Consider the following 58411-nt stretch of genomic DNA (forward strand, 5'->3'; position numbering starts at 1 on the left):
TGGATTTATTTTGGAGTAATCTGAAAGGATCCTTTCCTCCATTAGCCTCATGCCATTGTTCCAAGAAGCCAGGCCATGCCCACAGAGCTGCTGGGCTGGTTAATTGCTCTCCACACACGAAGGGGTGCTAATAAGCTTTCTTTCAAGCATGTGTTCATATGTCAACACTTTTGCTTCTGTCAGAAGCTTAAAAATGGAAACAGTTTTCTCTTTAAGAAAACAGGACCCAAATAAGGAGATGGTGGAGTGGTGAAGATTCCTCTAGTGAGCCTGTTCCAGCTCATTCCTTAGAAAGGCTGTGGATGGAAGATCAGAGACCAGGCCAGTAGATCTGGGATTTGTCCAGGGGGTCTCTGTGTTTAAAGCTCTGTACAACCACTTGAGCTCATTTTCCCTGTGACCTGCCAGGGTACAACTTCTGTCTCTGCCCAAGCTAAAACTTTGCTCATCAGATTCTTTCAGTTGTGTGACAGATCCAGCCTATCCTTGAGCAAAAATGGAAGCTATCAAGAAAAAGATGCAGATGCTGAAGTTGGACAAGGAGAATGCCATTGACAGAGCAGAGCAGGCTGAGACAGATAAAAAGGCAGCTGAGGACAAATGCAAGCAGGTAAGTGGAAATAAAATCACTGGTTGTGTGTGTGCTGTGGAAATAAGTGGCACCAAATACTGTGATGCAATTTTCTGATTCAGAAAGCAAAATAATTTGAAGTCAGGTTTTCTGTTAATCTTCTTTTGAAGTGTTTTTTCCTTTTTGTTACACTTGTACAGCCAGGACTAGGCAGTAACTTCTCAGCCATGCGAGTTTTTGCAAAATTAGCATCATCCACAGATTATTAACAGTGCTTTGTCTAAGTTTTCTTAAATCTTACATAATTGCCTTAATTTTCTCGTGCTTTTGATTCTGTGGAAAAGGCCTTTACATACTCAAAAGCAAAGCTGCAAACCTTGACACCTGTAGGACTAGCGCTGGTAGAGTCAGTTGTGTCTAAACATTAATTAAGCCTCTCCTTGAATCAAATTAATAAAGTTCCTTCCAAGTCCTTGGTGCACAGAGTGCCCCTTAGAGGTGCCAGCTAAGTCTCAACAGTAGATCTGTTCTATCATTTCTTTGTCAAGAATAATCAAAAATATCTTCATTTGAATGCTCTGCTTTCAGTGGAATTTTAATGATAACATTTTCAATTCTTTTGCTTTGCAATGTCTTTATTCTGGCTGTCTGTCTCCTATTTGAGCTTTAGTATCAGAAAAATCTTGAAATGTAAGTTGACTGCACTCAAGTTTTTACAGCACTCCTTGTAAAATTACCACCTTTCCCTTCTACATTTTCTAAATGTGGCTGCTTCTACTACCTCTTCCAGACTGCTCTGTTATTAGCATTCATTTAGCCTAATATTTTTCTTTAGAAAAATAGATCTTTGATCTTACTCCTCTTTTCTGAATTGTCTCAAAATTTTCACCTTTATTTTTTAATGTGGGCACATTACTCAAATGGGGATTTTAATACTCTCACACAAAGGCAGCAGCATCAGCTTCATCCTGCTCCCTGTCCCTCTGTTAGAGCATCCAAGCAAGGTCTGCACTTCTCTCACACTCTCTGGTTACTCTGAGTTAAAACTGCTGCAACACCACAACATTCCAAAATAGCACACTACCAAAAATGTCTCCATCATTGAAACTAAAATGAAGGAAGTGCACCAAAACACCAACTATTTTGATAGACTAAATTTCTGTGAAGGTGGAGCTAAACAGATAAATCAGTTTCTCAGCAGCCTGAGCTCTTTTGAGTTGCAAATGAAAGGATGGAGCAGATGGGTTTGCAGGCACACCCTTATCAGCAGCCAGCCTCTGATAACGTGAATTCTTCAGGGAGCATGAAACAGTTTGTCTTTAAACAGCCTCCCAGCAGGTTATAAATAGCACCATTTAGTGAAGAATATGGATTTATATGGTATAGGGGAATCTGAGCCTCATGGCAGGATGGAGCATATCTTGCTGGGCCACAGTTAGGGAACAATCCAGGCTGGAAGGGACATCCCGAGGTCACTGAGCCCCTTCTGCAGCAGGGCCAGCCCTGTTCCCTCCCACTTCCATTTGGATTGAAGTGTCCTGCACCTCACATAAAGGCGAGCAGGGAATGACCATTTTTTCCAGACATACAGGAATTGAATAGTTTCCTGATAAATCACAAGGTCTTAGAACAAACACAAGGACATAATTTAAAAGCATTTATAATTATGCTGCAAAACTGAATGCTACAGGGTGTCTGAAAAAAAAAAGTGAAAAAGGGCTTCTACTCAGTTATGGATTAAACCAGATCCCATGTGTGTGGTGGCAGAGAATGTTGATCAAGGATGAGATGTTTTTAATGATCTCCCCCTGGCAACAGCTGCTGGTCATTCTCAGACTACTGTCCCAGATCTGGTCTTTTGTGACTCTTTATGTGTTATATTGGGTTAAAACTAATAGTAAAGAGAGGTTTTATCATATTTAACTGATACTACATCAGGTTGCTTACTTTGGGGGTTTTCTCTCGTGAAGGTAGAGGATGAGCTGGTAGCTCTGCAGAAGAAGTTGAAAGGAACTGAAGATGAGCTGGACAAGTACTCAGAGGCTCTCAAAGATGCCCAGGAAAAACTGGAACAGGCTGAGAAGAAAGCCACTGACGTATGTACCCACCCCTGTAACTCTGCTCTGTGTGTTTGGTGTGTATTTTGTGAGATTCTCTGTACTGCAGCACTTCGCTGGGGTTAGAGAGGCAGGGTTATGGGGCAGGGATTTGATCTCCTCTCCCCTCTGCCAAAGGGAGCCGGGGCTCTTGTGCAGCGACCCCGCGGCACACGCAGCTGCCCCCCCGGCAGGGCTGGGGGCTCGATGGACACCCAGAGGGGAACTGCTGGCACTGGGACAGGGGAAGTGCTTGTGGGGGGGAATTCTTTAGGAAAGGTGAAATCTCCTTTAATCAAGTAAATAAAATGGTGATCTTTGCGGGAGCTGGGACAGCAGCAGGGCTCAGCTATGGCGTAAGGATGTCCTTTGCTTCCATCCCCCCAACAGGGTTAAAGAGCAGCCCCGGTTCCTGCCACACCCCGGCCAGTTGTGGCGGTGCCGAATCGTGGGCAGGGCCCGGCAGCGTCACGAATCCTGAACCCTCCCTCTGTGGGGCCGGGGGGGCCCGGGGAGCGCGGCCGGCGGGGCTGCATCCCCCGGCAAAGGATGGAGATGATGGGGATGGGGATGGGGATGGGGATGGAGATGGAGATGGAGATGGAGACGGAGATGATGGAGACGGGGGGGCACGGGCTGGGCGGCCCCAAGCGCGACTGTCCCGGCCCTGCCTGCGCCGAGTCTCAGCGCTACGTCACCACCTCTACCTCCACCTCCAGCCGCGTGACGTCATCGGGCCATTGAAAGGCGCGGGGCCGCCACGTGCAGCACCTCCGCGCCCATCCCGCCGTCCGCGCCGCGCCCATGGCCGCGCCGAGCTCCCTGGAAGCCGTGAAGAGGAAGATCCAGTGCCTGCAGCAACAGGCGGATGAGGCGGAGGATCGCGCCCAGGTCCTCCAGCGGGAGCTGGACCTGGAACGGGACCTGCGGGAGAAAGTGAGACCGCCCGGGCTGCCTGCTTGCCTCTCTCGGTCGCTCTCTCCCGGGCTGCTCCTTCCTTCCTGTCTCTGGCTCTCTCTCGCTGGGGCGCGCCCGGCTCTCCCCTGCTGCGGCAGGACGGCTTGGCCACTAGCTGCCTTCATCCCTCGGCCGCCTCCATCCATCCCTGGGCTGTCCCCGCTCCGCACACTCGGCCCGCGGGACCCGCCGGCGCTGCCGCCGCCCCGTCCCGTCCGGTCCCGGGCACGGCGGGTCGGCCCCGGCGCCCGCTGCTTCTCGCGCTTTGGGGCCGAGCCCTGCGGAAAAGGGCGCACATCGGCACCGGGAGCGCTTGCGAGTTTAGTCGGAAATGGCTGTTTAATTAGGGAAAAACGCTGCATGACACGGATCGGGGAGTTCCCGCCTCTCGGCGCCGCCACCACTGGCTCCAGCACAGCTGGGCAACGTCCGAACTGCTGAAAAATCACTTTCTCTCCTGGTTCCTTACAGAGAAACGCGAACTCTCAACTAGCGTGCGGCTCTCCCGGGGCTGGACAGCTGGTTTCACTTAGATTTGTGTGTGATCAGCCTTCCCGGCATCTTCCTGCTCTTTTCTCACATGTCAGGGAGGCAGTTTTACCGTATAAGGACTGCGGGCTGCTGCTGGCAGAGGTGGAGCCAGGCTCGCCCAGCTTCCCAGAGCTCTGGAATCTTGCTGAATTAAAATATGACTTAAAAGTGCCCTGTCTAGAGGAAGGAAGGAAGGAGTTGCTGCCACAGAACAGATGCCAGTTTTGTACGTGATCGATGCTTTGTGTGTAAATCGAGGAAGTTAAACAGCACTGGGTAAAATGAAATGAAATGTTGGATAATTTATGACTAGAGGAATCCTGGGTCAGCTTCCATTTGGATCAGCCACTGAACTGCTTTCCAAGATGGCTCAGCTGTGAGTGGAAACCATTTCCTCCAGCTTAGGAGTGGTCAGTGACCAAATTTACAAAGCTGCAGCAAAACACTTGGGGTTTTTTTTCCAAAAAAAACCACAAAGCATAAAACAATCAGCCTTCCAGGATCTATAGCCTGTAAAAGTTTTTTTTTTAATTAATCTTATATATGACAATCCTGCTCAGATTTGAAGACAATAAAGTGCACAAACCCGATGGTTAAAGCAGGGCTTTATTTTCCTTTAAAAACAAGCAATTAAGGGAGTCATATCTTAATAAACACTTATTTATGGACACCAGTTTGTCCATGTGGTCTGTATCTGGCATTTCTCCCAGCAATCTCCATTTATTAGCTAGTCTATTTTTTATACATTAATAGCATTCCAATTACTGTGCAGTTTGTTAATAATATACAGACTTTATTGATAAGAAATGCTTTCTGCCTAATTCCTTACATCCTGCAGGAAGCAAAGTGAACTTATTTTAACAACATACCTAATTTTGCCCCAGAAGGCCTTGCTGTGCCATGCTGAGCCCAACTGTCAGCCCCAGCTGACCACGTAAATTCTTCAGTGTTTGCAGGCTCAGGAGCCAGGATGGAAAAGGAACTGGCTCAAACCTCAGCAGTGGGTTGTGACTGTGGTCCAGAATGGAACCAAGGGCAGGGAAACCAACGGTGAAGGTTTTGGAACTAAGCCATTATGGGAAGAGTTGATTTTTTAACTCTGGATAGATACAGCCCAGTGAAGTGATCCAAAAATACTTCTATCCCTTGGCAATCAATCTGTCCTTTGTTGTGTGGCAGGAATGATAAGTACTATTAAAAAAAAAAAGGACAAGCACACTCTCCATACCTTGACATTCCTGAGATGCCACAGTTTAAGCAAACAAAAAGCAGAGGCAGGAGGGCCCCTGGAGCTCCAGGGAGATGCCACTGCAGTTTTAAGGAAACACTGGAAGGGGAAGGTTTTCCATCAGCAAGTGGCCTGTGTAACCCCGGGTCTGGGTGGTTGTTTCACAGGCTGAAGGGGAGGTGGCAGCTCTGAACAGACGCATCCAACTTGTGGAAGAGGAGTTGGATCGTGCCCAGGAACGCCTGGCCACAGCCCTGCAGAAACTGGAGGAGGCTGAGAAAGCAGCAGATGAGAGTGAGAGGTACGTCCCTTTTTGATTTTCTTTTGCTCAAAAATTGGCTAAGGATGGTAAAATATTCCTGTATAATTTAATATCTGCAAGTCAGAGACTGAAAACTTCTTATAAGCTTGAGTGAGTAATTCCTTGAGCCTTGAAGATCATGATGGTCATAATGGGCCATTTCTGGGTTACAAATATGAAACTCCCCCTTAGGACCTTTGAGTTAGAAGGGCTAAAATGCTTCTACATTAAACACACCTTGACTTCTGCAGAGGGATGAAGGTTATCGAGAACAGAGCAATGAAAGATGAAGAGAAAATGGAAATTCAGGAAATGCAACTGAAGGAGGCCAAGCACATCGCCGAGGAGGCCGACCGCAAATACGAGGAGGTAAAAGGGAGAAGGAAAGGGCTGAACCTTCAGCAGAGCTGGGAACAACGAGTTCACTCTTCACTTTAGTGCCCCTTTGTTCACTTGTCACTGGGTGATGCTCAAACCTTGGAACATTCCAAACAAGGAGGAATTTAAACAGTGACTTTGCAGCATCTTATGTTCTTCGTGCTAAAATACTGTAAAATCTGTTTGGGGAAGTCTGTGTTGTCTGGAGATGTTTAAATCTTAATTTCCTCATTCCAAGGGAAGCAGGAGTGTAGTGCTTTGAGAAAATCTGTAAGGAAGGTGTCCCTGCCCTTGGCAGGGCATGAGATGATCTCTAAGGTCCCTCCCAACCCAAACCATTCTGGGATTCTGAGAACTACAGCCTGGCCTGACAGAGCTGTTGTGTCTTTCCAGGTTGCTCGTAAACTGGTTATTTTGGAGGGTGAACTGGAACGAGCTGAGGAGCGTGCAGAGGTGTCTGAAGTGTGAGTAACTGCTCAGAATGCACTAAAGCTCAACACCAGATTTCATTAGAAAAATCTGCTCCTGGGAGGCAGGCATGCAATCAGTCCATGTAGAAAAGCTTGTTTGTACACTGTATACCCAGTTTTCTCCTTTCAGACTTAATGACTTCTTCCTTTGCATGTTTTAGACTCCTTGAAAATTAAATCACTCTAGTAATTCATACTTTTATTTTCCCCCCATAGTAAATGCAGTGACCTTGAAGAGGAGTTAAAGAATGTCACAAACAACCTGAAGTCTTTGGAAGCTCAATCTGAAAAGGCAGGTTCTTGCAGTAAGCTGAGGGGTATGGGCAAAGCCAAAACTAAATAAAATTCATGGAAATAAGCCAGAAATACAAAGCAAGTGAGAGGTTTTAGCTGCCTGGCTGTGGATGCTGCTTTATCAGTTCTGCCCATGCCAGCCTGGGGAAGAGGAGAAAAGCACAGAAATGGGGCTTGCAGCTGTTGGAAAAGTGGTTATAAATAGGTCACAGTTTCATAAACATTTATTATTGTTGCTACAATTTCCCTTAAAGACTTTCTATTGTTTTCACAGTACTCAGAAAAAGAAGATAAATACGAAGAAGAAATCAAGATTCTCTCTGATAAGCTGAAAGAAGTGAGTTTGGCCATCCCTAAACTGTATTATGGTATAATCTTTTTAAGAGCATCCAATGACTCTATTTCAATTTTTTTAGGCTGAAACTCGTGCTGAATTTGCAGAGAGAACTGTTGCCAAACTGGAAAAGTCTATTGATGACCTGGAAGGTATGGAATGGCTCAGGTTTCTTTGTTTCAAATGAGAAAATAAATTCTAGGAGTGGGTGGTGGATTTCATTGGATTTCAGGTGTGTTGGTAGATGGGTGTGATGTGCCCACTGGGCACCTGACCTGTGTGGTGGAAGTTCTGAAAGAGGTTTTCCTGCAAAAGGTTGGTAACAACAACCTGCTTTTGGCCAACTCAGAGACTCAAGGGCTCAAGATCCCAACCCCACTTAAATCTGCTTACTGAAAAATAATTGTGGGATTGCAAAAAGGAACCCTACGTGAAGCTTCTGAGCAGGCAGCTGTGTGGGTGTTTGTTTCCTTTCTGATACTCAACCACACCTCTTGTTTTCTTCTTTTGTTTTCCTCCCCAACTGCTTTGGCTGCTGTCGCCTTCTGCCTGTCTCCGTTCTCCTCCTGTGGCCTCTTCTCTTCCCTGCATTTCTTGCTGGCCTCGTGACTGACAGACGAGCTCTACGCTCAGAAGCTGAAGTACAAAGCCATCAGTGAGGAGCTTGACCATGCCCTCAATGACATGACCTCTTTGTGACCTGCCCCTGTCTGGGGGCACCTGGGGGGGCTCCCACTGGCTGCATTTCTCAAGCTTTTCTTGCGTGTACAGCCTGTCACTCCTGTGCCACTTGCACAATGACCCTTCCACCTCTGTGGGCACTGAGCTCAATAAAACACGATACCTCTACCTGGCAGCTTGTGGGGTTTCCTTCCTTAGGACCATCTATAAACTACTCTGGTGACAACACCAAACCCACAGTCCCCCCTGACGTGGGAACAGCCAGACATGCTCAGCCAGGGCAGCACCTGGATTTGTGTTCCCAAGGACATGGGGGGCAGCAAAAAGCTGTGGGTGCATTTGGTGTGTACTTGTGCCTCATCTGCCTGGTTAAAACAACCCTCTCAGTCCAAGGAAAACAGCAGGATCCATCTTGTAAATCACACATTACATCACATGTCCAAACCCTCCCTGAATGAGGGTAATTCCCTCATTTTGGTGCTGCAGTTATAGAGGTGTCTAAAACATCAAGGTAAGTTACTACAGGTTTTATTTAAAGGAAAAAAGCTGTAAAATAATGTGTAAACTAAAGCCTTGTGTTTTTATTCTTCCTTGTGTTTTTATTCTTTCTCACTAGAAAAACTTGCCCAAGCCAAAGAGGAGAACTTGGGCTTGCACCAGACACTGGACCAGACACTAAACGAACTGAACTGTATATGAGAGGCAGGACCTGCCCGCGGCCGCAGGAGCCACCCCAGCCCCGCCCTCGTCCCTCCTCTCTCTGTCTCACTGGGAAAGCCACTTAAGTTGTGCCCAGCGCGGCCCCGCCGGAGCCCCCGCGTGTCCCGCTGGGGCTGCCCCGCACGGTTCATCGGCCCTTTGTATAACCTGGTAGAAGCTGTCCCCGGGCAGTGGCGGTGCCGCCGCTCCCTATTAAACAATTTCTCACAAAGTCGCGGCCTCTGCGCGGGTTTTTGTGGCGCTTCTCTCCGCGTGACGTCACGCTGGGCAGCTGCAGGAGTGACGTCACTGCCCCGCCTGCACGGACCGGCTGGGCGCGCCAGCGGCGGGGCCCGCAGCCAATCGCGGCGCCGCTTACACCGGGGGGAAGGGCCACAGCCAATCGCGGCGCCGCTTACACCGGGGGGGATGGCCCACAGCCAATCGCAGTGTCGCTTGCACCCGGGAGAAGGCCGCCCGCCAATGGCGCGCCGGCTCTGCGGGGCTCGGCCAATGGGCGCGCGGCGGCGGGGGCGGGGCCGGGGCCCGCGAACATGGCGAAGACCTACGACTACCTGTTCAAGCTGCTGCTGATCGGGGACTCGGGCGTGGGCAAGACCTGCGCGCTCTTCCGCTTCTCCGAGGACGCCTTCAACGCCACCTTCATCTCCACCATCGGTGAGCGACGGACACGGACCGCCCGCCCCGGGCCCGCGGGGGCCGCCGGCGCCTCGGCCCTGCCGGGCTGCGGCTGCGGGGGGGCGGGTTCCCTCAGCCCGGAGGGCTCCGAGCGGGGCCCGTGAGGGGCTGTCCGGTCCGGGAGGGGCTGTGACCGACCCGTGAGGGGCTGCCCGGTCCGTGAGGGGCTGTGCCCGGTCCGTGAGGGGCTGTCCGGTCCGGGAGGGGCTGTGACCGACCCGTGAGGGGCTGTCCGGTCCGTGAGGGGCTGTCCGGTCCGGGAGGGGCTGTGACCGACCCGTGAGGGGCTGTGACCGACCCGTGAGGGGCTGTCCGGTCCGGGAGGGGCTGTCCGGTCCGGGAGGGGCTGTCCGGTCCGGGAGGGGCTGTGCCCGGTCCGGGAGGGGCTGTGCCCGGTCCGGGAGGGGCTGTCCGGTCCGGGAGGGGCTGTCCGGTCCGGGAGGGGCTGTGCCCGGTCCGTGGGGGGCTGTGCCCGGCTCGGAAGGGGCTGTGCCCGGTCCGTGAGGGGCTGTGCCCGGTCCGTGGGGGGCTGTGCCCGGTCCGGGAGGGGCTGTGCCCGGTTCGTGGGGGGCTGTGACCGACCCGGGAGGGGCTCCCCGGTCCGTGGGGGGCTGTACCCGGTCCGGGAGGGGCTGTGCCCGGTCCGTGGGGGGCTGTGCCCGGTCCGTGGGTAGCTGTGCCCGGTCCGTGGGTAGCTGTGCCCGGTCCGTGGGGGGCTGTGACCGGTCCGTGGGGGGCTGTGCCCGGTCCGTGGGGGGCTGTACCTGCCCCGGCTCCGCACCCTCCGCCGGCCCCGCAGCCCCTCCTGGGAGCGAGCTCTGATACCGTGAAACGGAGCAGCGAAACTGAAGGGGACAGCCGTGGTTTGGTGTCTCGGCGTGAGCTGCGAGTAGTTTACTTGCTTCTCCTTTCAGGTATTGACTTTAAAATTAGAACGATAGAGCTCGATGGCAAGAGGATCAAACTGCAGATCTGGTAAGGCTGCTGTGCCGCGGGGGGGGTCTGATCACCGGGGGGTGCGTGGGGATGGCAGTGTTGTGGTTTTATTCCAGTTGTGCTGTTCAGTAGTTCATGGTGCTTTAGAAGCTCAAAGACAGTACCAGAGCGCCCAAAGACTGAGTCAGATGAAGCCGTTTAACCCTTTCGGGGGTGTCGGTGTGGGGCGGTGTGTGAGAGCCCCGTGTCCTGTTGTGTGTTGCAGGGACACGGCGGGGCAGGAGCGGTTCCGGACCATCACCACCGCCTACTACCGGGGAGCCATGGTAGGAGCAGCCCTGGGATCTGGGCGGGATAAACCCCCGGGCTGGGTCACTCAGCTGGGGGAACACGCAGTGCTGCCCATCCCTGCCAGGCTCTGCCTTAGGGCAGTTTGCACAGAGACCTCCAGGGCAGTTAATGCCTCCCTGACATCCGATCCCGTCAGAAGCTCAGCAGGGTCAGCCCCGGATTAGTACTTGGATGGGAGACCTCCTGGGCAATGCCAGGGGCTGTAGGTTCCAGTCCTGAGGACTTCAATGGCACCGTCCAAGCTCTGCCGTGGCAGATGAACCTCAGGACTGAAACGGTGGGGCCAGTTCTGTGCACGCTGAGCCTCACCTGAAATCCACTGTGCAGGCTGGAAGGGCACGTGGGGAGAGCCCTTCGTTCATGGGGACAGCCCTGCCCAAACCTTCGTTCATGGAGACAGCCCTGCCCAAACCTTCGTTCCTGGGGACAGCCCTTCCCAAACCTTCGTTCATGGGGACAGCCCTTCCCAAACCTTCGTTCCTGGGGACAGCCCTTCCCAAATCTTCGTTCATGGGGACAGCCCTGCCCAAACCTTCGTTCATGGGGACAGCCCTTCCCAAACCTTCGTTCATGGGGACAGCCCTTCCCAAACCTTCGTTCAAAGCCGAGCCACACACACACACAGAGACCTCCCCCTGTGTTTTGCTCTATGAATACACATCCTGCACCCCTTATCTTACTGCCATTAACGGTGTTAAAAATAGTCCCTGCTAAGTTGCTCCTCTCTGCTCGACAGGCCTTGAACTCGTGCTGAAAGTCTTTCTCCTTCTTACCCCTAGGGCATTATGTTGGTGTATGACATCACCAATGAAAAGTCTTTTGAAAATATTCGGAACTGGGTCAGGAATATTGAAGAGGTAATTTCTCACTTACTGACTGTTAAAGGTGCTGTTTCCTCCTCTAAAAGCTTAATTGTTCCAGAAGTGTTGCCTTTCTTTTGATTTCATGTGCTGAAGGGTATTTGGAAAATTAATGAGATGGAAATCAGGAATAACCTCTGGAATGTCTTGGCTGGCAGTGATTTGTTGTGAGAGTTGTTGCCCCTGTGCTTTTGAGGGCACCAAGTGTGATGGTTTCCTGCCATGACAAGTGATCAAGAGCTGCCATCAGGCTGGTCATGGGCTGGGATGAAGGGTTGGAGGAGCCTGTAATCTGTGGAGGGCACCCAGCACCAGGATCTGCATGCTGGGCACACTCAGCACCAGGATCTGCATGCTGGGCACACTCAGCACCAGGGTCTCCATGCTGGGCACACTCGGCACCAGGATGTCCATGCTGGGCACACTCAGCACCAGGATCTGCATGCTGGGCACACTCAGCACCAGGGTCTCCATGCTGGGCACACTCGGCACCAGGATGTCCATGCTGGGCACACTCAGCACCAGGATGTCCATGCTGGGCACACTCAGCACCAGGATCTGCATGCTGGGCACACTCGGCACCAGGGTCTCCATGCTGGGCACACTCGGCACCAGGATCTGCATGCTGGGCACTCTCAGCACCAGGACCTGCATGCTGGGCACACTCAGCACCAGGGTCTGCATGCTGGGCACACTCAGCACCAGGGTCTGCATGCTGGGCACACTCAGCACCAGGGTCTGCATGCTGGGCACACTCAGCACCAGGGTCTCCATGCTGGGCACACTCGGCACCAGGATGTCGATGCTGGGCACACTCAGCACCAGGATCTGCATGCTGGGCACACTCAGCACCAGGATGTCGATGCTGGGCACACTCAGCACCAGGATCTGCGTGCTGGGCACACTCAGCACCAGGATGTCCATGCTGGGCACACTCAGCACCAGGATCTGCATGCTGGGCACACTCAGCACCAGGGTGCCCATGCTGGGCACACTCAGCACCAGGAGGTCCATGCTGGGCACACTCAGCACCAGGATCTGCGTGCTGGGCACACTCAGCACCAGGATGTCCATGCTGGGCACACTCAGCACCAGGATGTCCATGCTGGGCACACTCAGCACCAGGATCTGCGTGCTGGGCACACTCAGCACCAGGGTCTCCATGCTGGGCACACTCAGCACCAGGATGCCCATGCTGGGCACACTCAGCACCAGGAGGTCCATGCTGGGCACACTCAGCACCAGGGTCTCCATGCTGGGCACACTCGGCACCAGGGTGCCCATGCTGGGCACACTCAGCACCAGGGTCTCCATGCTGGGCACACTCAGCACCAGGGTCTCCATGCTGGGTCCATGCCTGGTGCCTCCTCTGCCTGCCAGCTTTGTGCCCAAACACTGTCTCTGCTCTGTGTCTGTCTCAGCACGCGTCTCCAGACGTGGAAAAAATGATCCTGGGGAACAAATGTGATGCAAACGACAAAAGACAAGTTTCTAGAGAGCAGGGGGAGAAGGTGAGTGCTGTGGCTTTGATGTGTTTCAGCTTTGCTTTTCAGAGTCTTAAAAAACTGCTTTGGGGGTTACTGTCAGTGTGGCACCACAATTGTGTTCCCAAGTGGAATGATGGAACGTTCCCCGAGGTGTCATCTCCCCACTGGGATAAAAAGCTGAGCCTGTGCTGAGGGTTCTTGATGATCATCTGTCAGGTACAAGGCAACAAGCTCGAGTTTTCTAAGATGAAGGATGTTAAGAGTTTGACATGGAGAAAATGTCTCTTTTTGGCTGCTCTACAGAGAGCAGGTAGATGGGATTGTCTTTTCTGACATCAGATGTTCCTGAGCTGAGGCAGAGAAGGTGCATCTGCACTGCAGGTGTTAAAAGGTGTCAGTGCAAGAGGAAAAATGAAAGAGGAAGGAGCAGATTAAAATATGTGCATGGTGGGAAAGAACAGAGCAAAGCTGGTGAGAACAGATGCCAATAGCAGTGAGATTTAGTTCCCAGTTTTTGCAAGTTGTTCTCTGGGAGTAAATGCTCAGCTCTGGTGACTCAGGACAGAGCCTGTGCCTGTGGGTGTGTTTGGAGCTGCTCCTGCAATTGTCCAACTAACGTGAAATCTGGTTTTGTTCAGCTTGCTGCAAGTTTTGGGATCAAATTCATGGAGACCAGTGCAAAAGCAAATATAAACATAGAGAATGTAAGTACAGACACCTCCCTCTGACATTTATTGTCTTATTTGTGCAGAAGAACAGGTGCCAGTCCTGCTGCATTGGTGGGTACAGTGGAGGGGTGGTTACACACATCTCTGCCTTCCATGAAGGTGTTTAATGACTTTGTGCTAATTTCTGTAAATGGAACTTGGTGCTTAGAGCACCTCAGGGGTGTTCCAGCAAAGGGCATCAGAGCAGCTCAAGGGAAAACTCAGCTCATGTCGTTGTGTTCAAGAACAGGATTGATAAAGGGCAGCACTTTCCCACTGCACAAACCTGGGTGAAGGTGCCAGTGGGGCTTCTGGGCTCAGAAAGGTTGTGAAGTTAAAGGAGCAAGGGGAGAAAACCTGAAAAATTGATGTTCTTGAGGAGTTTGGTCTATGTAGAAACTCAGGAAGGCACTTTGCTAAACATTAGAACGTATTAAAGTTATTTAATTATTATTTCACTTATTTGTTAATAATTTTTATTTATTTCCCCTGTAACACTGAACTGTTTGACTTGTCACAGGCATTTTTCACTCTTGCAAGAGATATCAAAGCAAAAATGGACAAGAAGTTGGTGAGTAACTTTTGTTTTGTCCACTCTGGATTCAAATAGGAAAAAATCCAACCCAAAAGCCACATTGCAAGAACTGTTTCAGTGTATAAAAAATGTGTCATGTTGTCTTTCATGAGGGATCACTGAAGGGTCTGAAATGTATTTTTAGTGCTGTCAAGTTGTGCTCTGACCTTGGCTTGTAAACAATTGTCTCTGCATTTCAGAAACTAGCTAAGGTTTTCTTAATAAAATGATTTTTTGTTTTATCAAAAGTCAGGTGGGGGGTAGAGCAGTTTAATGATACTTCTCTTGCAGTGAAAATCATAGAAATGATAGAGGAGACAGGGTGGAAGATTTAAACTGTTTCAGCATTGGTATGGAACTAAAGGTTTTGGATAATCTTTGCAAAAACATCCTGAGCAACGACTGGTTTGTCTTTTTACAACAAATAAAGACATGTCAATGTTGGTTTGTTCCTTATGAAATAGGAAATGAAGCTGATGAGGGTTCATTGTGCTCTTACTGAGCTTTGGACCCTCATGTGTTTAGACATGAATTGGTTGACCTGGGATATTTTGGGTCTTGCTGACAATTCTTAAGTGTCTGAGCAAGAGCCAGACATGCCCTGTAATTTATTATCTTTTAATCTCAGCTGCCTTTGAGTTAATACAAGGAAGAAACAGGTGCAGAGTGGGCTGGGTGAAGCCAAAAGCTGCAGGTGCAGTTTGCCAAATCTTTGTTGTGTCCAGGGCAAGACTGATGAGTGAGTGAAGCCTCCTGCTGATCTTAGGGAAGGTTTTTGTGTATGTCAGGCTTGGCTCAACAGAATGACCAGAGGAAGTGTGGATGGGAGAAGCTGTTAAGTATAAATAAGTAACTGAATATTCTTTGCCTCTTCAGGAAGGCAATAGCCCCCAAGGCAGCAACCAGGGAATCAGAATCACACCAGAGCAGCAAAAGAAAAGCAGCTTTTTCCGATGTGTTCTGCTGTGAGGGACACGGCCTTAATCTGAGCTGGACTGTGCCTGTGCTGAGTGAGGTTTCCTCTGTCTGTGGACTTAGTGCTCCCAACAAACCTTGTCACTTTGTGACCATCTGAATAAGAAATGGTTTATTTTGGTAGTTCTCTGACTCTTCAGTTTTGGAGAAGAAACAAGTTTATTTTTGTCAGATTGCCACTGGGCACGTGTGTTGTGTAGCAGAGGGAGCAGAGATCCCACCTGACCCTGGGATGCAGCACCTTTGCTGCCAGATTTCAGCCTCTCTGTCTGTATCTGTCATTTATCCAGTGGAGAAGGATGAAGTTATGATCAAAATAAGAAACAGAAATGCCAATAAAGTCCAGGTGGGTGTATATGCTACATGAGCATATCCAGGGTGTGGCTGCACACAGACCAGTGGCATGAGACCACCCCAGAAATGCCCCCAGGGGAGCAGTGCAGGCTGGAGCCTTCTCAGAAGGCAGGAGGGAGTTTTCTGCAGCTCCACCTCTTTGCTACTACAGAGAAATTCCTTGGCCTGTCACTTACTCAGTTGTGTTACTCTTGACAATCCACAAGTACAAGGAAGTTTTAAAAAAAATCCTCTCTGAAGGAATCTCTATTTTTTAAAAAAAACCAAAGTGTGCTGTAAATATTCCTTACCATCAGGAATTGATCACCTTAGACTTGTTTAATTAAGTACTCCAGATGTGTAGATGTGTTTGACAGGAGCTGATGGCTGCAGGTGATCTGTCACCTGTTCTTGGACAACCAGGGCCAGGCAGGGACACTCAGACAAAATCTGTCACTTTAAAGTGGGCAGCCCTTCCCCTCTCCATCTGGGGGTGACTCCAGATCTGTCACAAAGTAGTAACTAGTTTGACATGGTGACAAGGCCCTGTGTTGCCCCACTCCCAGCCCTGTGCTCTGTGCACACTCACTCACATATGCAAATAAACATTGCACTTATGTGTGACCAGCCCCTCAGCCTGACCTTGCCTTGCTGCTGGGGGTTCCCCCTGCAGGTGTCAGGCACCAACAGCCTGGCAGAGCCTGTGTCAGTGCAGTGCCATCAGTGCCCCCAGGCTCAGGCTGGGCACCCATTCCCACAAACCCACCTGTGACATTCCTGAGCCACCTTCAGCCCTCAGTGGGAGGTCACTCACAGGGCAGGGGCTGCCACTCTGGCCCAACAAAAGGAGCATCTGCAGTGGTGGTTTGTTTGACTCCAGTGAATCCCAGCTGTGTCCACAGCTCAGTGCAACTGAACCTGCTTTGTTTACACTGACAAATACACTTAAGGGTAAAATTAAAGGTGATTTTAAAGTTGTTGAATTTACTCACCACTTTTGTTTTCTTCAAGTTTGTGCTTTTCATCTCTGGCCTCGCAGTAACACTGGTAAGTGTTACAGTCCTTAAAGATCTATCATAATTAAAGACCTGTTCCTAATTAAACATTATAAATCTGCAGCCTGCAATTGGGCTTAACAGGAATACTGCCTGTTCTTCTGCAATGGAAAAAGGAGATGTCACTGTGTACATTATATTGGTTTATAAAAATGCATTTTAGATGTTACCAACCTTTCATTTTTTATAGCAGATTACAATTCTGTCATGATTAAAGTTTTCCTCTAACCAGAACCTTATGGGGGTTGGGTTTTTTTGTCCAATTGTGGCTTTTTAGCTTGGGGACTGGATGGTTGTGCAGCTCAGGGGAGGGATTTACACACAGATGTATTTGTAGGATAAAATCATCTCAAGCTACTGAAGAGGCTTCTGGGCTGTGGTTCAGTGTAGGCAGCACAGAGCTGGAGACTGGACAAGCAATGCCTCTGTCTTAAGGATGATTTTAAAGAGAGGGTTAGTCTGTGTTTTAAGAAAGGTGATAAAGCACAGTCTGAATGTTTTCCTACTCAAAACTCACCAGTGTCATTATTTGCTTCTGGCTCAGTAGTAACTGGATTGTCTCTGCTTTATTCAGCCAGATGTTGAGCCAGAATTTTTCACAGCAACTGGAAAAATAAGTGGTTTATCCAACTTAATACCACAGGTCTGCCTGTAGACAGTATCAGTAACTCATCTTGAACTGGGGAAAGCAAAGCATGTTCATGTACAAGTGGGTGAAACTTGAAGGGCAGAATTGTGATTTTTCACTCATTTTCTAAATCTGAAGTTGCTCTTTTGCATTCAGAACTCTGTGAATACCTTCTGTTTAAACTTATTCTGGTTGTTGCACATGTTTATGTACCTGATCATGGCAGGATTCCCTTTGACATGGTTGGGTTTACTCAAGGAACAACTCCATTATTGCCAGGTCTCAGGAAGTTCCCTGGAGTTCCTGTGAGCACAGTCAGTGCTGCACTCCTGGCCATGCAGGCCCTACATTAAATCTGTGTAGCAACAGGAAACCTACAATGCAAAGGTGAGAGAGGAAGAGGTCAAAGACACTGCCCTGCTCATGTGCTTGGCTCTGTGTCACTAAATACAAGCAGCAGATCTTTGGAGAAGCACAATATTGAGCTGATGTTTCCATCACACCATTCAATTACTGTGTTTATTGATTGTTATGGAAAACACTTATCAGAGAGGTACAGGAAAAAAATACAGGAGTGTACTTGCATCTAAACTTTAGCTGAGCAGGAAATCTGAAGTTGGATTCAAACTCTCTAAAACAAGAGGAGTTTAAGTAGATCTGCAAAACTAACTGTGCTTCCTACACATTCTCAGTGTCTAAATACCACTAATTGATTAACAGGTAATTGATTAACACTTGGTTTGTAGAGAAACAAGCCCCTTTTTGAGCATGTTCTCAAATTCCCTTCCTTTATTGTATCATGGAATTCTGTGGCTGACCTTATTTTTGAGGCTGGTTGCAATATTTTGGACAGTCCTCACCCCTTTGGGTGCAGACCTGTCAATAAATGATGGAACTGCTGTTCTAACATTTGTTTGCCACTGGTGTTGGCTGTGCCCTGTGCTGGCACAGCTGCTGTTCCCTGCCAGCAGAGCCTTATGCCAGCATCACCTCCAGCCTCAGATTTATGAATCCTATGGATTATTGTAAGTCTTTTTACTGCTGCTGAAAATTCTTTGGTCTGTCCTTTCACACGAGGTGCTGATCATCTCCCTGACAATTGCTGAGGGTTGTTGGGGGGGTGTCTCTGGCTGCTGATCATGCTCAAAACTGCTGTGATTTCTTGTTCTCTTGGACTTGTTTGTGCCAGGGGAAAAGGAACAAACAGTTGTGTGAGGATTGGGCTCCTTTGTACTGAAGTTATGGGGCTGGGGGGAGAATGATGACTTGTGTCTTCATTTCTAGTTTAGCTCAAGATCAGTTGAGTGGAAAGTGAATGGGAACTGCAGTCTGGGTGTCCCAGGCTGCCTCATTCCCTGGCCAGAGTTTCTGTGGTTAATAAAGTTTAGCAGCTGGTCTTTTCCAGCCTTTCTGCAGGAATGATGTGCTCTGCCTTGTGTGTGACTTGGGACTCACAGCTTGGTTTCGAAGGGACCTTAATGCATCCCAGCATTTGTAAAAACAACTGTAAATTGTGTTTTTAGAATGACCCCTTTTGGCTGCCACCCTTCCCATGTTCCACCTGCCTTCTTAAACCCTTCTCACTGATTTTCATGTTTGTATTCAAACAAAGCTGTTGTTTATTACAGCATGTCTGTTTTCACTCTGTTGTACAGGACCCTGAGCACTCCATAAATAAACTTCTTATGAAAAGAGGGTTTTACAAACTTGGTCTCTCAGTCCTGTCATCATTTGTGCATAGTCTGGTGTGGCAAAGGGGAGTTCTGCAATCAGGGAAGAGGGACAGAACCTTGGGAAGGATTTTTAGTCATTACTCTGTGCTGACTTTCTCATTATAAATCCTGCACACCAGAGAATGCTTAAGCAAATTGATTAATTGTACCATTTATTAAGAGTGTAAATGATCAGAGGAGTTGCTTGAACAATTTTGATTAACCACAGTGTTTTTGAAACTATTTTCAAGTGTTTTTGAAACTATTTTCAAGTGTTTTTGAAACTATTTTCAAGTGGTTTTTTTCCTGGTTAATGTATTTTCTTGGGCATTTTTAGAAGCTACACAAGCACCTTTATTACCTGGTGGTATCTGAACTTTAAAAAAATACTTCCCATCCTGCTGTGCAGGTCAGGTTTGCTCTGGCTAAAGGGGGAAGAGACATTTTGTTAAATTACAGGGAAATCTTGATTGAGAGCTTAACTGATCCCTTAAAAGAGGTAAACAAGAACAGTTTTCTGACTGGTTCAGTTACCAGAAATTGTCCTCTTTGCTCCACTCATTTTTTGCTCTTATGGTTGATCATCTTGGGTGAGGTGACAGTTTTTCCAGAAGTTCTTCCATCTCTGTGTTTCACTGGATTCAGATCCTAATGTGGAATGTGCTGTTAAGGAGAGGAAGTCATGGTCACTTCTGTGTCACTGTGCAAAGGATTCACTACAATTAATTCTAGGACTGTGCTGTAAATTGGAAACTTTATTTTCTGAGGTATTTGCAAAGATTGGATGCTTTAAATAAATGCAATATTTGAGTGCTGCTTTGTGTAAGATGTGCATAAGAACCACATTAACACTGAGTGAGCAAAGCTGGTGGATTTACCAGTGCAGCCTAAGTGCCAATATTCACTTTTTAAGTTACAAGGACTTTTTGTCATGTAAAAAGTACATTGGAGGTTCAAAAGCAAGTCAAGAAGCCCCCAGGCTTTTTCAAGCATCTCTTTTCCCAGTCTGTGCAGGTCTCCTTGAACCCACCAAGGAAGAGTGATCTGTGAGGGCTGAGGAAATGCAGAACACACATTTCAGAGGGCTTTGACAGAGAAACTGGTATAGTTTGAGCTGGCAAAATGCCAAGTGCCTGGTACCCAGTCACAAAGTCCACTCCAGAGCAGGAGAGTGAGGGAGAACAGCAGAAACGAGGCTTTGGACACAGTGAGGTTTTTATATTTATACAGAGAAGAGGAGAGCTCAACACAGCGTATGAAATAGCACATAGGGACAGGAAACAACAACAGGCTCACCCAGGTCACTCCAGCTAAGAGGTGAAACCCCAAACCAACCAAACCCCCTCCCCAAAGGAAACCTCCCAGCAAGAGGGAAAGAGGAATCAACAGGAATGTGTCCTGTTAAAAAGTCCACTCCCAGAGCAGGAGAGTGAGAGAGAACAGCAGAAACGAGGCTTTGGACACAGTGAGGGAGAACAGCAGAAATGAGGCTTTAGACAGAGTGAGGTTTTTATATTTATACAGAGGAGAGCTGAACACAGAATATGAAATAGCACAGAGTGACAGAAAACAACAACAGGCTCACTCAGGTCACTCCAGCTAACAGGTGAAACTCCAAACCAGCCAAACCTCCTCCCCAAAGGAAACCTCCCAGCAAGAGGGAAAGAGGAATTAACAGGAATAAACAGACGTGGGACCGGCAGCAGGGCCTGATATCAGCAGTCAGGGATGGGAACCGTCCTGGTCAGAGGCACGGACCGAAAAGGGCCGAGACTCCTCCCCCCTTGCTGGTTATACCCCCGACACTTCCTGATGATGTCAGATGATATGAAACACCTCTTTGGCTGCTTAAGTCAGATGATACCTGTCCCCTCTAATCTGTGTCACAGCCTTTGAGGCCTAAATGGGGACCTGTGCTGACTAAAGCCAAAACTGCTACAGAAACCAAGAGCAATTTTGTGTTAGAAATGACCAGCAGTACCTGAGGAAATCCGGGGCTCGTATGATCATGTGCTGAAAGTCTTCCAAGGACAGTTTGCCATCATTGTCCACATCAGCCTCGAAAATCACCTTTTCACAAACAAGGCTGACTTCCTCTGGGGTCAGCTCATTCCGGGTTAACTTGTTAACAGTTTTCTCTAGGTCTGATTTGCATATGTAATCATCATTGTTAAAATCTGACAAATGAGACAAAGTTAATGTGAAGTGACAAAATAGGCATTTTTATACATGGTTGGCTGCCAAGACCCAACAGAAGGTTTTGCTTCCCAGGATGGATTTGCATCAGTAGAACTCTTAAATCAGAAATGAAGTCACCTCCATGTGTGTGTAAAAAAAACAGTTACAAAATAAAAATCTGGTAATTTCTCCTTTTACACATGAGTGACAACTATAAATAGTTTAATGGCTAAACAGTGTAGCCATAATTAAACCATTCCAGCAAGATTTTGGTGGTTTGATATATTGTTTAACTGATCATAAAGAAAGTAACTGAAAATAGTACCTTAAAAAAAAATCTTTAAATTTGTCCTTGGAGCAAAAAGCCTGGACTGTTCTTCCCTGCCTCCCCCTCCCAAATCCACCCTACAGATTTATGGGCAGCCAAATCCCTTGTGCTGCACTTTTCCAAGCAGCCCTTCAGACAGAAATATTTCTTAAATGTTTATCAACTCTTGAAAACCACAGATAATTTCAGGTTGTAAATTTTGCAGTAAATCCCAAATAAATAAATAAGATACAAAAGGATAAAGAAACCCAGATTTCTTTAGGAGAGAGAGAACAAACATTCAAATGGAATGAAAAAAAAAAGATTTTGTGTCCCTACATGAAGCTGAAGGATTTCCCCAACGTTTATGGCCTCACTCACCATAAATTTTGAAAGCATAATAAGCTTTCAAGTCTCTGGGAGCCATTTCACTGAGCACTGAAAACATGTCCAGAAAATCATCCAAAGTCATGTTGCCATCCCCGTGCTCTGAGAACACCTCCGCGATCCGCTGCCGGAACGGGTTGTCCTGGGAAACAGCAGCAAGGCAAGATCATCCCCACCAGAACTCAGTTCAGTGCAGACCAGGCAACTGGAGTGAGATTATTTTTGTTGAAACCCCTTCTTGGCAAATTCTCCCCCTTCGAGGCCACACCTCGACTGTTGTGTTCAGTTCTGGGCCCCTCAGTTGAGGAAAGAGATTGAGGGGCTGGAGTGGGGCCAGAGAAGAGCAACGAGGCTGGAGAAGGGACTGGAGGTGGCACTGAGTGTCCTCTGAAACACCTCCAGGGACAGAGAATCCACCATGTCTTGATCCAACCCCACTGGGATCACCAGCCCAGGGCACAGAGTGCCAGAGTGATCCCAGTGGGGTTGGATCAAGGGTTGGATTTGATGATCTCAGAGGTCTTTTCCAACCCAATCCATTCTATGACTCTATGGATGTGGCACTGAGGGAGAATCCACAACATCTTGATCCAACCCTACTGTGATCACCAGCCCAGGGCACGGAGTGCCCTGGGCTGGTGATCACAGTGGGGTTGGATCAAAGGTTGGATCAAGGGTTGGATCAAGGGTTGGATCAAGGGTTGGATCAAGGGTTGGATTTGATGATTTCAGAGGTCTCTTCCAACCCAACTGAGAAGAGCAACGAGGCTGGAGAAGGGACTGGAGCACAAGTGCTGTGGGGAGAGGCTGAGGGAGCTGGGGGTGTTCAGCCTGGAGAAGAGGAGGCTCAGAGGTGACCTCAGCACTGTCTGGAACTCCCTGAAGGGAAGTTCTGGCCAGGTGGGGGTTGGTCTCTTCTTCCAGGCACTCAGCAATAGGACAAGGGGGGCTCAAGCTCTGCCAGGGGAAATTGAAGTTGGAGATGAGAAAAAATTTCTCTGCAGAGAGAGTGCTCAGGGATTGGAATGGGCTGCCCAGAGAGGGGGTGGATTCCCCATCCCTGGAGGTTTTTAACCTGAGCTTGGCCGTGGCACTGAGTGCCATGATCTGGTAAAGGGACTGGAGTTGGACCAAGGGTTGGACTTGATGATCTCAGAGGTCTTTTCCAACCCAATCCATTCTATGATTTTGCTGTTCTGTTCTTGTCAGAGGCAGACACAGCTCCAACCTCTCTGCCATCTCAGCATGTTTTCTGGGAATCACTGGAAGTTTCCAGAAACAATTCTGACTTCAGTAACCCAAACAGATTTGTCTGCCAGCAAGTAGTCCTGGCTGAATTATTCAAGCAGGGCAGATGAACCTGCATTGTGCCCCTCAGTGGAGGGCCTGGCTCATACCTTGAGCTCTGGCATGCTGGCAATGAGCTGGTAGGGAAGGGTCACAGCTGGCTGGGCTGTGTAGTCGAGGGGAACGAGCTGAGGGGCCAGATCTCGGTACCTGTAAAACAGCCTGAGACACAAAGAAAGGCTCCTTTGGTGAATGGGTCCTTTAGACCTCTGAGAACAACGTGGTTGCCTTTTCCACCTCACTTTCCACACTTTGCATCCATTACCAGATGGAGGTGGGACACTGAGTAACATGTATGTTAATATATATATTGTATATCACAGAATATTCTGAGCTGGAAAGGACCCACAAGGATCACTGAGTCCAACTCATAAATAACAAGTATATATATATAAAATATCACAGAATTACTGTGTTGGTGGTGGAAGATCTGGTATAAGAGCAGCACAGTGTAATGTGAAAAATACCAAGCTTCATTCAGGAACAATTAGGTGAAAATACTGCCACAGGTCATGCAGCCAAACCCTCCATGCTGTGTGTCCAAAGCCACATTTTTACAGTGTCAGAGTTATTTGCAGAGGTGTTCAGACATGTGGGGGCACTGCAATGGCTCAGGTTTCTTTGTTTCAAATGAGGAAATAAATTCTAGGAGTGGGTGGTGGATTTTATTAGGCAAGGACAGCAGCACTGGTCAGGTGTTTATGATAACAAGGCACAAAACCATCAACCTTAAGGCCCACCCAACCTGTTTCCAAGCACAGAAACACTCGTGGCAGGGCAGAAGGGGATCTGTTTGCACAATCAGTGTGGCCAAACCCAACAGACTGAAACTGGAGCATGAAAAATTCAGTTTAAACCTCAGAATAAAACCTAAAGCCACAGGCAGAAAGAGAGACCTGAGACACACCCTAACAGGTTTTCAGCCACCCCAAGTATCTTCCTGTTTTTTCACAGAACTCAGGTTCAAGAGACAGAAAATGTGCAGCAGGACTGGAATATATTCACCACTTTTTCACCATGTATTTGCTTTATTCTTGTGCTAGAGAAAGGATCCCATTCACAGCTGTAAGCAGCAAAACAATAGGACAGAATTTTGAAAGGGACCCTTATCAATAATAAATGTCTTATCCATGACACAGTTATGGCTCTGGCCTCTGTTTCCTGTGGGGAAAGGAGGCAGATACAGAATGAAGTTTTTACAGAGCCATTAATATTTTATCCCATCAGGCTCCCAAATTTCTGTACAAAACCATCACCTGTGCTCTGCCCTTCAGAGAACTGGCAAAAACATGTGGGTTGGCATCTTGAGAGCAGAGAAATGGAACAATTCCCTTTCTGTTCACATTCCTGAGGGTCAGGCAGGGCAAGCACAGCCTCAATATTGTGTGTTACTGTCTGGATGGGTATTTCTCACGAGAGGAAAACTAGTTCAGGTTTTCAGTGAAGACTCTCAGTCCCACCTGAACAGGCTCCTGATCTGCTCTTTACCAGAACCTTCAGCCAGAGATTAAATGCAGAGTTCAGTGGGGCACATCAAGGGGGAAAATGCACCTTGGAGCATCAGGGTAATTATTTGTAAGAAGACATAGAGAAAACTTGATGCAAGTGATAAAGATTTTTGGAAATCAGACCAACTATTCCAAAGGGTAACTGTATTTTGAAGCATCTGTCAGAAAACAATGGGAAATGTGGATGGCAAAGTATCCACAAAATATAACTTGTTACATTTACTTCTGGTAAATAAAGAGGGGCTGGTACATAAATACAAAATGTGGAATTCTGTCTCAGTTTAGGAGAGAAAACACAGGGTTTGTACATAAAAAATCCCAACCCCATCCAAAAAAAAACCCCACAAAATGTTCAGATTGCACAAAGGCACCACTTTAAAAACAATTTTAAAATAGATTCACAGAAATTTAAAATATCTCACCCTATTTGCATCCTGCCTTCACAGCAATCTCTGTCCTTCACCCACAAAATTCATACAGAAAACTCACCTCAGGATTTCTTTCCTTGTGAAGAATGTGCAGTCCTATGGAACAAGACAAGATGCAACATGTAATGAGTTCTTAGCATAGGCCCAAACTTCCTGTACACTGATTTAGATGAAGTTATATTTTCATATATGTAGCTAAGCATTAAAGTTCTCTTTTGGGCATATGAGAAGTATTTTATAGCCCTTCTTCTTGAGGTAAAAATCAAACTACATTACTAAAATCTTTGCTGTAATTCAGTACCTCTACTAATTAATTTTAAAAGAGATTGTTTAGGAAGAAAAAAAACTCTCTTTGCCATTTTTCAGCGTTCTGTCCAACCAGCCATTTAGTTTGGTTTGTACCTGATAAGCATCCAGTTGCTTTTGAGTGAAAATGGTTTGCTTGTTGCCCATTTCGAGCTGGGAATGTGGACTCTTGTCCCATCGTCCTTTCCTCAAAGGCACCTTTATATGTCGTGTGGATATTCAGTTATTAAAAGCTCCAACAATGAGGTTCGGGCACAGCAGAGGATCAGGTAACCAAGTTCCACAGGCTGCAAAGTCCCATCACCGGAGCGTTTGTCAAAGCTTTGGCTGCCTCTCACCTGCCCCCTGCGAGCACCTGGAGACTCAGGTTACATCATTTAGCAACACAACTAATTGCGGCTCATTAGAGCCTTTGAGCAGCCGGGTATTCACGGATCCTGCCCTTTCATGCCTTAAATTAACTGAAAAGTGTTGGTGGTGTTTTCCTTCTTTAAGAATTTTTGCCTCTCCTTGGCACGTCCAGGTCACACCGGGAGGGAAGGGGAGCCCCTGGGCCGCCTGGAGGTTTGTGCAAAGAAAGTGCAGCTCAGGGGTGGCTTTGTCTTTTCGTTCTGTTTCTTCCCTTTTATATATGTCAGTAAACAGAATTATGGCCCAAGATCTCTTTGGGATCTCCTTCAGGTTGTGTGTGGCTCTCCAGGAACATAAGGATTGAGCAAGACCCTGAGATGAGCTCAGTTGGTTAAAACGTGGTTGTAACAACACCAAGGTCATGGATTCAATCTCCTCTGTGGGTCACTGACTTAAGAGTAGGACTCGATGATCCTTGTGGGTCCTTCCAACTCGGAATAGTCTGTGAATTAACCCTGAACGCTGGAAATTTGATAACCACTCCTCCTTTCCTTCTCATTCTTCACAGAATCATTGGGAAAAGCCCCCTAGGATAAGATCACCGAGTCCAACCATTAACCCAGCACTGCCAAAGCCACCCCTGCCCCATGGCCCCAAGTGCCACATCCACACAGTCTGGAACACTTCGAGGGCTGGGGACTCCAGCACTGCCCTGGAGTCTGTGCCAGTGTTTTTCCTTCCCGCACATTGTGTGCTGATGGCAGTTTGTCCTGGAGGCAATGCCATAAATTATTTACACACAGAAGTTCCGAGTTAATCACTTTTCAAGTACAGCCCCTCTATTAGGATTAGTCAGTAATTTCCATACTAATTATGTAACCCCAGTGAGCTCCACGTGCCCAAAGGAAGGGTCTGCACCTGGGCAGGGTCTTTTTGACTTCTAGGCATGATTTCAACACTATAATGAAGATTGTGCAGCTCCAGCACACACAGACCTTGAGTCTTTCACCAAGTTAGCAACGTCCTCATGGACACAGAGAAGCATCTTGATTTACTCCATCCTTTAAGCCTGTTAGTCCCACATGTCCTTGGCCAAGGGATGTTCCTGCTGCCCGTTCCTCTCATGGGGGCTCCTCTCTGGCTGACTGGGCTTCAAACTGTGCTGAGAGCGTAAATCAAAGAACATCCTCACTTGAAATAACCTCGTCATGTTCGCCACACTGCGACAGTCCCGCCCGGGGGCCGCGGGGCCCGTTCCCGGGGCTCGTTCCCTGGGCCCTGTGCCCGTTCCTGTGCCCGTTCCCGTTCCCGGGGCTCGTTCCCTGTGCCCTGTGCCCATTCCCTTTGCCCGTTCCCGGGGCTCGTTCCCTGGGCCCTGTGCCCGTTCCTGTGCCCGTTCGCAGGGCTCGTTCCCTGGGCCCTGGGCCCGTTCCCCCTGCCCACTCCCGTTCCCGGGGCTCGTGCCCTGTGCCCGCTCCCTGTGCCCGTTCCCCGTGCCCGGCCCGTTCCCGGTGCCCGTTCCCGGTGCCCGTTCCCGGTGCCCGTTCCCGGTGCCCGTTCCCGGTGCCCGTTCCCGCGGGGCCTGCAGGGGGCGCGGCCGTTCCCTTTCGTTCCCTTCCGTTCCGTTCCCTTCCCTTCCCTTCCGTTCCGGTCCGTTCCGTTCTGTTCCGTTCCGTTCGGCCATGGCGGATTACGAGGCGGTACAGCGCGGGCCGCTCCGGCTGAAGGGCAGCGGAGGGGCCCTGGGGGCCGGGAAACGGTGAGGGGGAGCGGGGACAGGCAGAGAACGGGGGGTCGGTGAGGGGGAGCGGGGACAGGCAGAGAACGGGGGATCGGTGAGGGGGACCGGGGACAGGCAGAGAACGGGGGATCGGTGAGGGGGACCGGGGACAGGCAGAGAACGGGGGATCGGTGAGGGGGACCGGGGACAGGCAGAGAACGGGGGATCGGTGAGGGGGAGCGGGGACAGGCAGAGAACGGGGGGTCGGTGAGGGGGACCGGGGACACAGCGGGAGGGGACGGGGAAGGAGAACGGGGGTCGGGTGAGCCGGACCGGGGGCACAGTGGGCAGTGAGGGGCAGCCAGAGAACGGGGGTCGGTGAGGGGGATGCAGGAGAACGGGCGACGGGGAGGGGACCGGGGACACAGAGGGAGGGGACGAGGAAGGAGAACGGGGGTCGGTGATGAGGGAAGTGGGGCAGGAGAACGGGGGTCGGGGAGGGACGAGCAGGAGAACGGGGGTCGGGGAGGGGAGCGGGACAGGAGAACGGGGGTCGGTACAGGCAGGACGGGGGTCGGTGAGGGGAGCGGGGCAGGAGAACGGGGGTCGGTACAGGCAGAACGGGGGTCAGTGAGGGACGGGCAGGAGAACGGGGGTCGGTACAGGCAGAACGGGGGTCAGTGAGGGACGGGCAGGAGAACGGGGGTCGGTACAGGCAGAACGGGGGTCAGTGAGGGACGGGCAGGAGAACGGGGGTCGGTACAGGCAGGACGGGGGTCGGTGAGGGACGAGCAGGAGAACGGGGGTCGGTACAGGCAGGACGGGGGTCGGTGAGGGACGAGCAGGAGAACGGGGGTCGGTACAGGCAGGACGGGGGTCGGTGAGGGACGAGCAGGAGAACGGGGGTCGGTACAGGCAGGACGGGGGTCGGTGAGGGACGAGCAGGAGAACGGGGGTCGGTACAGGCAGGACGGGGGTCGGTGAGGGACGAGCAGGAGAACGGGGGTCGGTACAGGCAGGACGGGGGTCGGTGAGGGACGAGCAGGAGAACGGGGGTCGGTACAGGCAGGACGGGGGTCGGGGAGGGGAGTGGGACAGGAGAACAGGGGTCGGTGATGAGGGGAGTGGGGCAGGAGAATGGGGGTCGGTGAGGGGCAGGGAGAGAAGGGGGTCGGGGAGGGACGAGCAGGAGAACGGGGGTCGGTGAGGGCACCGGGGGCACAGAGCCGGGGCAGGCGCTGACAAGGTCGCTGCCCGCAGGAAGAAGAAGAAGGCGAAGGCCAAGGCGCAGGTGCTGGAGCAGATGGTGAGCAGCAAGAAGCAGGAGGAGGAGAAGAAGCGCGGGCTGGACAAGCGCACCCCGGCACAGGTGGCCTACGAGAAGATGCAGGAGAAGCGGGTAAGGCTTGTTTGACCCCCCGGTGCGGCCCGAGGGGCTCCGAGGTCGGACTGACCCGCCCCTCTCTCTGTGTCTCCCGCAGCAAATGGAGCGGATCCTGAAAAAAGCCTCGAAAACTCACAAGCAGCGAGTGGAGGTGAGTCAGGTGATGCCGAGCCCCTCGGGCCGGAGTGTGCTTGTTACTGTTGCTCTGCAGGAGCTGTTTCACCTCGTGAAACAAGCAGGGAAATGCAGAGCCCTTGTGGTTCCACTCGGTGATGTCAGCACCGAATATTAAACGTTTTCTTTCTCTTTTGCTCCCCCAGGACTTCAACAGGCACTTGGATACTCTGACTGAGCATTACGACATTCCCAAAGTCAGCTGGACTAAGTGACTGCACTGCTTGTCACGACTCTGCAGCAGGAGTTGTTTTGTTTGTACCAAGCAAGGGTTCCCATGTAACTGTCTGTGTCCTCCATACTGTCTAATATATTTTCTCAGCATTTGGTACCTTTGTACTTTTTTTATAGCTTTGGTTTTTAAAGCCAAACTTCCAGCAAAGGCTCCTCTTGGCTGAGGAGCTCTGGTTGAAGTGGGTGCAGAGGGTTGGCATTTTTAGTGTCTGAAATGAGATTAAGGCCAAAATGAATTGCTGTGAGGCAGCTGGAAAATGTTCCTTTATTTGTTCTCCTTTTTGGAAGTGAAGAGTCTGACAGTCCCACATTCAAGTTTCTCTTGTAAGTTATGGCAGTTGTACAGTTGTTTTCTACCAAGGTCTTTCACAGGTGATGTTGCAAAATGTGGAATATGTAAAATTTTCTTAAGCAAGGATGTTCCTTGATGTTTGATCTTGCTAATTAGGAAGGGGGGAGGTGCAAATCACAAGGCCAAAATACTTTGCTGATGAGGATGCAAACAACAGGCACTCAGCAATAGGACAGGGGGGCTCAAGCTCTGCCAGGGGAAATTGAAGTTGGAGATCAGAAAGATCCTCTTTGCAGAGAGAGGAATCAGGTATTGCAGAGAGATCTTCTTTACAAAGAGAGTGCTCAGGGATTGGAATGGGCTGCCCAGAGAGGGGGTGGATTCCCCATCCCTGGAGGTTTTTCAGCTGAGCTTGGCCGTGGCACTGAGTGCCATGATCTGGTAAAGGGACTGGAGTTGGACCAAGGGTTGGTCTTGATGATCTCGGAGGTCTTTTCCAACCCAATCCATTCTATGATTCTTTGATTCACTTTGGGTGCTGTGGCACCCCCAGGCACTGGCAGGGGCACCAGAAGGAGAACAGGGAGCTGAACCCCAAAGCAGCTCAGTTCAGGAAAGAGACTGAGGGGCTGGAGTGGGGCCAGAGAAGAGCAACAAGGCTGGAGAAGGGACTGGGACAGAGAATCCACCATGTCTTGATCCAACCCCACTGTGATCACCAGCCCCAGTGGGGTTGGATTAAGGGTTGGATTTGATGATCTCAGAGGTCTCTTCAAACCCAACTGAGAAGAGCAACGAGGCTGGAGAAGGGACTGGAGCACAAGTGCTGTGGGGAGAGGCTGAGGGAGCTGGGGGTGTTCAGCCTGGAGAAGAGGAGGCTCAGAGGTGACCTCAGCACTGTCTGGAACTGCCTGAAGGGAAGTTCTGGCCAGCTGGGGGTTGGTCTCTTCTCCCAGGCACTCAGCAATAGGACAAGGGGGCACGATGGGCTCAAGCTCTGCCAGGGGAAATTGGAGTTGGAGAGCAGAAAAAAATCCTTTGCAGAGAGAGTGCTCAGGGATTGGAATGGGCTGCCCAGAGAGGGGGTGGATTCCCCATTCCTGGAGGTTTTTCAGCTGAGCTTGGCCGTGGCACTGAGTGCCATGATCTGGTAAAGGGACTGGAGTTGGCTCAAGGGTTGGACTTGATGATCTCAGAGGTCTTTTCCAACCCAATCCATTCTATGATTCTATGATTCACTTTGGGTGCTGTGGCACCTCCAGGCACTGACAGGAGCACCAGAAGAACAGGGAGCTGAACCCCAAAGCAGGGCTGGGGTGGCTCCTGGCTCTGCTGCTCAGGGAAAGCAACTCCTGGAGCCCCAGAGTGCTCTGAGGAGCAAGACCAGGCCAAGGAGAGTTGGTGCCTCATTTAATTAGCTCTCAGCAAACTCAGATTATTCTTAACATTAAACTGATCTTCAAAAAGGGAACCCTTTAAATGAAAAGAAAAAGTGCAATGCTAGGAAAGCATTAATTGATTCCTTATTCATTAACGAGCTTTGAGCACGTCCAGGTTTTATGGATGGGCTGCTGGATTTGTGCAACACCCCCAGGCTTGGCAACTTTGCAATAAATACTTTAGTCTATAACCATATTCCCATCCAGAGCTCTTCCAAAGCTGAGGGATCTGCTGCAACTCACAACTTGGATGTAAGTTTTTAAAGTGCTGCTTTCATCCCTTGTTTTGGTGCTGATTTAGGAATAAAATTTGTGTGTGAAGTTCTGGAAGGGCTTTACAGTCTCAGTGCCCTGTGAGGGATGACCTGGAGCTTGAGCTTCAAACTCCACTCACTGCTCTTCAATGAGAAGAATTGTTTTCCAAGAGAATATTGTTTTCCATGGGAATATTGTTTTCCAAGAGAATGTTGTTTTCCAAGAGAATATTGTTTTCCATGAGAATAATTGATTTCAATGACAATGATTTTTTCAATGAGAATAATTTTTTTCCATGACAATAATTGTTTTCAATAAGAATAATTGTTTTCCATGGGAATACTGTTTTCCATGAGAATAATTTTTTCCATGGGAATAATTGTTTTCCATGAGAATAATTGTTTTCCATGAAAATACTTTTTTTCCATGAGAATAATTGTTTTCCAAGAGAATATTGTTTTCCAAGAGAATATTGTTTTCCATGACAATAATTGTTTTCCATGAGAATAATTGTTTTCCATGGGAATAATTGTTTTCCAAGAGAATATTGTTTTCCAAGAGAATAATTGTTTTCCATGAGAATAATTGTTTTCCATGACAATAAGTGTTTTCCATGGGAATATTGTTTTCCATGACAATATTGTTTTCCATGAGAATAATTTTTTCCTTGGGAATAATTGTTTTCCATGGGAATATTGTTTTCCATGAGAATAATTGTTTTCAATAAGAATAATTGTTTTCCATGAGAATAATTATTTTCCACGAAAATAATTGTTTTCCATGACGATAATTGTTTTCCATGGGAATATTGTTTTCCATGGGAATAATTGTTTTCCTTGGCAATATTGTTTTCCATGAGAATAATTGTTTTCCATGAAAATACTTTTTTTCCATGAGAATAATTGTTTTCCATGAGAATATTATTTTCCATGACAATAACTGTTTTCCATGACAATAATTGCTTTCCATGGGAATATTGTTTTCCATGGGAATAATTGTTTTCCATGACAATAATCGTTTTCCCACCCGAATTTGGGCCCCTCTGGATGAGCCCTGGGAGCTCAGTTTGGCTCCCACCTCGGCCTAGGCAGCGTCTCGCCCCACCGGGGGCTGTGTGAGCAAACCCCTCGCTTTGCCCCAGCGTTCCTGGGCCGTTCCCACGGCAAAATCCCCCGGGAAAAGCGTCGCGGGACTATTTTATGGGATGCTCCCGGTGTCCCTCCGCCCGCCGTGCCCGCTCGGATCGCTACGCGCCGTGACGTCACTTCCGCCGAACCGCCGGCGGAAGCGGAAGGAGAAGCGGGCGGGACGCGGCCCGGGCCGGCTCGGGGCAATGTCGGCCAGCGCTGTGTATGTGCTGGACCTCAAGGGGAAGGTGAGGCCGGACCGCGGGGGCTCTGCGGGACCGGGCTGGGGGGGGAGCGGAGCCACCGTCCCCGTCCGCTCTGTGGGGCCGGGGTTCGTCCGGGCCGCGCTCCGCGCCCCGACACCGCCCCCGGCTGTTCCCGAGCGGGGCCGGGGCACTCGCAGGGAGCGGGGCCAAGGGGGATTCGTCTCTGCCGTCGCTGCTTCAGAGGAGCTGCGTGTTTTCCCATCTTAGAATGGATTGGGTTGGAAAAGACCTCCGAGATCAGCAAGTCCAACCCTTGATCCAACCCCACTGTGATCACCAGCCCAGGGCACGGAGTGCCCTGGGCTGGTGATCACAGTAGGGTTGGATCAAGACGTGGTGGATTCTCCCTCAGTGCCACATCCATAGAATCACAGAATCAGCTGGGTTGGAAAAGCCCTCCGAGATCATCGAGTCCAACCCTTGGGCCAACTCCAGTCCCTTTACCAGATCATGGCACTCAGTGCCACGGCCAAGCTCAGGTTAAAAACCTCCAGGGATGGGGAATCCACCCCCTCTCTGGGCAGCCCATTCCAATCCCTGAGCACTCTCTCTGCAAAGAATTTCTTTCTGATCTCCAACTTCAATTTCCCCTGGCAGAGCTTGAGCCCCCCTTGTCCTATTGCTGAGTGCCTGGGAGAAGAGACCAACCCCCAGCTGGCCAGAACTTCCCTTCAGGCAGTTCCAGACAGTGCTGAGGTCACCTCTGAGCCTCCTCTTCTCCAGGCTGAACACCCCCAGCTCCCTCAGCCTCTCCCCACAGCACTTGTGCTCCAGTCCCTTCTCCAGCCTCGTTGCTCTTCTCACTTGGGTTGGAAAAGACCTCCGAGATCATCAAATCCAACCCTTGATCCAACCCCACTGGGATCACCAGCCCAGGGCACTCCGTGCCCTGGGCTGGTGATCCCAGTGGGGTTGGATCAAGACATGGTGGATTCTCCCTCAGTGCCACATCCATAGAATCATAGAATGGATTGGGTTGGAAAAGCCCTCTGAGATCATCAAGTCCAACCCTTGGTCCAACTCCAGTCCCTTTACCAGATCATGGCACTCATCCAATCTCACCTTAAAACCCTCCAGGGCTGGGGAATCCACCCCCTCTCTGGGCAGCCCATTCCAATCCCTGAGCACTCTCTCAGCAAAGAAGATCTCTCTGCAATACCTGATTCCTCTCTCTGCAAAGAGGATCTTTCTGATCTCCAACTTCAGTTTCCCCTGGCAGAGCTTGAGCCCCCCTGTCCTATTGCTGAGTGCCTGTTGTTTGCATCCTCATCAGCAAAGTATTTTGGCCTTGTGATTTGCACTTACAAATGTGTGGAGGCTGGAGGGGAGCTGGGTGGCTTTGGAGGGGCCTTTCAGGTGTTTGTGTTCTGTGCTAAGACCTTTCCAAAGTACAAAACCCAATGTCTGGTGCTCCCTGTGCAGGTTCTGATCTGTCGGAATTACCGGGGAGATGTGGACATGTCAGAGGTGGAGCATTTTATGCCCATCCTGATGGAAAAGGAGGAGGAGGGGACACTTTCTCCCATCCTGGCCCACGGAGGGGTTCGGTTTATGTGGATCAAACACAACAACCTGTATCGTATCCTTTGTGCTGAAGGTGCTGAAGGGCCAGGGCTGCTCCTCCTTTAGGCCAAAATGCAGCTTGGGGAATGGCTGAAGCCACATAAGAAGATTAAATAAAGTTGATTATATTAAATGGAATTGATTATGTCTCAAATAAAACTCTTTTATGCCTTGCATGGTGTGATGTCCACCAGCAGCATAAGGTGCTAAAACTGTGTATATTAATTTGACTCTAATTATTTCCTGCTTGCATATCTTCCTATCTGCTTAGATCAGAGGTGCTGTTAAGTAATTAACTCCTCTGGCCAACTCTAATTGCCTAAAGGCCTTTTGAAATGCACTTATTAAACCTTTTCTTTTTTTTTCTGAATGCATTTTCCTGAACATCCTCTATCAGTTGTTGCCACTTCTAAGAAGAATGCTTGTATATCACTGGTGTTTTCATTTTTATATAAAGTAGTTCAGGTGAGTATGAAATTTTGGAATTGGCCTCTGTTTTCAGTTCAGTGTAACCCTGATCTCAGTAGAGGTGCAAAGAGATTTTTATGCTTTTAAAGAACTCTGCCAACAGCCTTTTTACTTTATATTTGGTTGTTTTGTAGAGCTGTCTCCCTAACCACTAATAAAAGCACTGATATTGTGTAGCTGAGTAGGCAGAGGATGGGGCAGATGCTGTAAGTAGCTGCACAGACTGAGCACCCAGGGGAGAGTTGTGACTTGGTGCATGAGTTGTGGTGCATCACACAGAGCCTGTGTTTGGTTCATCTCTACCTGCTGTGAAAAATATTTCCTGCAGAATAAATATTTTTCATGCCAGAGTTGCTCCTCTCTGTGTTTTAGTAGAGGTGGGTTTCCTGAGCAGAGAGTGCTGTTTGTGAGGTGTGGGGGTTGCTCTGGAAGTTTCTGAAGTGATTATTGTAGATTCAGGAATACATTCTGTGTGTTCTGTGCCTGCTCAGTTCGTGTCCATTCCCCCTCTCCCTTCTGTCCTTTTGTTTCAGGTTTTTTCTGAGTATTTCAAGGAGCTGGAAGAGGAGAGCATTAGGGATAATTTTGTTATTATTTATGAGTTGTTAGATGAGCTTATGGATTTTGGGTACCCACAAACCACTGACAGTAAAATTCTACAAGAGTGAGTATCATTCTGCATCCCACTGGCAAAGCCCTTGGAGAGTTTTGAGCATCCTCCCATGGGCAAACACATGTTTTGGCTTGTTCTAATTACAAAAAAGATGAAATTTCCTGTTTTTCATGCCAGGTACATCACTCAGGAGGGTCACAAACTTGAGACTGGAGCCCCACGTCCTCCAGCCACTGTTACAAATGCTGTTTCTTGGAGGTCAGAAGGAATAAAATACCGGAAAAACGAGGTGTTCCTGGATGTCATAGAGTCTGTCAACCTTCTGGTGGGTGCCTTGAGCTTGGACTCTTAGTGGGAATTGTAGTAGGAAGTGTTTGAAAAGGGCTTTTTGTGTGAAAACACAATAAAAAGAGTGTGTAGGGGGAGCCCCTTGTACCGAGCTGGGCTGTGGACTGATGGTCAGAGGAGCTCAGGCACAGCAGACATCAGAAGGCTTGATCAGAAGGCTCACAACTTAGAGAGTTTATTCAGGATAGGTTACCAGACAGTTCTTCATAGCACATAATAGAAGGAGTGAGTTCCCAGAAGTTCCTATTACAGCAGGAGATCTAGATCTGACTGACTCTCACACAGTACTGTCCACTCCTTTTATGCATTCTCACATAACTGGTTAACCAGTTCCCCCTGCACACACCACAGCCTCTCACTGGCCACAGGCCACCACACACACTCCAGGTGGCTCTGTGCTCTTTCAGGTAGAACTCCAAACAGCTTTCCATAAGGGATACACCTGCACTCACCCCCACAGGAGTGTAGCTGGTGTGCTGTAAAGCAATGCCACTAAGATTGAGTCAGGGACAGTCAGTACAAATAACCTTTTATGTTGATGATTTTTCAATATGGTTTTTGAATATGTTTTCTCCTCCTCTGTCTGTGCCATCACAGAATCATAGAATAGAATCACAGAATGGATTGGGTTGGAAAAGACCTCCGAGATGATCAAGTCCAACCCTTGGTCCAACTCCAGTCCCTTTACCAGATCATGGCACTCAGTGCCACGGCCAAGCTCAGGTTAAAAACCTCCAGGGATGGGGAATCCACCCCCTCTCTGGGCAGCCCATTCCAATCCCTGAGCACTCTCTCTGCAAAGAATTTTTTTCTGATCTCCAACTTCAATTTCCCCTGGCAGAGCTTGAGCCCATCGTGCCCCCTTGTCCTATTGCTGAGTGCCTGGGAGAAGAGACCAACCCCCACCTGGCCAGAACTTCCCTTCAGGGAGTTCCAGACAGTGCTGAGGTCACCTCTGAGCCTCCTCTTCTCCAGGCTGAACACCCCCAGCTCCCTCAGCCTCTCCCCACAGCACTTGTGCTCCAGTCCCTTCTCCAGCCTCGTTGCTCTTCTCAGTTGGGTTGGAAGAGACCTCTGAGATCATCAAGTCCAACCCTTGATCCAACCCCACTGGGATCACTCTGGCACTCTGTGCCCTGGGCTGGTGATCACAGTGGGGTTGGATCAAGACATGTTGGATTCTCTGTCCCTGGAGGTGTTTCAGAGGACACTCAGTGCCACCTCCAGTCCCTTCTCCAGCCTCGTTGCTCTTCTCTGGCCCTGCTCCACCCCCTCAATCTCTTGCCTGAGCTGAGGGGCCCAGAACTGAACACAACACTCAAGGTGTGGCCTCCCCAAGGCAGAGTCCAGGGGAAGGGTCACTGCCCTGGGCCTGCTGGCCACGCTAGTTTGGATCCAGGCCAGGATCCCATTGGCCTTCTTGGCCACCTGGGCACACTGGTGGCTCCTGTTGAGCTTCCTGTCCCTCAGTCCCCCCAGGTCCCTCTGCCTGGCTGCTCTCCAGCCACTCTGTGCCCAGCCTGGAGCGCTGCAGGGCATGGGGTGGCTAAAGGGCAGGACCTGCACTTGGCCTTGTTGAACTCCATCCCATTGGAATCAGCCCATCTCTCCAGATCCCTCTGCAGAGCCCTCCTGCCTTCCAGCAGATCGACACTCCCTCCCAGCTTGGTGTCATCAGCCTGCCCCTGATCCAGTTCCACTGGACTGGGTTGTAATGGTTTGCCCCATGGCTTCCTCAGTAGCCATTGTATCTAAGGAGGTTACAAATATTCCACACGTGTCTTCCAGGTGGCAGGGGAGGGAGGGGTTTAGGCTTTCCTTCTTCCTTGGCTGGGGAGCTCCTGGGAGTGGTTGGAGTCTGATCCCTCTGGTTATTGGTGGTTCTCCTGTCCTGGCTGAGATTGTTTCATGCTTGTTCCCCTTCCTTGAGGTTTTTAATTGTCTTTGTCTGATTCCTTTGTTTCTTTTGGTTTGGTTTTGTTTTCTTCTCAATTTTCTGGTTGATCAGTCCCCTTTTTCCCCTTTTCCCTGGGGGTGGGATCCTACATACTGTGTATACAGTGTGATTGTAAATGTTAGAAAATATGATTAATTCTTTTTATTCAGTTCAGTTTCTTTTGAGTGTGTTTCCTTTCAGTTTTTTTTCCTTTCCTTTGCTGGGAAAGTTCTGGGAGTGGGAAGGGAGGCCAGTCCAGGGTTGGTAACAGCTAAGCCAAACCTGCGACATGGATTAATTCCACGTGAGAAGCACATCCAAGAAAAGCCAGGCCATGGGGATGGGTGGGAGTGTTGTTGATGTCCAGACACATCCCATCAGCTCAGCCTTCCCTTTCTGCCCATCTCTGTTCAGGTCAGTGCCAACGGGAACGTGTTACGGAGCGAGATCGTCGGCTCCATCAAGATGCGCGTGTTCCTGTCGGGGATGCCGGAGCTGCGCCTGGGCCTCAACGACAAAGTTCTCTTCGATAACACAGGCCGTGGGTGTTCTGCTGCTGTCGGGATAATCGGGATCATCTCGAGTCTTACGTTTGGAGATGCTTGGGGAGCATGGAAATCACAGGATCGTTAAGGCTGGAAAAGCCCCCTAAAATCATTGAGTCCAACACCGTGCTCACCCCTACCCCGTGTCCCCAAGTGCCACATCCACGTCAGCTTTTGAGGACTCCCAGGGATGGGGACTCTCCCACCTCCATGGGCAGCCCCTTCCAATGCCTGACCAACCTTCCAGTGAAGACATTCTTTCTGATGTCCAACCTGAACCTCTCTGGCATAATTTGAGGCCGTTTCCCCTTGTCCTGTCCCTTGTTCCCTGGGAGCAGAACCCAACCCAACCCCACCCGGCTCCCCTCTCCTGTCAGGGAGTTGCAGAGAGTGAGAAGGTCCCCCCTGAGCCTCCTTTCTCCAGGCTGATCCCCCTCAGCTGCTCCTGCTGCTCCAGCTGCTCCATTCCCTTCTCTGGTCATGCTCCAGCCCCTCAATGTCTTTCTTGGCATCAGGGCCCCCAAACTGGACACAGGATTTGAGGTGTCTGAGCAGTGCCCAGCATGGGAGCAATCCCTTCCACGCCCTAGAAAGTGTTGCCCAAAAGGGAGGAATTTCAGCAGGCAGCAGCTCTGCTGCAGTGAGTCTTGGGCCATAAATCTGTGCAGCACCTTGACCTGTGTGTTTTCTGCCAGGTGGGAAAAGCAAGTCAGTAGAACTGGAGGATGTGAAGTTCCACCAGTGTGTCCGTCTGTCCCGCTTTGAGAACGACCGAACCATCTCGTTCATCCCTCCTGACGGGGAGTTTGAGCTCATGTCGTATCGTCTGAACACCCACGTGAGTCTGGACTTGGCTTTGTTAAATGGCAATGCTTTAGGTTGTAGCCACACAATGGCTTTCCCTTTTTTTATTTTCCTTAAAGCTTGGCAGCACAGGAGTTTTTAAGTCAAGTGTTAACAGCAAAACTTTGTGCTCCTTTTGGATGAAGAAATAACTTGGCAATGTCTCTGTATTTTCATAGAATCACAGAATCATAGAATGGATTGGGTTGGAAAAGACCTCCGAGATCATCAAGTCCAACCCTTGGTCCAACTCCAGTCCCTTTACCAGATCATGGCACTCAGTGCCACGGCCAAGCTCAGCTGAAAAACCTCCAGGGATGGGGAATCCACCCCCTCTCTGGGCAGCCCATTCCAATCCTTGAGCACTCTCTCTGTAAAGAATCTTTTTCTGATCTCCAACTTCAATTTCCCCTGGCAGAGCTTGAGCCCATCGTGCCCCCTTGTCCTATTACTGAGTGCCTGGGAGAAGAGACCAACCCCCACCTGGCCAGAACTTCCCTTCAGGCAGTTCCAGACAGTGCTGAGGTCACCTCTGAGCCTCCTCTTCTCCAGGCTGAACATTCCCAGCTCCCTCAGCCTCTCCCCACAGCACTTGTGCTCCAGTCCCTTCTCCAGCCTCGTTGCTCTTCTCTGGCCCCGCTCCAGCCCCTCAATCTCTTTCCTGAACTGAGGGGCCCAGAACTGAACACAACACTCAAGGTGTGGCCTCCCCAAGGCAGAGTCCAGGGGAAGGGTCACTGCCCTGGGCCTGCTGGCCATGCTAGTTTGGATCCAGGCCAGGATCCCCTTGGCCTTCTTGGCCACCTGGGCACACTGTTGGCTCATGTTGAGCTTCCTGTCCCTCAGTCCCCCCAGGTCCCTCTGCCTGGCTGCTCTCCAGCCACTCTGTGCCCAGCCTGTAGTAGTTTCAACTACTATTGAAACTTTTTGAAATACTCTGGCTAATTTTTAATCTAACTAAATGATTAAATGTCAGTGTAACAATTCATTGTGCTTTACAACAGAATTTATTCCTTAATTTCATTGGTGTATGCCAGCCCCATGTTAAGGATGGCTTCCCTTTCAGAAAAGGAAAAATTCAATCTACAGAAGGTCCATAGATGCAATAAACTTTTAATTTTTTATTTTAAGAGCAATAGTTTGAATTAGAGTTATTTTTATGTCTTACAGGGGGTTTTAGAGCTTCATACTGGGGACTGAACTGCTGTGGTTCAGTCCATGGTATGTTAAACTATCAACTCTTTCCTATGCAAGTGTTTGTTCCTGGGGATTAATCTGAGCCACACATTTTTAAGCCTGTGATTCTTGTAACATTTGCTCATTGATATATCAGTGCTTGCTCATTTGCAGAATTATTTACTTTAAGTAAAACCACATCTTTTTGTCACTTTGAACACCACAGGCTCCATTTTCTGTGGGGTTCACACGGTGAGTGGAGCTTTCTGGGGAAGCAACATTTCAGTGACTGTGTCAAGGTAAAACCCAGAGCTGTGAAGTGGCTTCTCTTTGCCCCTCAGGTGAAACCCCTGATCTGGATTGAGTCTGTGATTGAGAAACATTCCCACAGCCGCATCGAGTACATGATCAAGGTCAGACACCCTCCAATAATTATGGCCAATTTCAGTCTTCTTTTGTTTGTTTTCAGAGCTTGAACATCAGCATGTGCATTTTTATACAAGTATTTCATATTTCCGTGGGGTTGGATCTCTTTGAACACTTAAATTCCAGTCAGTGTTGTGGTTCTCAGGATGCCAGTTGGGGTGGAGGGGAGCTCAGTCTCACAGCTGAAACCAGGAAATACTCAGGACCTGCTTTTCTGGTGATTTTTGTTTCTTCTTTAGGCAAAAAGTCAATTTAAGCGTCGATCAACTGCCAACAATGTGGAGATTCACATCCCAGTTCCCAACGACGCCGACTCGCCCAAGTTTAAAACCACTGTTGGAAGTGTCAAATGGGTTCCAGAGAACAGTGAAATTGTCTGGTCCATTAAATCTTTTCCAGTAAGTTATTTTTACTCTCATCACCCAATAGTGTAATAATTACTTGACATCCATATTTCATTGATGGTCAGGCTCTGCCTAAAGCAAATTCCAGCAGCATTAGACAGGCAGTACTGGCCTCTTCCTCTTTTTCTGTGGGTGAAGGAACTTGTTTAAATTTGTTTCACTGGGATAGTTTTTCAGAACCAGGTTAGAGAGTAGATTTCTGAGTGGTGCCTGTGGATGGTGTAATCCTTGGCCTGGCTTTAGCAGCAGCTGTTGGAGTTTTGTCAGGCTCTGCTTCTTGGTGGTTCCACAAGCATGAGCTCCATCCACTGCTAATGGTGTGACCATTTCATCTGAATTCCTGAGTGTTAGGCTGGAAAAAAAGAATTTATGCCTCAGGTTGGATCTGCATCTTTAAAAACAAAAAGCATTTTTCTAATAAAAATGTGTCATTTTGAAGCCCTGGAGGGGAACTGGAATGAATAGTGGAGTTAAGCACTTTGACAGTAATAAAACCATTTTTATCATTGCAAGGGTGTTCTTTTATTTGTTTTGTTTCAAGAAAAAAAAATCTGTCCCTTTTGGGTAGGGTGGAAAAGAATACCTGATGAGAGCTCACTTTGGACTTCCAAGTGTTGAAGCTGAAGACAAGGAAGGAAAACCTCCCATCAGTGTGAAGTTTGAGATTCCCTATTTCACCACTTCAGGAATCCAGGTTAGTAGCTGAAAACAGAAATCCTGATAAATTCACATGCTGGGCTGTAACACACGAGGTGTTTCTCATCTTCCTGGTGATCCCTGCTCAGTTCTAGACATGAACCATCCTTTTTTTGGTCAAAAGTGTGTTTTGTTCTTTTTCTTTTTTGCTGAACACAGCTTGGCCAACATGGGAGAGTTTGTGTCTTACAGATCTTTGTTTCCAGGTTCGTTACTTAAAGATAATTGAGAAAAGTGGCTACCAGGCCCTGCCCTGGGTCAGGTACATCACCCAGAATGGAGGTAAGAGAGTATTTTATTTCTCCAGAATAACAACTACATATTGAAAATGATATTCCTGGGTCTGAAACTACCTGGGAGGGAGGGATGGAGGGATGGATGGGTGGGTGGATGGAGGGAGGGAGGGATGGATGGATGGATGGATGGATGGATGGATGGATGGATGGATGGATGGATGGATGGGTGGGAGGGAGGGATGGGTGGATGGATGGATGGGAGGGATGGATGGATGGATGGATGGATGGATGGATGGATGGATGGATGGGTGGATGGATGGATGGGAGGGATGGATGGATGGATGGATGGATGGATGGATGGATGGATGGATGGATGGGTGGAGGGAGGGAGGGAGGGATGGGTGGGTGGATGGATGGATGGATGTGATGGATGGATGGGAGGGAGGGAGGGAGGGAGGGAGGGAGGAAGGGAGGGAGGGAGGGAGGGAGGGAGGGAGGGAGGGAGGGAGGGAGGGAGGGAGGGAGGGAGGGAGGGAGGGAGGGAGGGAGGGAGGGATGGGTGGATGGAGGGAGGGAGGGAGGGAGGGATGGGTGGGTGGGTGGATGGATGTGATGGATGGATGGGAGGGAGGGATGGAGGGATGGGTGGGTGGGTGGATGGATGGATGGATGGGATGGATGGATGGATGGATGGATGGATGGATGGATGGATGGATGGATGGATGGGGGGATGGGTGGGATGGATGGGTGGATGGATGGGTGGGAGGGATGGATGGGTGGATGGATGGAGGGATGGATGGGTGGATGGATGGGAGGGATGGATGGGTGGATGGGTGGAGGGAGGGAGAGATGGGTGGGTGGATGGATGGATGGATGGATGGGAGGGAGGGAGGGATGGATGGATGGATGGATGGATGGATGGATGGATGGATGGATGGATGGATGGATGGATGGATGGATGGATGGATGGGTGGATGGATGGGTAGATGAATGGGTGGATGGATGGATGGAAGGGTGGATGGAAGGGTGGATGGATGGAGGGATGTGTGGGTGGATGGATGGGTGGGTGGATAGATAGGTGGATGGATGGATAGATAGATAGAGAGAGAGAGAGAGAGAGAGAGAGAGAGAGAGAGAGACTGTTATGCTGCTTTTCCTAGACCCCTTTTTTGGTGCCTTAAGGAAGGGCCCAATGGGATAGAGCAGTAATGCTGTTCAAGTGTTTTCTAATTAGGCTGGAATTTGGTGAGGTAAATACAAAACCACACACAATATTCACTATATAGTCACACACACACATCATACTGCCAGCTTTCTGATATTCTAGACAGTCTACTAAAAGATACTAGACTTTTAGGTAGTAAAAGTGATAGGATTTGGTTTGGGTATTTTTTTGGTTGCTGCCTTTTTTGTTGTTGGGGTTTGTGGGTTGGGTTCTTTTGTTTGTTGTTGGTTTTGTTCTAATTAATTTTTTTTCTGGCATTTAAACATGACTGCCCACAATTACCTTTATCCCTTTAGAGCTCATTCTCACAACCATTCTAAGCAAAAATCTGGGTTTATTTTACAGAGTCATTGAATCCCAGAATGATTTGGGTTGGGAGGGACCTTAAAGTCCTCTTATCCCATCCCCTGCCATGGGCAGGGAGACCTTGCACTGTCCCAGGTTGCTCCAAGCCCTGTCCAGCCTGGCCTTGGACACTTCAGGGCTGGGGCAGCCACAGCTGCTCTGCCCAACCTGTCCCCACAGTCAGAAGGAAGAATTTCTCCCTAACATCTAATCCAAACCTGCCCCTCTTCAGTTTAAGGCCATTCCCCTCTCAGTGTTTTATTGATACTTATATATTCTTGTATTAATATATATTAACATAACAATGTATCACTTTATCCCAATTTGCTGCTCTGCTTTACTACCTTTAATGAGACAAATTACTAAAACTGGTTTTATTTCCCTTTCCAGATTACCAGCTCCGAACACAGTAAACCAACTCACAGGCAGACAACAAAACTTCAGGCCTAGAATTCCTCTGCAGAATCTTCTGTGGTCTTGAGAGCTGTGAATGTTGTTGCCAAGGGTCTCATTTCTGCAGTCTTGGATTGGCAGGAGAACGATTGGGAATTTATTGTTTTCAATAATGTGTTTGAGCTTTTGAACCATTAGTATTGATTGTGTGAATATTTATTTCATTCTTAGAACATGCTGATCTTGCTGCTAAAGGCTGATTTCCTTCAGGAGTAACAGTTACCTTGAGGAGCCAGGATCCAGAATGAACCTTGGGAATGTCTTGTTGATGCCTTGTCCGTTACAGTCACAGAGTATTTGTATTTTGGGTTCTCTAAAGACATTGGCAGAGTTGTGTTACAAATTAGGGAGATGATTGTGCAATGAAATGACTGCTGAACACATAGTTGTATTTAGCCCAAGGTATTTATTTTTTTTTTCTGGGCATTTGGGTGCCTTAAGTCATTCAGAGCTCTGTTAACTTATAAAAAAATTACAAAATATGAGTTGAAATTACCCAAAGTTGAAAAATACAATTTGCTGGGTTTGCATGATTTCAAAGGAATTAATGTGAGGAAACAGCTTCAAGTGAAGGGTTGGGAAACAAAAGTAGAGGTTTGTGAAAGACTAAGTTAACTGAGAACAGGAGGAAGTGTCTGTGAGAAGCTCTCAGTGGAAGGAGGATGATTGCTGGCTCCAGTCAGGCAAAATGCAAGTGGAGAGTTCCAACCCTGGCACAGCCCCAGGGCCTGGAAACCTCTGCCAACTGACCAGTGTTTGCTCTTCTTAGTTTCTGTTCATCACACAGGTTCCAAACTGTAATATAGAGTCATAAAGCTTAGGAACTAACTGGTAAAAGACCAAAACAATTTTAGAGGTGATGAAATTCAGTGGGAGGATGGAGGTTTGTTATTATTTTCCCAGATAATAGCAATATACTCCAACCTCTTCCTGAAAATTGTTTTCTATGAAGAGACTGATAAAAATACAGTTGCCATCTTTCTTCCAGCTTGCCTTCCTGTTAATTTAGGGCAAATACTTCCCTTTTTGCTGTAGTTCTCTAGAATTGTTTAACATTATTTGCCCAAAGGGGAAATGCTTTTTTTTTCTCAGTCTTTTCTGTTTGTAAGCAGCTCTTACTCTTAACTTTGTGGCAGAATGAATAACAGTTCACAATGTTATTCTTGAAGATATTACTACTTTTTTTTCCATGCCAGTTCATTTTTTTCCAAGAAGCTACAGCTGGCATGGGTGTACACAGTTACATGGATTTTTTTTTTCAGGAAAATTGTGACGGTTATCAGTATTTTCTTTACACAATTTTTAGGACATTTTAGCTTGAAGTTGGTGTTCTGACAGCTGTTAAACCATCAGAATCTAAATATCTGTGTCTGCACATGGGATGTGATCCACTGAGTGCTGGTGGGGGAGTCCAGGGGTGTCCACAAAGAGTGAGAAGGTGTTTCAGTCACTGCCCTCACTGAGTCCTTGTAGACACATCTGTGCATACAATGGCAGAAAATCAGCTGAATTCTCCCGAGCTGCAGCTGCTGTGACATCACAGAAGATCTTCCTCAGGAAATCTCATGTCTGGTGGTGCCTGACAACAACCAGACACCTGATTTTGGGCAACTGCAGGTGTGGAGAGGTGTGTTCTGGAGTAAAGTTACTGTGTTTGTCACCCAAGATGTTGAAACCAAATCACCTTCAAGGTTTTGGTTCCACTACTCATCTTTATTTGAACAATTAATCTTATGACTGGACTTAAACATTTTTATATTAAAACTGTAACTGATTGACAAATCACTTTCTGCTGACTTTATTCTTCAAAGTGTTTGCTTTAATTCTGCCTGTAAAATGTGACTCTTCAGAGCTTTGTTTTCTCTTGAGGGTTGGACCTCACGGACCAGAACTGTGTTTGCTCATGTTTTGTTGCAATTTCACTCTGTTTTCATGATGGGGCATCAGCTGTGCTTGTCCAGAAAGTAATAAAGGGCAGAAAGGCCTCTTTGAATCATTTGTACCTGGCTTGCTCTTTTTTCAGTTTGATCCACCCCAGTGCAACCTCTAATCTTTGAGTGCTGTCAGTTGTTCTCATGTGAGGCCTGGATAAGTGGGACAGAATTTTATAAAAGCTGAAGTATCAATATCCTGATTTATTCACCAAATACTGACAGAATCACTGCTTTTTTATTGTTCTCTGTGAATTCCACCTGGGTACCCTAAAACTGATGATCACAAAGCAAAATAACACCCCTGCTCTTCATCCACTGGCAGAATGTGGGTTCCTGTATACCTAGAAAGGCAGAAAGAAGGGGCTGGGATGTTGCTCCAGCACTTGCTGTTACTCAAGGAGAAGAGGAGCAGGTTTGGATTAGATATTGGGAAGAGATTCTTCCCTGGGAGGGTGGCCAGGCCCTGGCACAGGTTGGGCAGAGAAGCTGTGGCTGCCCCTGGATCCCTGGCCAGGTTGGACAGGACTTGGAGCAACCTGGGCTGGTGGGAGGTGTCCCTGCCCATGGCAGGGGTGGGATGAGATAATCTTTTAAAGTCCCTTCCAACCCAAACCATTCTGGGATTAGACTCAAAGAATCGATTGGGTTGGAAAAAACCTCCGAGATCATCAAGTCCAACCCTTGATTCTTTGAGTAACTTTTTTTTACCCATGTTTTGTTCTTGCAGCAACTGCTAAATCTGTATCTCAGTGGCCTCTGTTCTCTGCCCAACGTGGAAAATGTGACTGTGGTGATTTGGTGATTTGCCACCACGCTACAGGTAAATACCAATATAAAAGACAATTTGCATTGTTCCAATGCCAGTAAAGCCTCTCCTGTTTCCAGCTCGCTGTGGTTTCCTGGCTGTGTTGGCAGAGTGCTGGCTCAGGCTTTTGAGCAGCAGGAAACATTCCTTCCCCCTTCCTCCCCAGGCAGACCTGTCACCTTATTACGCAGGCTTTAATTGCTCATTGATTAGATAACTGTCCCTCCAGGTGCGTCAGCGCCGCTCCCCATGGAACGGCTTTACTGCCTGTGGCGCTGCGGGTGTGTTGCTGCTCCCTGGGCTTGCCTGGGGTGAGGAACGGCCACAAAGCGCTGCTCTTGTGCCCTCGCCCTCCCTGCCAGCAGGTGGCATTCCCTGCCCGCTGCTGCCCAGTAAGGACCAGTACGAGCCACTCGAACTTGCCTCGATTTGGAAGGCGCAGCTGTTTTAGTGACTGACTGCATTAAAAAATACCTAAAATCTTAATTATTTGTTGTAGCCTTATGAAGTGGGATTTCTTCTTCTTTTTTTTTTTTTTGGAGTTGAGTAACTTCCCTAGTTTGACAGTTTTAATTTTCTTAATTCTTTTTCTCTCAAGTGGCCGATGCTGGTCATGCTGTGAAGTGGAGGGACCAGCAAGAAGGGAAGGGATGAGCCACTGGAGCAGCTACTGAGGGCTGGACATCACTGAGTCCAAAACTACAGCTCAGCTGGTGCTCTGAAAGCTCCTGTGGGATGTGGTATAATACAAAAGAAAGAGGATCTTTTCCCCTGCACACCTGATCACCTCCAGAGAAAACTGATTTTGTCTTGATTAAAGCCAGAAAGTGCCTCCCTATCATATCAAATGTGTGTGTCAGGAAAGCTTTGGTCTTCTGGCTGGGAGAGTCTCTCATTGAGTGTTTTTTAACATCTTCCTACTCTTCCTTTTTGCCATCCTTTCATGCCTGAATAGTGTTTGCTCTGCTTACATGGACTTCCCAGCCCTATGGTCCATAAAACATTCTTACACCTACAGAGAGTTCATGAGACTTTACCCACTTTTAGGAGTGGGTTTGCCTCTGGTTGACAGGTTGCACCAGGTTATTCTGACTTTATTCTGTGAAAATAAAAAGGGCTAAACCTTATCTGGAGCCAATTGCAGAGTGTTGCAATGTGTTCAGTGCTCTCTGGTTTTTTCCCCTCTGTGGTTGACACCCGATGCTGTTTGTAATTTTAGCACCCTCCTGGCACGGGGAGGGTTGATGGCCTTGCAGAAAACAGTGTGAGAGAGCCAAGTGAAGGGCCAGTATGAATAATCTTAATAATCTTAATTGCTGCTGTAATTAATTATGCAACGATGTCATTTGTGCTACAGGAGAAGTCGAAACAGAAATGAGCAATTGTAAAACCTTCTTCCCCCTGGAATTTTGTGCAATTCAAAGTGTTCTCTTAGTCATGCCCTCCCTCACACACAGATAAAACTTGTTTCTCCTGCAGTTGCAGCCCATTGCCTTGACTCAGCGTTTGTGAAACTCAGTTACTCACAGCTCCCTGCAGGCTCAGGCAGGGGGTTCCCTTTTGTAGCTGCTGCACTTTGTCATTAGTAAATTAATGAGAGACTTTGGGTCTTTGGGGTCTCCAGCACAGGAAGGACCTGTCAGAGAGTCCAGAGGGGCCACCAGGATGGTCAGAAGGACAGAACAGCTCTGCTGAGAGAACTGGGGTTGTTCAGCCTGGAGAAGAGGAGACTCTGGGGCCTTCTGGTCCCTGAAGGAGCCAACAATAAAGATGGAGGGAAACTCTTTCCAAGGGCCTGGAGTGACAGGACAAGGGGCAATGGCTTCAAACTGAAAGGGAGTAGTTTAGATCAGATATTAGGAAGACATTCCTCCCTGTGAGGGTGGTGGGACCCTGGCACAGGTGCCCAGAGAAGCTGTGGCTGCCCCTGGAAGTGTCCAAGGCCAGGCTGGAGCAACCTGGGCTGTGGGAGGTGTCCCTGCCCATGGCAGGGCCTGAGACAAGGTGCTCTTTAAGGTCCCTTCCAATCCAAACCATTCTGGAATTCCATAACCCTTTTGCATTTCCTGGGCTGTCTCCTGGGCTCTGGCATTGCAGGGACTGTGTGTGGATTGTGGTGTGGGCTCTGGGCAGCAGCAGGTCTGGTCCTGCTCCTCCACACCAGGTCCTAAAGAGAAAACTGTAATGTTTTTTTTAAAAGATGGGAGTTGTAGCTAAACTTGGATCAGTAATTGTTCTGAAAATGAAGGATTCTTGATTTATCAGGGTGTATTCTGGGCTGTTTCCAGGAACATGGTCCAAACAGCCACCTGAAACTGAGACCATCCATAGCCCTGCAGGAGCATTAAAGCCACTTTAGCCATTTCAGCTGTTCTGCTGCTCTGTGGTTGTTGACAGACACACTGAACCAGAAGATCTGGAAAAATTTGAGCTTAATACCAGAAATTATGCCCAGTTTAATTTTTTAACCTCTTCTTCCTCCTCTTCTTCCCCCTTGATGCTGCATCTCTTTATGCCCATCTGGTCTCGTTGTCTGCCTTGGCAGCTGGAGCACTGTAGGTGGAATTACTCTGGGTTATTCTCAAAAATAATTATGGACTTGAACCTGGAGCCTCCAAGTTCCTTTGCAGGCTGATGGTCAAATAAATAGACAGAGACAGGCCCAAATCAAATGATCAGCAACGTGAAGAACAAGACACTCCCAAAGTCAGTGCTGGGCTGCAGCCCATTCTGGAGAAAGTTTTGCAGGCTTAGTTCAAACCTTGGCTGTGGATTTGTACCTTGGATCAAAGTTTTGTTGCAGGCTCTTCTCCAACATAAAGCAAAGAAACGTAAAACAACAAATATCCAGTGAAATCCAAACACAAAGTGCTCGATGTTATGCTACAAAAATGAATGAACTTTGCCTCCCACCCTCTCCCACTGTGACTTGCTGTGAATAAGCAGCACTCAAAGGAAACCAGTGCAAGAAGTTCTGCCTCCTTCCAGCAGGAATAACAATGGAGCAAGGGAAAATGCTGACTGGTTTCATCTCTGCTCTTCCAGTTGGGCAGGTGCAGGTGAAGAGTGATGGGGTGTTTAAAGCAACGTTGAAAGGACTCACCCTTAGCACAGAACTGAGGCCCAGATATTCAATTTGAAGGGTTTTTAAATATTTTTCTAATGAGGAAAAGCTCTTTTCTGTCCTTAGACCATCTGAGACAGATCCAAACCCCACAGATTTTGGAGGATAGAAGAAAATTTAGGGAAACCAGGCACGTTGTCTCAATCCATCAATGTGGTTTTTATGAGTCTTCAAGCCACTGGGTCACAGGTCACTGTTCTGAACCTGTTGGATCACAAGGAAACCTCTACAGAATTATTTCTTACCAACAGACTTGAACAGGAGTTGTAGCAAAACTCAGGCCTGTATTTGTTCTGAAAATGAAGGGTTCTTGTTTCATTAGATGATATTAAATATTATTTATTCCTTATCAACAGGCTCTGGATGACACTGTTGGGAACCAGGTGTTGAGCCCGTGCTCCAACTCAGACAGAGGAAATTTCCCTCTGTTTTTTTTTCACTTTAGCCTTAGTAAAAGAGCTCATAGAAGGTGCTGGTTCCTCCCCAAGTTCTGGTGAGGGTAAATGTGCTCCTGCCTCAGCAGGGAAAGAGGGATTCAGGAATCCCACAAAGTCCAAGAGTGAGCTGAGGATTTCCTGTTCTATCAGGATTTAGAGGGGTTTGCCATAAGGGCTTTGTGGGCTGGAAAATCTCCCTGGGGTGGTGGGTGTTGGAGATCTCAGTGGTGTGTTAGAAACAGACAGTTATTAAGAGGTAATTTAATACCCAAATTCAGCTGTGGTTTTATATTTTCCAGAAGTCCTTCCTTAAATCTCCTGGAGTGCTGCAGTCCAGGCTGTACCTGTAGCTGTCTGGCCAAGGAGATGGGACAAAGCTGCTCAGACAGGAGGGGCTTGAAGAGATTCAGTATAAAAGTTGGGGGAAAAGACCCCAAAGAGGCCTGTTTAGAAATGCCAACATTATAAACAAATCAAATCGTGTTTTTCATCTTCAAACATAAAAAAGCAGCTCATAAAGTTGAAAAGGAATATGTTTTAAATGGACAAAAGAAACTATTACAGTGTAAAAATCCACCTTTTCACTGTATTTGTCTAGAAAAGGACTGATCAGTCAAGCAGAGGTGGGAACCCACCACTCCTTGAGCTGAGCTCCCATCTCTGTCCCAGCCACCTCTTCATTACTCCCTGACCAACAGTGAGCACCTGGCTGCAAAATGAGTGTTTATTTTCTTTCTTGCTTATTTATTCAAACAAAAGCCCAAGGCAGAGGCTTCTACGTGTTGTGAACTCTACAATTGTTCAAGTTTCCAAGAGGTCACAAGGGTTCCAGATAACATTAGCAACTGAGGGCTATGTTGTCCTTTTGTGTTATCAACAGGAAACATCTTTACCAGCACAGGAACTGCAGCTTTGTAATTGGCCTGGTGCAAGAACATGACAGTATTTTCTCATCCTATCAGGACTCGGATATTTTGGGAGCTGGTATATAAAGCCCGAGGCACACAGTGTCTCTTGGACTTTAGGAACAGGTTCATGTCAGAAATCAGAGTGCTTTGCTATTTTAGTAGTTGCTATAGTTGCAGCATGAATGGTTTTTCTCCCCCTGCCTGGCTCAGGGTGGTATTTCATTACAGCTCACATGTATATTTTTATGATTTGAGTGCAGATGGACACATTTAAATGAATTAAGGTGGTGATACAAGCCTTGTAAAGAAACCTTTAGCAAATAAACAGCCAATCCATAAATCATCTCAATGCAGGACGTGTTCAGCTTTCCTGAAACACTCACAGACTTCTATATGGGGCAGGACTGAGCTCTATCCAAGCAAATTTCAGATTCACTCGATGATCAAATGTTCTATTTGGGCTCTGCAATGAGCAGCTGAATGATGTGAGCAGAACAGCCCCTCTGCCTCACACACTCAACAGCAAAGAAGAGCAGTGACATCTCTAACTTGGGTTAGATCAGAGCAAATGGTGTTTGAATGGAGCTGGAAAGAGCTGGGCTGGAAGGGGGCCAATATTGCAATTAATACACTGTGCAGGATTAAACCACTGACTGTAGCAAACCTCCCGTTTGATAAAGCTGGAGTGGCTTTTTCCACAGCTGCTCTCACTGTTTTCATCCAAAGTAACTGGAACTACCAGAGGGGAAAATGACAACACAACCCCAGAGTGATGGTAGCCCTGAGTTTGTCCTAAAAAGTGCATAATTAGAAATTCTGATAACTTGGGGGTCATTTGGAATAATCAGCACCCCATGTTGCTTTTATAAAGGTCACACAGCCAGATTTTTCAACTTCCACTCATTACAATTCTCCTTGAATATCCCGTGACAGCAGAAATCAAGTTATTTCTGGACAGCAAAGTTTTTGATAAATGTGAGCAAAGGAATCATTTTGTTACTGATAAAACTGACTTCTACAATGAGGAAAGCCAGGAATTTTTTTTCCATTTTATTCTGTATCTCACACTCACACTCTCTACAAACCCCTCCAAACTGGCAGTTTGAAGGCTCATTTCAGCTCTTAGTTGGTCACAGAAGGTTCACTTGGCAAGAGGCATCCCTGACACCTCCAAGCTAAGCCAGACCAGGAGCTGCAGCACTTGGATGGCTCAGGGTCACTGTGCAAAATTATGTCCCCAAACTTCTCCCAGGTATTGTGTCAAACACCCAAAATATCAGGGACTGATGACGACAGGAGTTATTTTGAAAGGGTGACACAGTCACAGATGGGGCACAAAAATACTTTTTTCCTCCCTTTTACTCACTCTTGCAACACAGTGATGGAGATGGCAGGAAGGAGGGAATATTTTGGTTTTCCTCACTGAAACTTTGGAGTGACAAAGCTCTCCAAGGCAACAACATCAGTGATTTTTTTTACTATTTTTTTGGTAGCAAATACAAGATTTTTTTTTTTATTATAGGGGTAAGAAGATGAATTCAGCAGAGGAAAGAACCAGCAGCTGCAATGCCTGGAAGTTAAAGCAAAGGCAAGTCAGAAGAGTTGGCTTCCAGCAGATGATGTTTGCTGATAGAACTGACACACCAGGGAAAGCTCCCAGTGCTTGTGTGAAGATGGAGGGGGGACTCCCCCACCCAAAATTGCACCTTCTCCAGAAGCTGCAGCACCTCCTGTCCGTGGACATGGCCTGGGCTCTGCAGAGGATGCTGTGAAGGGCCAGAACATCAATGTAACTCCTTCCTCCAGGTTTTCTCCCCGCTGAGCTCAGCAGAGCTGCTGCCCTCGCAATGAGCCACACACCTCCACCCCGAGCTCAGATTTCCTGCAGGTGCCATGGGACAGCCCCAGCTGCGAGTGGGGCCTCGTGCTGAGTCAGGCTGGGGCTGCTGCAGGATCAGTTCTGCACTCGGAGAATCTCTCACCCACGTTTCCTGCACGAATCCCAGGCGAGAGTGGCAGCGGTGCCACCGCCCCGGGGAAGCCGCTGGTGTGGGAGGGAGGCTGTGACAGCACCTGGGCTGTCCCATCCTGCCCCATCGGGCACTTGGTACCAAAAATGTCCTGCTCTCTGCCCTCTGTCCACATCCACAGCCCATTGCTGGGCCTGCTGCCTCATTTTTAGCTCAGTTGGTTAAAACTTGGTTGTAACAATGCCAAGGTCGTGGGTTCAACCCCCTGTACGGGCCATTGACTTGAGTTGGACTCGGTGATTCTTGTGGGTCCCTTCCAGCTCAGAATAGTCTGGAATTCTGTGACTTTTCTGGACTGAGTACCAGGTATTTTCTCCTTTCCCCTCCAGGCTGTTGGCTCCCCTGCCCTTTGCCATATGGGTTAGAAGCTGCTGACTTTGTGCTTGCCTGGGGGATTCTGTTCTCACATCTCCTGCCTTCTGACCATCCCCTCTCCCCACACCCACAGAGGAAAACAGAATATAAATATTCCAGCTGCTTTTCCCTGCATCCATCATACCTGGAGCAGGGCCAGAGAAGAGCAACGAGGCTGGAGAAGGGACTGGAGCACAAGTGCTGCGGGGAGAGGCTGAGGGAGCTGGGGGTGTTCAGCCTGGAGAAGAGGAGGCTCAGAGGTGACCTCAGCACTGTCTGGAACTGCCTGAAGGGAAGTTCTGGCCAGGTGGGGGTTGGTCTCTTCTCCCAAGCACTCAGCAATAGGACAAGGGGGGCTCAAGCTCTGCCAGGGGAAATTGAAGTTGGAGATCAGAAAGAAATTCTTTGCAGAGAGAGTGCTCAGGGATTGGAATGGGCTGCCCAGAGAGGGGGTGGATTCCCCATCCCTGGAGGTTTTTCAGCTGAGCTTGGCCGTGGCACTGAGTGCCATGATCTGGTAAAGGGACTGGAGTTGGCCCAAGGGTTGGACTTGATGATCTCAGAGGGCTTTTCCAACCCAATCCATTCTATGATTCTGTGATTTATGAAGGGAGGCTCTCACAGTGCCTTTTTGTGGTTCCACATTTAATCCTGCCCCATGCCAGGTCCCATCAGCAAAGGCCTTTGGTTCAGAGCCTTTAAACAGCTCCAAGAGCACAGGAAAGGTTTCAATACCACACTGTGGATTCGGGGCCACCTCGGGCACAGGAGGAATTAGCAGGTGTCAGTCACAGTGAATCCCCTCTGAGTCCTTACTCTGGCCTTGCACAGGTTCTACAGAAGTTATTTGGACAGCAGAGCTCTGCACAGAGCCCATATTGTATAGAGCAGATCTTAAAGGACTTGGGCAAACCTGCTGAAGGTTGGGGAATGGGGCACAACTGAGCTGTGCCAGGCATGTCCATGCTTGGGTGGAGCCTGGCAAAAGGGGCTGCTGGTAAGAGTGGGTGAACTGGAGGTTAAACTGGAGACACCAGTGCAGAGCCAGAGCTGGTGCTGAAGGAAGCACAAGAAGGGCTGCACTTGTTGCTCACGAGGAGGGTGAGGCATCCTCAGGGTGAGCAAACCAGACCTGCAGAGCTTGGAGAGGCTGCAAAGCACAATGTGTGTAGCACCCTCAGGCTGATGAGGTGTCTGGGGCTGCGAATCTTCGCCTCTCTGGGGTTTTTGGGTGGCTCCACCACCGCTTTTATCTTGGTCTGTAGCAGGGGAAGGGCAGTTGTAGCTCATTCCCACGAGCCTGCAAGAATAACAGTGAAATAAACTGGAAAAGGTCTTAGAGAAAGGCAGAGAACTCCTGCTACCAGCGTGGCTGAAAGTGAAAGGGCTGAAGGAGCCTTTGGCCCACATAGGGAGGAACCACCTTCTTGTTTTTCTGATACTCTTGAAAAGAAAGAAGCAGCTGCTTTTCATTTTCTGTGTTAACCAGCACCCGTCCAGCTCTGGGGCTGCTGCCACAGCCCCTCAATGGGGCACCAGGCTGGGCTGTCCCTGGGGCTGCCGGGGCAGGGAGAGGGGCTGGGGGGCAAGGTGGGGAAAATGGCCTGAATTTTAGTTTTTATTTCAAAAAAAAAACCCAAAAATTCTGATTGTTTTACAGCTGATTGCCTTTTTAGCCATTGTTAGAATTGAAGCAATTGGGCACCTCTTAATTCCCATCCCACACCGGGTCATTGAATGTCTTTGCACTAATAAAGAGCCAACACTGAGTATCTGCAGAGGACAAATGATCTTTTTCTGTTATTCTGTTGAAAAAAAATACATTCTTACAGTCTTCTGTACAAATACCTTTGGGCAAAACAGATTATTTTGGCTTTGGACAGCATCATTCACGAAACACTTTGCCACAAGTTTGGTCTGAAGGAAACCACACACAATTTGACTCCTTTTATCTCGTATCGGCGGCGAAGAGCTCGGTGTGGTTACAGTTCTTCTCATTTCTCAGAAGAGAGGATCATATTTAATCATTGTGTCAGTTGGCACAAACACTGTGTTTGTAGTGAAATGCTAAAAAACAGCACGTTTATCTTTCCCTCGATCGAGATTCGTACGATAGAAGCTCTTAACATTAAAACTCATCAGTGAGGAAGCATTTGAAGGGCTCAGCTCCCCTGCCTGTTTACTGTAGCTTATTTTAAAGAATGGCCTGCCTAATATAACAAATACAACACCAGTAATCTCCACCCAAGGGCATTCATTCCTTGGCAGGATTCACTTTGGCTCTAAGATGTTATTCCTGGACTTTTTTGGGGGAATGACAACAACTAACTTGCTTCACTGAGCAGCACATTTCAAAATCCAGAGTGGCTGCAGGGGTTGCCTCATAGCACGTCCTTACCAGCTGCACCAGTGCAGGAGCCAAGAGAAATTTGGAGGGAGAGAGAGAATTGAAAGCCTGGGGAGATGACTGTGATTCCCCATCTGACCCACACCAGAGGGGCCAGAGAGTATCTCCTGCATTTCCTGTGGTGAATCTGTCACATCTGCTGGGAGCCCTGCAGCCCTCAGTGATGTTACATCACCCTCTGATCCCAGTATGGACCTGCCTGGATTCGTGTTATTTTATTGGCACAAATTTGTGCTGTGGTATCGGGAAGTCCCAAGCACGGGAAAACCTCCCTTGCACCAGAGAGTGAACAAATGCCAAAGAGAAAATCACTCCTTGCCTAAAGAGCTCACTGACCACTCCCATTTAAATCTAGATGGGCTTGAATCTCTTCTGTAGGGCCAGCAGGTCCATTGCCCTCCTCACACAGCAGTGACAGCACAGGCTGAGAGCTCAAGGAGACACTGGGGAGGTGCAACAGGTTTTGCTCAGGCTGCAGTTTCGAAGACAGTAAGTTTGAAGAATTGCTGTTCTGCTGAAAAGGCTCTTTGAGCTCTAAGAAAACCAACAGGAGGAAGGGACAACGACAGGGTCTCACTGCCTGGCACTCAGGGCTGTCCTGTCCTTCTCCAGGAGCATCTCCCCTGGCCACATCAGCATCCCCCAAATCAGCTCCAAAGGGAAGAAGGACCATTGCTAAAACTCCCTCTGGTTTATACTGAATCAGCTCAAACCCTACACCAGATGCTGCTCAGCAGCTCGAGGTTGTGGGACCAATTGCTTTCGTAGAGAGTTGAGTTTCGGTGGTTTCTAACGACTTGTTCAGTTGATCTGAAATTGTAGAGGAGTTGGAAACTCAGCTGGGCTCTCAGTCAGACAAATGAAAAGCCCGTACAAGGCAGAGCTCAGCCTGCACCCTGTCCCTGCAGTGACTCATTCCACCCCAGAGCTGCCAGTTTTTCTGCCACCCAAACCATCCCAGTGACTCCTGGAAGGTGCAGACTCGTGTTTTGCAGGATCATCCCTTTGCAGAAGCTTCTGGAATGAAAACTGAGCTGCTCCTCTGCTGCCACGAGCCCATTGAATTGGGCAGTGCTGCCACAAGGCCAGAGGCAGGGACGGGATGGGAAAGGCTCAGTGTTGGCATCACATCCCATCCCAACCCTCCCCATGGCACAGCTGAGCCAACAGCATTGGCAGAGGGGGAATTGAAAACCTCAGTCCCCCACAAACACTCTGGGGAACTCCTGGGAGGAGAGTTCATGAGATTTATAGTGGAGGGGTAACTGTGAACTTTGTGCTTTTTTCTCCCACTTTTTTAAGTCTGGAGCCCTGCAAAGGCTTTTGGGGGGAGGTTTAAGGGGTGTGCTTGTTTTGTGCCATTTGATGCTGAGCTAGTCAAGGTTTCTGGTGGATTTATACACACATGACACGTATTTGTTATACAAGGGAGGGTGTCCTAAAAAAATATGGAAACATTTCATTTCAAAAACCTGCATTCTGGCTAAATAGCTTCTTTTTACACAGATGTCTCTGGCCCTTCTCCTCTCGTGGCCTCCCCCAGTGCACCTCTCAGATAAAACCCTCTGATTTATATATATCTGTGTGCACATGTAAATGTAGCTTATACAGAGATGGTTTATATGTTCCATATATTAAAAAAAATAGAAATAATTTAATTAGAATGCAATGACTTCACCATGCTTGCTCAAAAAAAAAACCCAAGGAAAGATGAGTTATGATGTTATAAATCTCCACCAGGCAGGAAACTGGACCTTTGCTCATATTAATGAGTGCAGCACCTCATACTTACTGTCCATGGCAGTATTTTATAGAAAACCAGAAAGCCCTGAGTGAAAAAAACCCAATCCCAAAGCAAGGCCAGAACAGGCAGATTTTCATTCGTTGTTCACAAGGAGGGAAACAACTTTCATTGACTTGGCAGCAGTGAGGGAGCAGGTGTGGGAAGAGGGGCCGAGCTGGAACTGAGTCCCGTGGCTTGATTTTCAAGGAAAGGGGACCAGAGATGTGCACATATCCCTTTGCACTGCTTGGATGGCATTTTATGGTCACCTGGAGGCTTTTCTCTCTCTGTAGACTCTCTCCTCTCCTCTCTGTGTGTCTCAGAAGAGAACTGAGTGTCCTGGTAGAATGAACAGAGAGATAATGCTCATATGGTTGATTTACTGCTCTGTTACTACATTGACTGAACCCAGACACAAACCCAAAAGACAAAGTTGTACATCCTGAAGCATTAAAAAGTGCTTTATTTCAGTTGCCATTCTGTATTGGACAACTCTGAGCAGCTCAGGAAGGTTTAAGCTTCTTTGGTCAGGGCCATTTGGGCTGGATTTGCAAAGGGACATCTGCAAAGAGAAGTAAATCCCACAAAATGATCCTTGCTGTGCCAAGGCCTCTGGTCTGGGAATGCAGGAAAAGGGCAGCTCGAGCACATGTTGGTCAAAAGGAATAAAGAAAAAAGGAAAGGAAAAAAAGAAAAGAAAAAAAGGAAAGAAAAGAAAAGAAAAAAAGGAAAGAAAAGAAAAGAAAAAAAGGAAAGAAAAGAAAAGGAAAAAAGGAAAGAAAAAAAGGAAAA

The 58411-nt window shown here is 48.4% G+C and overlaps 5 protein-coding genes across 10 annotated transcripts; 4 read left to right on the plus strand and 1 right to left on the minus strand.

Moving 5' to 3' along the window:
• The first annotated feature begins 481 nt into the window (after positions 1-481).
• On the plus strand, positions 482-8766 carry TPM4 (tropomyosin 4). The gene is given in 11 exon segments (XM_071578321.1): positions 482-610; positions 2542-2667; positions 3387-3470; positions 3472-3603; positions 5551-5684; positions 5936-6053; positions 6456-6526; positions 6749-6824; positions 7101-7163; positions 7243-7312; positions 8458-8766. Coding segments are annotated over 11 exon segments (1071 nt in total). The 5' UTR covers positions 482-496; the 3' UTR covers positions 8541-8766.
• A 313-nt stretch (positions 8767-9079) lies between these two features.
• On the plus strand, positions 9080-19624 carry RAB8A (RAB8A, member RAS oncogene family). The gene is made up of 8 exons (XM_071578330.1): positions 9080-9218; positions 10154-10214; positions 10441-10501; positions 11306-11383; positions 12808-12897; positions 13512-13577; positions 14101-14151; positions 15031-19624. Exons 1-8 carry the CDS (start codon positions 9095-9097, stop codon positions 15121-15123), a joined length of 624 nt encoding a protein of 207 aa, XP_071434431.1. The 5' UTR covers positions 9080-9094; the 3' UTR covers positions 15124-19624.
• CIB3 (calcium and integrin binding family member 3) lies at positions 17216-27295 on the minus strand. 6 transcript variants are annotated; one of them, XR_011699766.1, is made up of 7 exons: positions 25415-27294; positions 25074-25108; positions 23127-23238; positions 21724-21871; positions 20839-21034; positions 19392-19520; positions 17216-17519 (listed from the first exon to the last, which is right to left on the minus strand). XR_011699766.1 is itself a non-coding variant. In XM_071578326.1 (7 exons), exons 2-7 carry the CDS (start codon positions 25463-25465, stop codon positions 19499-19501), a joined length of 564 nt encoding a protein of 187 aa, XP_071434427.1. In that variant the 5' UTR covers positions 25466-25516; positions 26665-27295; the 3' UTR covers positions 19010-19498. The 6 variants fall into 6 exon arrangements, 5 of the variants coding, with proteins under 5 accessions (XP_071434427.1, XP_071434425.1, XP_071434424.1 ...); XM_071578326.1 differs by lacking the exon at positions 17216-17519 and having other exon boundaries at positions 19010-19520; positions 25415-25516; positions 26665-27295; XM_071578324.1 differs by lacking the exon at positions 17216-17519 and having other exon boundaries at positions 19010-19520; positions 25415-25605; positions 26665-27294.
• Positions 27296-27311: 16 nt separating this feature from the next.
• On the plus strand, positions 27312-29276 carry FAM32A (family with sequence similarity 32 member A). Its single transcript, XM_071578329.1, has 4 exons — positions 27312-27428; positions 28650-28788; positions 28871-28924; positions 29094-29276. The coding sequence occupies exons 1-4, from the start codon at positions 27352-27354 to the stop codon at positions 29160-29162; spliced, it is 339 nt and encodes a 112-aa protein (XP_071434430.1). The 5' UTR covers positions 27312-27351; the 3' UTR covers positions 29163-29276.
• A 3166-nt stretch (positions 29277-32442) lies between these two features.
• AP1M1 (adaptor related protein complex 1 subunit mu 1) lies at positions 32443-45830 on the plus strand. Its single transcript, XM_071578090.1, has 12 exons — positions 32443-32542; positions 33983-34139; positions 34521-34588; positions 35125-35255; positions 35382-35529; positions 37903-38029; positions 38729-38871; positions 40394-40465; positions 40718-40876; positions 41451-41576; positions 41785-41860; positions 43775-45830. Exons 1-12 carry the CDS (start codon positions 32501-32503, stop codon positions 43795-43797), a joined length of 1272 nt encoding a protein of 423 aa, XP_071434191.1. The 5' UTR covers positions 32443-32500; the 3' UTR covers positions 43798-45830.
• The last annotated feature ends 12581 nt before the right edge of the window (positions 45831-58411 follow it).

The sequence above is a fragment of the Pithys albifrons genome, chromosome 27, assembly GCF_047495875.1.
Source record: "Pithys albifrons albifrons isolate INPA30051 chromosome 27, PitAlb_v1, whole genome shotgun sequence".
Classification (NCBI taxonomy): Eukaryota; Metazoa; Chordata; class Aves; order Passeriformes; family Thamnophilidae; genus Pithys; species Pithys albifrons.

Excerpts from the sequence above, each read along its gene's own strand:
- RAB8A (XM_071578330.1), top strand. The coding sequence starts at position 9,095 with ATGGCGAAGACCTACGACTACCTGTTCAAGCTGCTGCTGATCGGGGAC. Across the intron at positions 9,219-10,153 it reads CACCTTCATCTCCACCATCG|GTATTGACTTTAAAATTAGA; the intron begins GTGAGCGACGGA and ends TTCTCCTTTCAG. Across the intron at positions 13,578-14,100 it reads CAAATATAAACATAGAGAAT|GCATTTTTCACTCTTGCAAG; the intron begins GTAAGTACAGAC and ends GACTTGTCACAG.
- CIB3 (XM_071578326.1), bottom strand. The coding sequence starts at position 25,465 with ATGGGCAACAAGCAAACCATTTTCACTCAAAAGCAACTGGATGCTTAT. Across the intron at positions 21,872-23,126 it reads CCAGCATGCCAGAGCTCAAG|GACAACCCGTTCCGGCAGCG; the intron begins GTATGAGCCAGG and ends GCTGTTTCCCAG. Across the intron at positions 21,035-21,723 it reads TTATGCTTTCAAAATTTATG|ATTTTAACAATGATGATTAC; the intron begins GTGAGTGAGGCC and ends CTCATTTGTCAG.
- FAM32A (XM_071578329.1), top strand. The coding sequence starts at position 27,352 with ATGGCGGATTACGAGGCGGTACAGCGCGGGCCGCTCCGGCTGAAGGGC. Across the intron at positions 27,429-28,649 it reads GCCCTGGGGGCCGGGAAACG|GAAGAAGAAGAAGGCGAAGG; the intron begins GTGAGGGGGAGC and ends CGCTGCCCGCAG. Across the intron at positions 28,925-29,093 it reads CTCACAAGCAGCGAGTGGAG|GACTTCAACAGGCACTTGGA; the intron begins GTGAGTCAGGTG and ends TTGCTCCCCCAG.
- AP1M1 (XM_071578090.1), top strand. The coding sequence starts at position 32,501 with ATGTCGGCCAGCGCTGTGTATGTGCTGGACCTCAAGGGGAAG. Across the intron at positions 38,030-38,728 it reads TCTCTTCGATAACACAGGCC|GTGGGAAAAGCAAGTCAGTA; the intron begins GTGGGTGTTCTG and ends GTTTTCTGCCAG. Across the intron at positions 41,861-43,774 it reads GTACATCACCCAGAATGGAG|ATTACCAGCTCCGAACACAG; the intron begins GTAAGAGAGTAT and ends TTCCCTTTCCAG.